Consider the following 72089-nt stretch of genomic DNA (forward strand, 5'->3'; position numbering starts at 1 on the left):
AAACACACTTTTATACACATACACACCAATACATTTTGATTACAAAAAGTATGTTTTCAATTTTTAAAAATCACAGCTTCATCGCGATGTTACGAAACTTGGTGACTTTTATGGCATTATGTATGTGAACACACAAAAAAATTGAGGTCATGATCTGAGCATGCTAAGTGGTCTTAAAAAAATAGTCACACTTGTGGTCTTTGGTCAAAAATGACCCCATAGGAAATGAATGGGAAATTGTAAAAAAATGAAGAAAAAAAAATTGTGAATATATATATATTTTTTTTTGTTGTCATTTTTTAAAAGATTTTTTATAAGAAATAGTTTTTGAGATTGTTTCAACTATATATACAAATCCACCAAAAAAAAAAAAAAAAAAATGTGTTCATAAACAGCTGGGAAATTCACATGCCTCTCCGTAGAGAGCTGTACATGCCATCTAGTGGTTACACCATGATTCTACGCTTTTTCTCTATACTGTAACCACGGTGCTAATTTTCTACAAAAAAATTTTTTTTTTTTCTAAAGGCCTAGACTCTATATTAAACTAAAATACTGCATTAATATTTTTTTGAAAAAAATAATATATATATATAGAAAAATATATATACATTTCCATGGCAAAAATAACCATAATTATTGCATAAATATTAATAAATTCAATTAAATTGTCTCAAAATACTAAATTAAAAAGAATAAATATTATAGAAGAAAAATAAATTGCATTGGTTTTACTGGGATGGAGAAAGTTTAATTTTTAGGTCACTTTTGACCGGGAAGAAAACAAGTGTGACTCCGAAACGAAGAGCACCTGAGGGTTTAATTTGAAAACGGGGTAGTTTTGGGTTTGAGTTCTGCATCATGCGCTGTGTGCAAAAGATGTGGTAAATAAAGGAAGAAAAGGATGTTTCGAAGCGCCACTAAGTTGGTGGTTCACCATTCGAAGGATCCTTGAGTTACCATGCTCAAGCCTGGACGCAGGCCTCATCCATCCTAGGCTATTCGGGTAACTGCAATATCGATGTGGGTTCTCTGGCTATTTATAAAGCATTAAATGCCTGTAATTCTCGACGATGGTAACTGAATTTTTTTTTTTACCATACGTTATATATCATTGTGTATACATGTTAAAATAAACGTTATTATGGATTAATGCTTGATTTATGTTTTTAAAGGTTGTTTTTTGATAGGCCTGTTTCACAAAATGGCGACCGGAAGTAGAGTAGGTCAAGCCGCCGCCCGCTGATTGGATCGCCGCCATTCATTCTCATTCCTTCTCGCAACGTCATCAGCTGACAAACAGTCTCTCGCTTGTTATCACTGCTTACAGGTAAGTTTAGTCAACAAAATCACACAAATAATAGATTCAAACGTTCCCGACACCCTTCTTACGTGTAATTAATACGCTTCTGCTGAATATTTACTTTATAGAAATGGTTTTGTGTCTTCGAAAAAGTCTGTTAGCATCCGTTTTCAGAAGAGGTGAGTTAAGTTAACGTTACACTGGAGCTCTAGTTGTGTATAAGCTTAGGCTTTTAACCACATCTTTGTGTTGATAACAGTTTTTAATAGTTTTGTTTTGCTGGTAATTTGTCAATGGGTGATTGGAAGTAAGCTAATTTATTTAACCTAATGTGGAACCTGATTGTGGAAGTTTTTTTTTTTTTTTTCATTTTTGGAAGTGTGGCACTTTATTTCTGTCATTTCTGTCAGTGTTCTGCGTTATTTCTGATTTTGATGATGAATTTTGTCTATTTTGAGTCCAATGATAAATAAATATTTATTTATAGATATTTAAAAGATATCATAAATCCTCCAAAAACTGCACAAATGTTGAGTAAAAATATTAACAAACAGTAAATTAATATTTGTTAAAAAAAAAAATATATATATATATATATATTGTTCTGTTTACAAAATTAAATGTAATTTTTTGGGGTCCAATGGACCCCGAAGACCACGAGTTTGACTATTTTTGTCACGCCTACATAAAAACAGATAACATTCCATTTTTTATTTATTTTTTTATTTTATTTTTTTTGTAGATCTAGAAAGTGTTGAGAGCCATAGGACGTTTCATACCATTTTGGAAAAAGAGAAAAATTAATTCAAGCAAAAGTCATTTGGGGTCCAGTAGACCCCGAAGACAAGATGTGTGTGTGTGTGTGTGTGTGTATTATTTCTCTTTTCTGCATTTCACCTCTGCTCTAGCTTGCTTCCTTCCTTGTAATAAACCCTATGTTCTATTGCATATCCTTTGTAACATTGTTGGCTCTGTGACACATTGCATGTTATGTTCTAGATTCTAGAATATCATCATGCTTGCTGATGGCCTGCTGCACTCCCTGAACAAGACAATCTCCACGGCTATGAACTCGACTAGTAAGCAAAACCTCAAACATACAGTGCACTACTGTTCAAATGTTGGGGGTCTGGAGGATTTATGCTTTTGAATGAAGTCTCACTCTTTCAATTTTTTTTCAGTGAGACTGTACTTGAGAAGCCTGTAGGCTAAATAATCAGCTAAATAATCGGCGGCAAATGTTATAATGGTCATAGTTATGATAATTAATTGAACTATTATGATAGCAGGATATCACATGGTCATTGGTATATTTTATTTTATTTCTCCAGGTGTGTTTTTAATTATGTTGGCCAATGAGACAGGCACCATACTGTCCAACGCAAAGGTATTTATTTGTTTGATGTGTTTTTTTTACTGATAAATACTGAAATTCTTTAATTCAGGGGATCTTAAAGTTATGGCTATGCTCTTGTTACCAGATAGGATATAGGCATTTGACCCTGTGATTCTTCAGGACAAGATCTTGATGCCATCCATACTCGGTACATGACGAAGGTGAGTTTCGCAATTGCTGCCATTATCACAAATCAAGAGACAGAACACAACAGGCCTTCTTCCATATGAACTCACCCATATGTAGGAATGGGTACCGAAACCCGGTGTTAAACGGGCCCTGGGGTTCTGTTGTCAATCCGCGTTCACGGGTCCGCAGTGACGCCGCTGACGTGTGTCTGGTGTGTCCCGTGTATTCGGGTTCAAATAATTAGAGGAGGACTTGCATTTATCTTGCCCAGCCATGTGTCTAAATCCTTAGACATCCTTAGAACCCAGATTTGTTTTGTTTACAGCGTGCGTCTCCCTCTGACTGTAAACAAAGCTTGGGAGCACCAGACACACGTCAGAACCGGAAGACAATATAATGCTGAATAAAGTCGCAGTTTTTGTTATTTTTGGACCAAAATTTTTATTTTCGATGCATCAAAACATTCTAACTAACCCACGGATGTCACATGGACTACTTTGATGTCTTTATTTCCTTTCTGGACAAGGACAGTATACCGTACATACATTTTTAATGGAGGGACAGAAAGCTCTCGGACTAAATCTAAAATATCTTGAACTGTGTTCTGAGGATTACGAGCCAATGAACCAGTTTTAGTGCTGTTTAGCACCATTTTTTAGTATGTATAAGTAAAGGAGAATACATTCAGCTGATCATATAATGTACATTATTTCTGCTTGGCTTTTGGAGCCCTAATATTGTTATTTATGAAAACACTGGCTGAATTGACATTATTAGATGGCTACTTCATAGTGCAACTGACTAATAGCAGTTGAGTATTCCAGATTGTGTGTTAATGTGGTGTGTATTCTTCTCATTTTAGCTCCCGCGTCCATTTGGGCTGAAGGTCGAGACAGAACCAAACCAAAGCTGGACTGTAACCTACTGGCCACAGGACAGACTTGTTTACATTTTGATGATCTCCTTCTGTCTACATGAAGTTCTATTGCTGAATTCCCTATTATTTGTTGTTGGAAACGATGCAAGTCCCGTTCATTGTTCTCGTAAATGTTAGGATATACATTTATGCCATTTCCTGAGTGTTGAGTTGCGTTGACTTGACTGGAGTGGTTTTAACATGCACTGGATGGAGATCTCTCTCCTCTTTTTAGCACCTTAGTCACTGATTGTGTCCCTCCTAACTTTAAAGCCGTGTTATTCGTTTCTTTTAGTCTCTTCTGCTGTCGTCGTGCTCTTTCTCTTACGTGCATCTCTTAGCTCGGTTAATTTCCTGTGCTCATTTCTTCACTCACTCAAACCCGTTTGCTGCTGATGTTTGGAACTTCACTGCAGTTGTTGCTGAATGAAGGAAAAGATGGATTCTGGTGGAGAGGAGGCATCTGGAGTTTGACCGAATGGGGTGAGCCGAGTGGGCCCCCCCTTCATCTTCGGCTCAATGCCCTCCTGAAGGCACAGTTCCCTGGTATATGAGCAGAACGAACATACTTGAAGAGCTAGAAATGCTCAAAGACTCTCAGTGCTTCTGTACTGTTTCTTATAGTGACGATGAAATAGTCCTTTTTTTTTTTTTCTTTTTTTTTAAATGAAATTAATAAACATGCTGTTTTACAATTGCAATGTGGCGTAATTGAATATTTGTGCTTCTATACAGCTGTAATGCACCCAGAGTACAGAAATGTGCTTTCACTTTTCAGATTTTATCATGCATTTGGTTATGATTTTTTGCATAAGCAAACCATTTCATTTTAGCTAAAATGGCTTGATTATATATGTGCATTTTCTCACTAGGAAAATGCACGTATAGAAAGGTGCAGACAGAAAGGTATAGACGTCCGGTTTCCTTTAAGTATGCGTTTTTTGTTAAAATTATTCATATTAACACTTCTGTTATTGTGCAGTAAGCAGTTTCATCTTTTTTAAACATTTTATCTTGGGGTTTAGACATAATATTTCTTAATGTTATTTTATAATCTGGCTTTAAGTAGCTTATTCTTAAAGGATCACGAACCCCTAAAACCCCATTATTTATATATATATATATATATATATATATGTTTGTATGTATATATATATATATTTATTTTATGTAAACAGTTATATACAGGTTCCACACAGTAATAGCATTCAACAAGTAGAGAAGTGGAAACTTTATTTTCGCGTTTTCTGGAGCCCTTTCTGTCTTCTGGTTTGAAAAAAGCAATGCTGAAGAAATATCAGGAAATGTGAGGTATATGCTTCAGTTCGGAGTGGTTTAGACACATGGCTGCGCAAGATAAATGCAAGTCCTCCTCTAATTATTTGAACCCGAATACACGGACACACCAGACACGCGTCACTGCGGACCCGCAACCGCGGATTGACAACAGAACCCCAGGGCCCGTTTAACGTTTAACCCTCAGGTGCTCTTCGGTCATTTCTGACCGAAACATTTTCTGTTTTGAAATTTTAAAAATCACAGCTTCATCGGAATGTTACGAAACTTGGTGACTTTTATGGCATTGGGTATGTGAACACAAAAAAAAAAAATTTAGGTCATGATCCGAGCAGGCTAAGTGGTCGTAAAAAAAAATAGTCACACTTGTGCTCTTTGGTCAAAAATGACCGACCATAGGAAATAAATGGGAAATTGACAAAAACACAAAAACTTTGAGAATTTTTGTGTGTACAATCTACAAATCGGCCACGATGCAGAAAAAAAGTGCTCAGCATTGAAGGGGTGACACTCTAAAACATCAAGAGTGCAAAACAGACATACCCACCCCTACACACACACACACACACACTTTTATACACAAAAACACCAATAAATTTTGATTAAAGAAATCTGTTTTGAATATTTAAAAATCACAGCTTCTTCAGAAAATTACGAAACTTGGTGACTTTTATGGCATTGGGTATGTGAACACACAAAAAATTGAGGTTATGATTCGAGCAACTTAAGTGGTCGTAAAAAAATTAGTCACACTTTTGCTCTTCTGTCAAAAATGACGACCCATAGGAAATGAATGGGAAATTGACAAAAAAATCTAATTCTCTGAATTTTTGTGTACAATCTACAAATCGGCCACAATTCTAAAAAAAAAAAAAAAAAAAAAAAAGTACACCGCAGGAAAGGGGTGACACTCTACAACATCTAGAGTGCAAAACAGACAAACCCACCAACACACACACATACAAACACACTTTTATACACATACACACCAATAAATTTTGATTACAAAAAGTATGTTTTGAATTTTTAAAAATCACAGCTTCATCGCGATGTTACGAAACTTGGTGACTTTTATGGCATTATGTATATGAACACACAAAAAAATTGAGGTCATGATCTGAGCATGCTAAGTGGTCTTAAAAAAATAGTCACACTTGTGGTCTTTGGTCAAAAATGACCCCATAGGAAATGAATAGGAAATTGTAAAAAAATGAAGAAAAAAAAAATTGTGAATATTTTTTTTTTTGTCATTTTTTAAAAGATTTTTTATAAGAAATAGTTTTTGAGATTGTTTCAACTATATATACAAATCCACCAAAAAAAAAAATGTGTTCATAAACAGCTGGGAAATTCACATGCCTCTCCGTAGAGAGCTGTACATGCCATCTAGTGGTTACACCATGATTCTACGCTTTTGCTCTATACTGTAACCACGGTGCTAATTTTCTTCAAAAAATATATTTTTTTTTTCTAAAGGCCTAGACTCTATATTAAACTAAAATACTGCATTAATATTTTTTTGAAAAAAATAATATATATATATATATATATATATATATATATACATTTCCATGGCAAAATAAACCATAAATATTGCATAAATATTAATAAATTCAATTAAATTGTCTCAAAATACTTAATTAAAAAGAATAAATATTACAAAAGAAAAATAAATTGCTATTTATACAGCAGTAAATGCCTGTTATTCACGACGATGGTAACTGAATTTTTTTTTTTACCATACGTTATATATCATTGTGTATACATGTTAAAATAAACGTTATAGACGTATTAGTTGGATTAATGCTTGATTTATGTTTTTAAAGGTTGTTTTTTGATAGGCCTGTTTCACAAAATGGCGACCGGAAGTAGAGTAGGTCAAGCCGCCGCCCGCTGATTGGATCGCCGCCATTCATTCTCATTCCTTCTCGCAACGTCATCAGCTGACAAACAGTCTCTCGCTTGTTATCACTGCTTACAGGTAAGTTTAGTCAACAAAATCACACAAATAATAGATTCAAACGTTCCCGACACCCTTCTTACGTGTAATTAATACGCTTCTGCTGAATATTTACTTTATAGAAATGGTTTTGTGTCTTCGAAAAAGTCTGTTAGCATCCGTTTTCAGAAGAGGTGAGTTAAGTTAACGTTACACTGGAGCTGTAGTTGTATATAAGCTTAGGCTTTTAACCACATCTTTGTGTTGATAACAGTTTTTAATAGTTTTGTTTTGCTGGTAATTTGTCAATGGGTGATTGGAAGTAAGCTAATTTATTTAACCTAATGTGGAACCTGATTGTGGAAGTTTTTTTTTTTTTTCATTTTTGGAAGTGTGGCACTTTATTTCTGTCATTTCTGTCAGTGTTCTGCGTTATTTCTGATTTTGATGATGAATTTTGTCTATTTTGAGTCCAATGATAAATAAATATTTATTTATAGATATTTAAAAGATATCATAAATCCTCCAAAAACTGCACAAATGTTGAGTAAAAATATTAACAAACAGTAAATTAATATTTGTTAAAAAAAATATATATATATATATATATTGTTCTGTTTACAAAATTAAATGTAATTTTTTGGGGTCCAATGGACCCCGAAGACCACGAGTTTGACTATTTTTGTCACGCCTACATAAAAACAGATAACATTCCATTTTTTATTTATTTTTTTATTTTATTTTTTTTGTAGATCTAGAAAGTGTTGAGAGCCGTAGGACGTTTCATACCATTTTGGAAAAAGAGAAAAATTAATTCAAGCAAAAGTCATTTGGGGTCCAGTAGACCCCGAAGACAAGATGTGTGTGTGTGTGTGTGTGTGTGTGTGTGTGTGTGTGTGTGTGTGTGTGTGTGTGTGTGTATTATTTCTCTTTTCTGCATTTCACCTCTGCTCTAGCTTGCTTCCTTCCTTGTAATAAACCCTATGTTCTATTGCATATCCTTTGTAACATTGTTGGCTCTGTGACACATTGCATGTTATGTTCTAGATTCTAGAAGATCATCATGCTTGCTGATGGCCTGCTGCACTCCCTGAACAAGACAATCTCCACGGCTATGAACTCGACTAGTAAGCAAAACCTCAAACATACAGTGCACTACTGTTCAAATGTTGGGGGTCTGGAGGATTTATGCTTTTGAATGAAGTCTCACTCTTTCAATTTTTTTTCAGTGAGACTGTACTTGAGAAGCCTGTAGGCTAAATAATCAGCTAAATAATCGGCGGCAAATGTTATAATGGTCATAGTTATGATAATTAATTGAACTATTATGATAACAGGATATCACATGGTCATTGGTATATTTTATTTTATTTCTCCAGGTGTGTTTTTAATTATGTTGGCCAATGAGACAGGCACCATACTGTCCAACGCAAAGGTATTTATTTGTTTGATGTGTTTTTTTACTGATAAATACTGAAATTCTTTAATTCAGGGGATCTTAAAGTTATGGCTATGCTCTTGTTACCAGATAGGATATAGGCATTTGACCCTGTGATTCTTCAGGACAAGATCTTGATGCCATCCATACTCGGTACATGACGAAGGTGAGTTTCGCAATTGCTGCCATTATCACAAATCAAGAGACAGAACACAACAGGCCTTCTTCCATATGAACTCACCCATATGTAGGAATGGGTACCGAAACCCGGTGTTAAACGGGCCCTGGGGTTCTGTTGTCAATCCGCGTTCACGGGTCCGCAGTGACGCCGCTGACGTGTGTCTGGTGTGTCCCGTGTATTCGGGTTCAAATAATTAGAGGAGGAATTGCATTTATCTTGCCCAGCCATGTGTCTAAATCCTTAGACATCCTTAGAACCCAGATTTGTTTTGTTTACAGCGTGCGTCTCCCTCTGACTGTAAACGAAGCTTGGGAGCACCAGACACACGTCAGAACCGGAAGACAATATAATGCTGAATAAAGTCGCAGTTTTTGTTATTTTTGGACCAAAATGTATTTTCGATGCATCAAAACATTCTAACTAACCCACGGATGTCACATGGACTACTTTGATGTCTTTATTTCCTTTCTGGACAAGGACAGTATACCGTACATACATTTTTAATGGAGGGACAGAAAGCTCTCGGACTAAATCTAAAATATCTTGAACTGTGTTCTGAGGATTACGAGCCAATGAACCAGTTTTAGTGCTGTTTAGCACCATTTTTTAGTATGTATAAGTAAAGGAGAATACATTCAGCTGATCATATAATGTACATTATTTCTGCTTGGCTTTTGGAGCCCTAATATTGTTATTTATGAAAACACTGGCTGAATTGACATTATTAGATGGCTACTTCATAGTGCAACTGACTAATAGCAGTTGAGTATTCCAGATTGTGTGTTAATGTGGTGTGTATTCTTCTCATTTTAGCTCCCGCGTCCATTTGGGCTGAAGGTCGAGACAGAACCAAACCAAAGCTGGACTGTAACCTACTGGCCACAGGACAGACTTGTTTACATTTTGATGATCTCCTTCTGTCTACATGAAGTTCTATTGCTGAATTCCCTATTATTTGTTGTTGGAAACGATGCAAGTCCCGTTCATTGTTCTCGTAAATGTTAGGATATACATTTATGCCATTTCCTGAGTGTTGAGTTGCGTTGACTTGACTGGAGTGGTTTTAACATGCACTGGATGGAGATCTCTCTCCTCTTTTTAGCACCTTAGTCACTGATTGTGTCCCTCCTAACTGTAAAGCCGTGTTATTCGTTTCTTTTAGTCTCTTCTGCTGTCGTCGTGCTCTTTCTCTTACGTGCATCTCTTAGCTCGGTTAATTTCCTGTGCTCATTTCTTCACTCACTCAAACCCGTTTGCTGCTGATGTTTGGAACTTCACTGCAGTTGTTGCTGAATGAAGGAAAAGATGGATTCTGGTGGAGAGGAGGCATCTGGAGTTTGACCGAATGGGGTGAGCCGAGTGGGCCCCCCCTTCATCTTCGGCTCAATGCCCTCCTGAAGGCACAGTTCCCTGGTATATGAGCAGAACGAACATACTTGAAGAGCTAGAAATGCTCAAAGACTCTCAGTGCTTCTGTACTGTTTCTTATAGTGACGATGAAATAGTCCTTTTTTTTTTCTTTTCTTTTTTTTTAAATGAAATTAATAAACATGCTGTTTTACAATTGCAATGTGGCGTAATTGAATATTTGTGCTTCTATACAGCTGTAATGCACCCAGAGTACAGAAATGTGCTTTCACTTTTCAGATTTTATCATGCATTTGGTTATGATTTTTGCATAAGCAAACCATTTCATTTTAGCTAAAATGTCTTGATTATATATGTGCATTTTCTCACTAGGAAAATGCACATATAGAAAGGTGCAGACAGAAAGGTATAGACGTCCGGTTTCCTGTAAGTATGCGTTTTTTGTTAAAATTATTCATATTAACACTTCTGTTATTGTGCAGTAAGCAGTGTCATCTTTTTTAAACATTTTATCTTGGGGTTTAGACATAATATTTCTTAATGTTATTTTATAATCTGGCTTTAAGTAGCTTATTCTTAAAGGATCATGAACCCCTAAAACCCCATTATTTATATATATATGTTTGTATGTATATATATATATATATATATATATATATATATACGTATATATTTTATGTAAACAGTTATATGCAGGTTCCACACAGTAATAGCATTCAACAAGTAGAGAAGTGGAAACTTTATTTTCGCGTTTTCTGGAGCCCTTTCTGTCTTCTGGTTTGAAAAAAGCAATGCTGAAGAAATATCAGGAAATGTGAGGTATATGCTTCAGTTCGGAGTGGTTTAGACACATGGCTGCGCAAGATAAATGCAAGTCCTCCTCTAATTATTTGAACCCGAATACACGGACACACCAGACACGCGTCACTGCGGACCCGCAACCGCGGATTGACAACAGAACCCCAGGGCCCGTTTAACGTTTAACCCTCAGGTGCTCTTCGGTCATTTCTGACCGAAACATTTTCTGTTTTGAAATTTTAAAAATCACAGCTTCATCGGAATGTTACGAAACTTGGTGACTTTTATGGCATTGGGTATGTGAACACACACAAAAAAAAAAAATTTAGGTCATGATCCGAGCAGGCTAAGTGGTCGTAAAAATAAATAGTCACACTTGTGCTCTTTGGTCAAAAATGACCGACCATAGGAAATAAATGGGAAATTGACAAAAACACAAAAACTTTGAGAATTTTTGTGTGTACAATCTACAAATCGGCCACGATGCAGAAAAAAAAGTGCTCAGCATTGAAGGGGTGACACTCTAAAACATCAAGAGTGCAAAACAGACATACCCACCCCTACACACACACACACACACACACTTTTATACACAAAAACACCAATAAATTTTGATTAAAGAAATCTGTTTTGAATATTTAAAAATCACAGCTTCTTCAGAAAATTACGAAACTTGGTGACTTTTATGGCATTGGGTATGTGAACACACAAAAAAATTGAGGTTATGATTCGAGCAACTTAAGTGGTCGTAAAAAAATTAGTCACACTTTTGCTCTTCTGTCAAAAATGACGACCCATAGGAAATGAATGGGAAATTGACAAAAAAATCAAATTCTCTGAATTTTTGTGTACAATCTACAAATCGGCCACAATTCTAAAAAAAAAAAAAAAAAAAAAAAAAGTACACCGCAGGAAAGGGGTGACACTCTACAACATCTAGAGTGCAAAACAGACACACCCACCAACACACACACATACAAACACACTTTTATACACATACACACCAATAAATTTTGATTACAAAAAGTATGTTTTGAAATTTTAAAAATCACAGCTTCATCGGAATGTTACGAAACTTGGTGACTTTTATGGCATTGGGTATGTGAACACACACAAAAAAAAAAAATTTAGGTCATGATCCGAGCAGGCTAAGTGGTCGTAAAAATAAATAGTCACACTTGTGCTCTTTGGTCAAAAATGACCGACCATAGGAAATAAATGGGAAATTGACAAAAACACAAAAACTTTGAGAATTTTTGTGTGTACAATCTACAAATCGGCCACGATGCAGAAAAAAAAGTGCTCAGCATTGAAGGGGTGACACTCTAAAACATCAAGAGTGCAAAACAGACATACCCACCCCTACACACACACACACACACACTTTTATACACAAAAACACCAATAAATTTTGATTAAAGAAATCTGTTTTGAATATTTAAAAATCACAGCTTCTTCAGAAAATTACGAAACTTGGTGACTTTTATGGCATTGGGTATGTGAACACACAAAAAAATTGAGGTTATGATTCGAGCAACTTAAGTGGTCGTAAAAAAATTAGTCACACTTTTGCTCTTCTGTCAAAAATGACGACCCATAGGAAATGAATGGGAAATTGACAAAAAAATCAAATTCTCTGAATTTTTGTGTACAATCTACAAATCGGCCACAATTCTAAAAAAAAAAAAAAAAAAAAAAAAGTACACCGCAGGAAAGGGGTGACACTCTACAACATCTAGAGTGCAAAACAGACACACCCACCAACACACACACATACAAACACACTTTTATACACATACACACCAATAAATTTTGATTACAAAAAGTATGTTTTGAATTTTTAAAAATCACAGCTTCATCGCGATGTTACGAAACTTGGTGACTTTTATGGCATTATGTATATGAACACACAAAAAAATTGAGGTCATGATCTGAGCATGCTAAGTGGTCTTAAAAAAATAGTCACACTTGTGGTCTTTGGTCAAAAATGACCCCATAGGAAATGAATAGGAAATTGTAAAAAAATGAAGAAAAAAAAAATTGTGAATATTTTTTTTTTTGTCATTTTTTAAAAGATTTTTTATAAGAAATAGTTTTTGAGATTGTTTCAACTATATATACAAATCCACCAAAAAAAAAAATGTGTTCATAAACAGCTGGGAAATTCACATGCCTCTCCGTAGAGAGCTGTACATGCCATCTAGTGGTTACACCATGATTCTACGCTTTTGCTCTATACTGTAACCACGGTGCTAATTTTCTTCAAAAAATATATTTTTTTTTTCTAAAGGCCTAGACTCTATATTAAACTAAAATACTGCATTAATATTTTTTTGAAAAAAATAATATATATATATATATATATATATATACATTTCCATGGCAAAATAAACCATAAATATTGCATAAATATTAATAAATTCAATTAAATTGTCTCAAAATACTTAATTAAAAAGAATAAATATTACAAAAGAAAAATAAATTGCTATTTATACAGCAGTAAATGCCTGTTATTCACGACGATGGTAACTGAATTTTTTTTTTTACCATACGTTATATATCATTGTGTATACATGTTAAAATAAACGTTATAGACGTATTAGTTGGATTAATGCTTGATTTATGTTTTTAAAGGTTGTTTTTTGATAGGCCTGTTTCACAAAATGGCGACCGGAAGTAGAGTAGGTCAAGCCGCCGCCCGCTGATTGGATCGCCGCCATTCATTCTCATTCCTTCTCGCAACGTCATCAGCTGACAAACAGTCTCTCGCTTGTTATCACTGCTTACAGGTAAGTTTAGTCAACAAAATCACACAAATAATAGATTCAAACGTTCCCGACACCCTTCTTACGTGTAATTAATACGCTTCTGCTGAATATTTACTTTATAGAAATGGTTTTGTGTCTTCGAAAAAGTCTGTTAGCATCCGTTTTCAGAAGAGGTGAGTTAAGTTAACGTTACACTGGAGCTTTAGTTGTATATAAGCTTAGGCTTTTAACCACATCTTTGTGTTGATAACAGTTTTTAATAGTTTTGTTTTGCTGGTAATTTGTCAATGGGTGATTGGAAGTAAGCTAATTTATTTAACCTAATGTGGAACCTGATTGTGGAAGTTTTTTTTTTTTTTTTTCATTTTTGGAAGTGTGGCACTTTATTTCTGTCATTTCTGTCAGTGTTCTGCGTTATTTCTGATTTTGATGATGAATTTTGTCTATTTTGAGTCCAATGATAAATAAATATTTATTTATAGATATTTAAAAGATATCATAAATCCTCCAAAAACTGCACAAATGTTGAGTAAAAATATTAACAAACAGTAAATTAATATTTGTTAAAAAAAAAAAAATATATATATTGTTCTGTTTACAAAATTAAATGTAATTTTTTGGGGTCCAATGGACCCCGAAGACCACGAGTTTGACTATTTTTGTCACGCCTACATAAAAACAGATAACATTCCATTTTTTATTTATTTTTTTATTTTATTTTTTTTGTAGATCTAGAAAGTGTTGAGAGCCGTAGGACGTTTCATACCATTTTGGAAAAAGAGAAAAATTACTTCAAGCAAAAGTCATTTGGGGTCCAGTAGACCCCGAAGACAAGATGTGTGTGTGTGTGTGTGTGTGTGTATTATTTCTCTTTTCTGCATTTCACCTCTGCTCTAGCTTGCTTCCTTCCTTGTAATAAACCCTATGTTCTATTGCATATCCTTTGTAACATTGTTGGCTCTGTGACACATTGCATGTTATGTTCTAGATTCTAGAAGATCATCATGCTTGCTGATGGCCTGCTGCACTCCCTGAACAAGACAATCTCCACGGCTATGAACTCGACTAGTAAGCAAAACCTCAAACATACAGTGCACTACTGTTCAAATGTTGGGGGTCTGGAGGATTTATGCTTTTGAATGAAGTCTCACTCTTTCAATTTTTTTTCAGTGAGACTGTACTTGAGAAGCCTGTAGGCTAAATAATCAGCTAAATAATAGGCGGCAAATGTTATAATGGTCATAGTTATGATAATTAATTGAACTATTATGATAGCAGGATATCACATGGTCATTGGTATATTTTATTTTATTTCTCCAGGTGTGTTTTTAATTATGTTGGCCAATGAGACAGGCACCATACTGTCCAACGCAAAGGTATTTATTTGTTTGATGTGTTTTTTTACTGATAAATACTGAAATTCTTTAATTCAGGGGATCTTAAAGTTATGGCTATGCTCTTGTTACCAGATAGGATATAGGCATTTGACCCTGTGATTCTTCAGGACAAGATCTTGATGCCATCCATACTCGGTACATGACGAAGGTGAGTTTCGCAATTGCTGCCATTATCACAAATCAAGAGACAGAACACAACAGGCCTTCTTCCATATGAACTCACCCATATGTAGGAATGGGTACCGAAACCCGGTGTTAAACGGGCCCTGGGGTTCTGTTGTCAATCCGCGTTCACGGGTCCGCAGTGACGCCGCTGACGTGTGTCTGGTGTGTCCCGTGTATTCGGGTTCAAATAATTAGAGGAGGACTTGCATTTATCTTGCCCAGCCATGTGTCTAAATCCTTAGACATCCTTAGAACCCAGATTTGTTTTGTTTACAGCGTGCGTCTCCCTCTGACTGTAAACGAAGCTTGGGAGCACCAGACACACGTCAGAACCGGAAGACAATATAATGCTGAATAAAGTCGCAGTTTTTGTTATTTTTGGACCAAAATTTTTATTTTCGATGCATCAAAACATTCTAACTAACCCACGGATGTCACATGGACTACTTTGATGTCTTTATTTCCTTTCTGGACAAGGACAGTATACCGTACATACATTTTTAATGGAGGGACAGAAAGCTCTCGGACTAAATCTAAAATATCTTGAACTGTGTTCTGAGGATTACGAGCCAATGAACCAGTTTTAGTGCTGTTTAGCACCATTTTTTAGTATGTATAAGTAAAGGAGAATACATTCAGCTGATCATATAATGTACATTATTTCTGCTTGGCTTTTGGAGCCCTAATATTGTTATTTATGAAAACACTGGCTGAATTGACATTATTAGATGGCTACTTCATAGTGCAACTGACTAATAGCAGTTGAGTATTCCAGATTGTGTGTTAATGTGGTGTGTATTCTTCTCATTTTAGCTCCCGCGTCCATTTGGGCTGAAGGTCGAGACAGAACCAAACCAAAGCTGGACTGTAACCTACTGGCCACAGGACAGACTTGTTTACATTTTGATGATCTCCTTCTGTCTACATGAAGTTCTATTGCTGAATTCCCTATTATTTGTTGTTGGAAACGATGCAAGTCCCGTTCATTGTTCTCGTAAATGTTAGGATATACATTTATGCCATTTCCTGAGTGTTGAGTTGCGTTGACTTGACTGGAGTGGTTTTAACATGCACTGGATGGAGATCTCTCTCCTCTTTTTAGCACCTTAGTCACTGATTGTGTCCCTCCTAACTTTAAAGCCGTGTTATTCGTTTCTTTTAGTCTCTTCTGCTGTCGTCGTGCTCTTTCTCTTACGTGCATCTCTTAGCTCGGTTAATTTCCTGTGCTCATTTCTTCACTCACTCAAACCCGTTTGCTGCTGATGTTTGGAACTTCACTGCAGTTGTTGCTGAATGAAGGAAAAGATGGATTCTGGTGGAGAGGAGGCATCTGGAGTTTGACCGAATGGGGTGAGCCGAGTGGGCCCCCCCTTCATCTTCGGCTCAATGCCCTCCTGAAGGCACAGTTCCCTGGTATATGAGCAGAACGAACATACTTGAAGAGCTAGAAATGCTCAAAGACTCTCAGTGCTTCTGTACTGTTTCTTATAGTGACGATGAAATAGTCCTTTTTTTTTCTTTTCTTTTTTTTTAAATGAAATTAATAAACATGCTGTTTTACAATTGCAATGTGGCGTAATTGAATATTTGTGCTTCTATACAGCTGTAATGCACCCAGAGTACAGAAATGTGCTTTCACTTTTCAGATTTTATCATGCATTTGGTTATGATTTTTTGCATAAGCAAACCATTTCATTTTAGCTAAAATGGCTTGATTATATATGTGCATTTTCTCACTAGGAAAATGCACGTATAGAAAGGTGCAGACAGAAAGGTATAGACGTCCGGTTTCCTGTAAGTATGCGTTTTTTGTTAAAATTATTCATATTAACACTTCTGTTATTGTGCAGTAAGCAGTGTCATCTTTTTTAAACATTTTATCTTGGGGTTTAGACATAATATTTCTTAATGTTATTTTATAATCTGGCTTTAAGTAGCTTATTCTTAAAGGATCACGAACCCCTAAAACCCCATTATTTATATATATATATATATATATATATATATATATATATATATGTTTGTATGTATATATATATATATATATTTATTTTATGTAAACAGTTATATACAGGTTCCACACAGTAATAGCATTTAACAAGTAGAGAAGTGGAAACTTTATTTTCGCGTTTTCTGGAGCCCTTTCTGTCTTCTGGTTTGAAAAAAGCAATGCTGAAGAAATATCAGGAAATGTGAGGTATATGCTTCAGTTCGGAGTGGTTTAGACACATGGCTGGGCAAGATAAATGCAAGTCCTCTAATTATTTGAACCCGAATACACGGACACACCAGACACGCGTCACTGCGGACCCGCAACCGCGGTTTGACAACAGAACCCCAGGGCCCGTTTAACGTTTAACCCTCAGGTGCTCTTCGGTCATTTCTGACCGAAACATTTTCTGTTTTGAAATTTTAAAAATCACAGCTTCATCGGAATGTTACGAAACTTGGTGACTTTTATGGCATTGGGTATGTGAACACACAAAAAAATTGAGGTTATGATTCGAGCAACTTAAGTGGTCGTAAAAAAATTAGTCACACTTTTGCTCTTCTGTCAAAAATGATGACCCATAGGAAATGAATGGGAAATTGACAAAAAAATCAAATTCTCTGAATTTTTGTGTACAATCTACAAATCGGCCACAATTCTAAAAAAAAAAAAAAAAAAAAAAAGTACGCCGCAGGAAAGGGGTGACACTCTACAACATCTAGAGTGCAAAACAGACACACCCACCAACACACACACATACAAACACACTTTTATACACATACACACCAATACATTTTGATTACAAAAAGTATGTTTTCAATTTTTAAAAATCACAGCTTCATCGCGATGTTACGAAACTTGGTGACTTTTATGGCATTATGTATGTGAACACACAAAAAAATTGAGGTCATGATCTGAGCATGCTAAGTGGTCTTAAAAAAATAGTCACACTTGTGGTCTTTGGTCAAAAATGACCCCATAGGAAATGAATGGGAAATTGTAAAAAAATGAAGAAAAAAAAATTGTGAATATATATATATTTTTTTTTGTTGTCATTTTTTAAAAGATTTTTTATAAGAAATAGTTTTTGAGATTGTTTCAACTATATATACAAATCCACCAAAAAAAAAAAAAAAAATGTGTTCATAAACAGCTGGGAAATTCACATGCCTCTCCGTAGAGAGCTGTACATGCCATCTAGTGGTTACACCATGATTCTACGCTTTTTCTCTATACTGTAACCACGGTGCTAATTTTCTACAAAAAAAATTTTTTTTTTTCTAAAGGCCTAGACTCTATATTAAACTAAAATACTGCATTAATATTTTTTTGAAAAAAATAATATATATATATAGAAAAATATATATACATTTCCATGGCAAAAATAACCATAATTATTGCATAAATATTAATAAATTCAATTAAATTGTCTCAAAATACTAAATTAAAAAGAATAAATATTATAGAAGAAAAATAAATTGCATTGGTTTTACTGGGATGGAGAAAGTTTAATTTTTAGGTCACTTTTGACCGGGAAGAAAACAAGTGTGACTCCGAAACGAAGAGCACCTGAGGGTTTAATTTGAAAACGGGGTAGTTTTGGGTTTGAGTTCTGCATCATGCGCTGTGTGCAAAAGATGTGGTAAATAAAGGAAGAAAAGGATGTTTCGAAGCGCCACTAAGTTGATGGTTCACCATTCGAAGGATCCTCGAGTTACCATGCTCAAGCCTGGACGCAGGCCTCATCCATCCTAGGCTATTCGGGTAACTGCAATAGCGATGTGGGTTCTCTGGCTATTTATAGAGCATTAAATGCCTGTAATTCTCGACGATGGTAACTGAATTTTTTTTTTTACCATACGTTATATATCATTGTGTATACATGTTAAAATAAACGTTATTATGGATTAATGCTTGATTTATGTTTTTAAAGGTTGTTTTTTGATAGGCCTGTTTCACAAAATGGCGACCGGAAGTAGAGTAGGTCAAGCCGCCGCCCGCTGATTGGATCGCCGCCATTCATTCTCATTCCTTCTCGCAACGTCATCAGCTGACAAACAGTCTCTCGCTTGTTATCACTGCTTACAGGTAAGTTTAGTCAACAAAATCACACAAATAATAGATTCAAACGTTCCCGACACCCTTCTTACGTGTAATTAATACGCTTCTGCTGAATATTTACTTTATAGAAATGGTTTTGTGTCTTCGAAAAAGTCTGTTAGCATCCGTTTTCAGAAGAGGTGAGTTAAGTTAACGTTACACTGGAGCTCTAGTTGTGTATAAGCTTAGGCTTTTAACCACATCTTTGTGTTGATAACAGTTTTTAATAGTTTTGTTTTGCTGGTAATTTGTCAATGGGTGATTGGAAGTAAGCTAATTTATTTAACCTAATGTGGAACCTGATTGTGGAAGTTTTTTTTTTTTTTTTTCATTTTTGGAAGTGTGGCACTTTATTTCTGTCATTTCTGTCAGTGTTCTGCGTTATTTCTGATTTTGATGATGAATTTTGTCTATTTTGAGTCCAATGATAAATAAATATTTATTTATAGATATTTAAAAGATATCATAAATCCTCCAAAAACTGCACAAATGTTGAGTAAAAATATTAACAAACAGTAAATTAATATTTGTTAAAAAAAAAAAAAATATATATATATATATTGTTCTGTTTACAAAATTAAATGTAATTTTTTGGGGTCCAATGGACCCCGAAGACCACGAGTTTGACTATTTTTGTCACGCCTACATAAAAACAGATAACATTCCATTTTTTATTTATTTTTTTATTTTATTTTTTTTGTAGATCTAGAAAGTGTTGAGAGCCGTAGGACGTTTCATACCATTTTGGAAAAAGAGAAAAATTAATTCAAGCAAAAGTCATTTGGGGTCCAGTAGACCCCGAAGACAAGATGTGTGTGTGTGTGTGTGTGTGTATTATTTCTCTTTTCTGCATTTCACCTCTGCTCTAGCTTGCTTCCTTCCTTGTAATAAACCCTATGTTCTATTGCATATCCTTTGTAACATTGTTGGCTCTGTGACACATTGCATGTTATGTTCTAGATTCTAGAATATCATCATGCTTGCTGATGGCCTGCTGCACTCCCTGAACAAGACAATCTCCACGGCTATGAACTCGACTAGTAAGCAAAACCTCAAACATACAGTGCACTACTGTTCAAATGTTGGGGGTCTGGAGGATTTATGCTTTTGAATGAAGTCTCACTCTTTCAATTTTTTTTCAGTGAGACTGTACTTGAGAAGCCTGTAGGCTAAATAATCAGCTAAATAATCGGCGGCAAATGTTATAATGGTCATAGTTATGATAATTAATTGAACTATTATGATAGCAGGATATCACATGGTCATTGGTATATTTTATTTTATTTCTCCAGGTGTGTTTTTAATTATGTTGGCCAATGAGACAGGCACCATACTGTCCAACGCAAAGGTATTTATTTGTTTGATGTGTTTTTTTTACTGATAAATACTGAAATTCTTTAATTCAGGGGATCTTAAAGTTATGGCTATGCTCTTGTTACCAGATAGGATATAGGCATTTGACCCTGTGATTCTTCAGGACAAGATCTTGATGCCATCCATACTCGGTACATGACGAAGGTGAGTTTCGCAATTGCTGCCATTATCACAAATCAAGAGACAGAACACAACAGGCCTTCTTCCATATGAACTCACCCATATGTAGGAATGGGTACCGAAACCCGGTGTTAAACGGGCCCTGGGGTTCTGTTGTCAATCCGCGTTCACGGGTCCGCAGTGACGCCGCTGACGTGTGTCTGGTGTGTCCCGTGTATTCGGGTTCAAATAATTAGAGGAGGACTTGCATTTATCTTGCCCAGCCATGTGTCTAAATCCTTAGACATCCTTAGAACCCAGATTTGTTTTGTTTACAGCGTGCGTCTCCCTCTGACTGTAAACGAAGCTTGGGAGCACCAGACACACGTCAGAACCGGAAGACAATATAATGCTGAATAAAGTCGCAGTTTTTGTTATTTTTGGACCAAAATTTTTATTTTCGATGCATCAAAACATTCTAACTAACCCACGGATGTCACATGGACTACTTTGATGTCTTTATTTCCTTTCTGGACAAGGACAGTATACCGTACATACATTTTTAATGGAGGGACAGAAAGCTCTCGGACTAAATCTAAAATATCTTGAACTGTGTTCTGAGGATTACGAGCCAATGAACCAGTTTTAGTGCTGTTTAGCACCATTTTTTAGTATGTATAAGTAAAGGAGAATACATTCAGCTGATCATATAATGTACATTATTTCTGCTTGGCTTTTGGAGCCCTAATATTGTTATTTATGAAAACACTGGCTGAATTGACATTATTAGATGGCTACTTCATAGTGCAACTGACTAATAGCAGTTGAGTATTCCAGATTGTGTGTTAATGTGGTGTGTATTCTTCTCATTTTAGCTCCCGCGTCCATTTGGGCTGAAGGTCGAGACAGAACCAAACCAAAGCTGGACTGTAACCTACTGGCCACAGGACAGACTTGTTTACATTTTGATGATCTCCTTCTGTCTACATGAAGTTCTATTGCTGAATTCCCTATTATTTGTTGTTGGAAACGATGCAAGTCCCGTTCATTGTTCTCGTAAATGTTAGGATATACATTTATGCCATTTCCTGAGTGTTGAGTTGCGTTGACTTGACTGGAGTGGTTTTAACATGCACTGGATGGAGATCTCTCTCCTCTTTTTAGCACCTTAGTCACTGATTGTGTCCCTCCTAACTTTAAAGCCGTGTTATTCGTTTCTTTTAGTCTCTTCTGCTGTCGTCGTGCTCTTTCTCTTACGTGCATCTCTTAGCTCGGTTAATTTCCTGTGCTCATTTCTTCACTCACTCAAACCCGTTTGCTGCTGATGTTTGGAACTTCACTGCAGTTGTTGCTGAATGAAGGAAAAGATGGATTCTGGTGGAGAGGAGGCATCTGGAGTTTGACCGAATGGGGTGAGCCGAGTGGGCCCCCCCTTCATCTTCGGCTCAATGCCCTCCTGAAGGCACAGTTCCCTGGTATATGAGCAGAACGAACATACTTGAAGAGCTAGAAATGCTCAAAGACTCTCAGTGCTTCTGTACTGTTTCTTATAGTGACGATGAAATAGTCCTTTTTTTTTTTTTCTTTTTTTTTAAATGAAATTAATAAACATGCTGTTTTACAATTGCAATGTGGCGTAATTGAATATTTGTGCTTCTATACAGCTGTAATGCACCCAGAGTACAGAAATGTGCTTTCACTTTTCAGATTTTATCATGCATTTGGTTATGATTTTTTGCATAAGCAAACCATTTCATTTTAGCTAAAATGGCTTGATTATATATGTGCATTTTCTCACTAGGAAAATGCACGTATAGAAAGGTGCAGACAGAAAGGTATAGACGTCCGGTTTCCTTTAAGTATGCGTTTTTTGTTAAAATTATTCATATTAACACTTCTGTTATTGTGCAGTAAGCAGTTTCATCTTTTTTAAACATTTTATCTTGGGGTTTAGACATAATATTTCTTAATGTTATTTTATAATCTGGCTTTAAGTAGCTTATTCTTAAAGGATCACGAACCCCTAAAACCCCATTATTTATATATATATATATATATATATATATATATGTTTGTATGTATATATATATATATTTATTTTATGTAAACAGTTATATACAGGTTCCACACAGTAATAGCATTCAACAAGTAGAGAAGTGGAAACTTTATTTTCGCGTTTTCTGGAGCCCTTTCTGTCTTCTGGTTTGAAAAAAGCAATGCTGAAGAAATATCAGGAAATGTGAGGTATATGCTTCAGTTCGGAGTGGTTTAGACACATGGCTGCGCAAGATAAATGCAAGTCCTCCTCTAATTATTTGAACCCGAATACACGGACACACCAGACACGCGTCACTGCGGACCCGCAACCGCGGATTGACAACAGAACCCCAGGGCCCGTTTAACGTTTAACCCTCAGGTGCTCTTCGGTCATTTCTGACCGAAACATTTTCTGTTTTGAAATTTTAAAAATCACAGCTTCATCGGAATGTTACGAAACTTGGTGACTTTTATGGCATTGGGTATGTGAACACAAAAAAAAAAAATTTAGGTCATGATCCGAGCAGGCTAAGTGGTCGTAAAAAAAAATAGTCACACTTGTGCTCTTTGGTCAAAAATGACCGACCATAGGAAATAAATGGGAAATTGACAAAAACACAAAAACTTTGAGAATTTTTGTGTGTACAATCTACAAATCGGCCACGATGCAGAAAAAAAAGTGCTCAGCATTGAAGGGGTGACACTCTAAAACATCAAGAGTGCAAAACAGACATACCCACCCCTACACACACACACACACACTTTTATACACAAAAACACCAATAAATTTTGATTAAAGAAATCTGTTTTGAATATTTAAAAATCACAGCTTCTTCAGAAAATTACGAAACTTGGTGACTTTTATGGCATTGGGTATGTGAACACACAAAAAAATTGAGGTTATGATTCGAGCAACTTAAGTGGTCGTAAAAAAATTAGTCACACTTTTGCTCTTCTGTCAAAAATGACGACCCATAGGAAATGAATGGGAAATTGACAAAAAAATCAAATTCTCTGAATTTTTGTGTACAATCTACAAATCGGCCACAATTCTAAAAAAAAAAAAAAAAAAAAAAAAAGTACACCGCAGGAAAGGGGTGACACTCTACAACATCTAGAGTGCAAAACAGACACACCCACCAACACACACACATACAAACACACTTTTATACACATACACACCAATAAATTTTGATTACAAAAAGTATGTTTTGAATTTTTAAAAATCACAGCTTCATCGCGATGTTACGAAACTTGGTGACTTTTATGGCATTATGTATATGAACACACAAAAAAATTGAGGTCATGATCTGAGCATGCTAAGTGGTCTTAAAAAAATAGTCACACTTGTGGTCTTTGGTCAAAAATGACCCCATAGGAAATGAATAGGAAATTGTAAAAAAATGAAGAAAAAAAAATTGTGAATATTTTTTTTTTGTCATTTTTTAAAAGATTTTTTATAAGAAATAGTTTTTGAGATTGTTTCAACTATATATACAAATCCACCAAAAAAAAAAATGTGTTCATAAACAGCTGGGAAATTCACATGCCTCTCCGTAGAGAGCTGTACATGCCATCTAGTGGTTACACCATGATTCTACGCTTTTGCTCTATACTGTAACCACGGTGCTAATTTTCTTCAAAAAATATATTTTTTTTTTCTAAAGGCCTAGACTCTATATTAAACTAAAATACTGCATTAATATTTTTTTGAAAAAAATAATATATATATATATATATATATATATATACATTTCCATGGCAAAATAAACCATAAATATTGCATAAATATTAATAAATTCAATTAAATTGTCTCAAAATACTTAATTAAAAAGAATAAATATTACAAAAGAAAAATAAATTGCTATTTATACAGCAGTAAATGCCTGTTATTCACGACGATGGTAACTGAATTTTTTTTTTTACCATACGTTATATATCATTGTGTATACATGTTAAAATAAACGTTATAGACGTATTAGTTGGATTAATGCTTGATTTATGTTTTTAAAGGTTGTTTTTTGATAGGCCTGTTTCACAAAATGGCGACCGGAAGTAGAGTAGGTCAAGCCGCCGCCCGCTGATTGGATCGCCGCCATTCATTCTCATTCCTTCTCGCAACGTCATCAGCTGACAAACAGTCTCTCGCTTGTTATCACTGCTTACAGGTAAGTTTAGTCAACAAAATCACACAAATAATAGATTCAAACGTTCCCGACACCCTTCTTACGTGTAATTAATACGCTTCTGCTGAATATTTACTTTATAGAAATGGTTTTGTGTCTTCGAAAAAGTCTGTTAGCATCCGTTTTCAGAAGAGGTGAGTTAAGTTAACGTTACACTGGAGCTGTAGTTGTATATAAGCTTAGGCTTTTAACCACATCTTTGTGTTGATAACAGTTTTTAATAGTTTTGTTTTGCTGGTAATTTGTCAATGGGTGATTGGAAGTAAGCTAATTTATTTAACCTAATGTGGAACCTGATTGTGGAAGTTTTTTTTTTTTTTTCATTTTTGGAAGTGTGGCACTTTATTTCTGTCATTTCTGTCAGTGTTCTGCGTTATTTCTGATTTTGATGATGAATTTTGTCTATTTTGAGTCCAATGATAAATAAATATTTATTTATAGATATTTAAAAGATATCATAAATCCTCCAAAAACTGCACAAATGTTGAGTAAAAATATTAACAAACAGTAAATTAATATTTGTTAAAAAAAATATATATATATATATATATTGTTCTGTTTACAAAATTAAATGTAATTTTTTGGGGTCCAATGGACCCCGAAGACCACGAGTTTGACTATTTTTGTCACGCCTACATAAAAACAGATAACATTCCATTTTTTATTTATTTTTTTATTTTATTTTTTTTGTAGATCTAGAAAGTGTTGAGAGCCGTAGGACGTTTCATACCATTTTGGAAAAAGAGAAAAATTAATTCAAGCAAAAGTCATTTGGGGTCCAGTAGACCCCGAAGACAAGATGTGTGTGTGTGTGTGTGTGTGTGTGTGTGTGTATTATTTCTCTTTTCTGCATTTCACCTCTGCTCTAGCTTGCTTCCTTCCTTGTAATAAACCCTATGTTCTATTGCATATCCTTTGTAACATTGTTGGCTCTGTGACACATTGCATGTTATGTTCTAGATTCTAGAAGATCATCATGCTTGCTGATGGCCTGCTGCACTCCCTGAACAAGACAATCTCCACGGCTATGAACTCGACTAGTAAGCAAAACCTCAAACATACAGTGCACTACTGTTCAAATGTTGGGGGTCTGGAGGATTTATGCTTTTGAATGAAGTCTCACTCTTTCAATTTTTTTTCAGTGAGACTGTACTTGAGAAGCCTGTAGGCTAAATAATCAGCTAAATAATCGGCGGCAAATGTTATAATGGTCATAGTTATGATAATTAATTGAACTATTATGATAACAGGATATCACATGGTCATTGGTATATTTTATTTTATTTCTCCAGGTGTGTTTTTAATTATGTTGGCCAATGAGACAGGCACCATACTGTCCAACGCAAAGGTATTTATTTGTTTGATGTGTTTTTTTACTGATAAATACTGAAATTCTTTAATTCAGGGGATCTTAAAGTTATGGCTATGCTCTTGTTACCAGATAGGATATAGGCATTTGACCCTGTGATTCTTCAGGACAAGATCTTGATGCCATCCATACTCGGTACATGACGAAGGTGAGTTTCGCAATTGCTGCCATTATCACAAATCAAGAGACAGAACACAACAGGCCTTCTTCCATATGAACTCACCCATATGTAGGAATGGGTACCGAAACCCGGTGTTAAACGGGCCCTGGGGTTCTGTTGTCAATCCGCGTTCACGGGTCCGCAGTGACGCCGCTGACGTGTGTCTGGTGTGTCCCGTGTATTCGGGTTCAAATAATTAGAGGAGGAATTGCATTTATCTTGCCCAGCCATGTGTCTAAATCCTTAGACATCCTTAGAACCCAGATTTGTTTTGTTTACAGCGTGCGTCTCCCTCTGACTGTAAACGAAGCTTGGGAGCACCAGACACACGTCAGAACCGGAAGACAATATAATGCTGAATAAAGTCGCAGTTTTTGTTATTTTTGGACCAAAATGTATTTTCGATGCATCAAAACATTCTAACTAACCCACGGATGTCACATGGACTACTTTGATGTCTTTATTTCCTTTCTGGACAAGGACAGTATACCGTACATACATTTTTAATGGAGGGACAGAAAGCTCTCGGACTAAATCTAAAATATCTTGAACTGTGTTCTGAGGATTACGAGCCAATGAACCAGTTTTAGTGCTGTTTAGCACCATTTTTTAGTATGTATAAGTAAAGGAGAATACATTCAGCTGATCATATAATGTACATTATTTCTGCTTGGCTTTTGGAGCCCTAATATTGTTATTTATGAAAACACTGGCTGAATTGACATTATTAGATGGCTACTTCATAGTGCAACTGACTAATAGCAGTTGAGTATTCCAGATTGTGTGTTAATGTGGTGTGTATTCTTCTCATTTTAGCTCCCGCGTCCATTTGGGCTGAAGGTCGAGGCAGAACCAAACCAAAGCTGGACTGTAACCTACTGGCCACAGGACAGACTTGTTTACATTTTGATGATCTCCTTCTGTCTACATGAAGTTCTATTGCTGAATTCCCTATTATTTGTTGTTGGAAACGATGCAAGTCCCGTTCATTGTTCTCGTAAATGTTAGGATATACATTTATGCCATTTCCTGAGTGTTGAGTTGCGTTGACTTGACTGGAGTGGTTTTAACATGCACTGGATGGAGATCTCTCTCCTCTTTTTAGCACCTTAGTCACTGATTGTGTCCCTCCTAACTGTAAAGCCGTGTTATTCGTTTCTTTTAGTCTCTTCTGCTGTCGTCGTGCTCTTTCTCTTACGTGCATCTCTTAGCTCGGTTAATTTCCTGTGCTCATTTCTTCACTCACTCAAACCCGTTTGCTGCTGATGTTTGGAACTTCACTGCAGTTGTTGCTGAATGAAGGAAAAGATGGATTCTGGTGGAGAGGAGGCATCTGGAGTTTGACCGAATGGGGTGAGCCGAGTGGGCCCCCCCTTCATCTTCGGCTCAATGCCCTCCTGAAGGCACAGTTCCCTGGTATATGAGCAGAACGAACATACTTGAAGAGCTAGAAATGCTCAAAGACTCTCAGTGCTTCTGTACTGTTTCTTATAGTGACGATGAAATAGTCCTTTTTTTTTTCTTTTCTTTTTTTTTAAATGAAATTAATAAACATGCTGTTTTACAATTGCAATGTGGCGTAATTGAATATTTGTGCTTCTATACAGCTGTAATGCACCCAGAGTACAGAAATGTGCTTTCACTTTTCAGATTTTATCATGCATTTGGTTATGATTTTTGCATAAGCAAACCATTTCATTTTAGCTAAAATGTCTTGATTATATATGTGCATTTTCTCACTAGGAAAATGCACATATAGAAAGGTGCAGACAGAAAGGTATAGACGTCCGGTTTCCTGTAAGTATGCGTTTTTTGTTAAAATTATTCATATTAACACTTCTGTTATTGTGCAGTAAGCAGTGTCATCTTTTTTAAACATTTTATCTTGGGGTTTAGACATAATATTTCTTAATGTTATTTTATAATCTGGCTTTAAGTAGCTTATTCTTAAAGGATCATGAACCCCTAAAACCCCATTATTTATATATATATGTTTGTATGTATATATATATATATATATATATATACGTATATATTTTATGTAAACAGTTATATGCAGGTTCCACACAGTAATAGCATTCAACAAGTAGAGAAGTGGAAACTTTATTTTCGCGTTTTCTGGAGCCCTTTCTGTCTTCTGGTTTGAAAAAAGCAATGCTGAAGAAATATCAGGAAATGTGAGGTATATGCTTCAGTTCGGAGTGGTTTAGACACATGGCTGCGCAAGATAAATGCAAGTCCTCCTCTAATTATTTGAACCCGAATACACGGACACACCAGACACGCGTCACTGCGGACCCGCAACCGCGGATTGACAACAGAACCCCAGGGCCCGTTTAACGTTTAACCCTCAGGTGCTCTTCGGTCATTTCTGACCGAAACATTTTCTGTTTTGAAATTTTAAAAATCACAGCTTCATCGGAATGTTACGAAACTTGGTGACTTTTATGGCATTGGGTATGTGAACACACACAAAAAAAAAAAAATTTAGGTCATGATCCGAGCAGGCTAAGTGGTCGTAAAAATAAATAGTCACACTTGTGCTCTTTGGTCAAAAATGACCGACCATAGGAAATAAATGGGAAATTGACAAAAACACAAAAACTTTGAGAATTTTTGTGTGTACAATCTACAAATCGGCCACGATGCAGAAAAAAAAGTGCTCAGCATTGAAGGGGTGACACTCTAAAACATCAAGAGTGCAAAACAGACATACCCACCCCTACACACACACACACACACACTTTTATACACAAAAACACCAATAAATTTTGATTAAAGAAATCTGTTTTGAATATTTAAAAATCACAGCTTCTTCAGAAAATTACGAAACTTGGTGACTTTTATGGCATTGGGTATGTGAACACACAAAAAAAATGAGGTTATGATTCGAGCAACTTAAGTGGTCGTAAAAAAATTAGTCACACTTTTGCTCTTCTGTCAAAAATGACGACCCATAGGAAATGAATGGGAAATTGACAAAAAAATCAAATTCTCTGAATTTTTGTGTACAATCTACAAATCGGCCACAATTCTAAAAAAAAAAAAAAAAAAAAAAAAAGTACACCGCAGGAAAGGGGTGACACTCTACAACATCTAGAGTGCAAAACAGACACACCCACCAACACACACACATACAAACACACTTTTATACACATACACACCAATAAATTTTGATTACAAAAAGTATGTTTTGAATTTTTAAAAATCACAGCTTCATCGCGATGTTACGAAACTTGGTGACTTTTATGGCATTATGTATATGAACACACAAAAAAATTGAGGTCATGATCTGAGCATGCTAAGTGGTCTTAAAAAAATAGTCACACTTGTGGTCTTTGGTCAAAAATGACCCCATAGGAAATGAATAGGAAATTGTAAAAAAATGAAGAAAAAAAAAATTGTGAATATTTTTTTTTTTGTCATTTTTTAAAAGATTTTTTATAAGAAATAGTTTTTGAGATTGTTTCAACTATATATACAAATCCACCAAAAAAAAAAGGTGTTCATAAACAGCTGGGAAATTCACATGCCTCTCCGTAGAGAGCTGTACATGCCATCTAGTGGTTACACCATGATTCTACGCTTTTGCTCTATACTGTAACCACGGTGCTAATTTTCTTCAAAAAATATATTTTTTTTTTCTAAAGGCCTAGACTCTATATTAAACTAAAATACTGCATTAATATTTTTTTGAAAAAAATAATATATATATATATATATATATATATATACATTTCCATGGCAAAATAAACCATAAATATTGCATAAATATTAATAAATTCAATTAAATTGTCTCAAAATACTTAATTAAAAAGAATAAATATTACAAAAGAAAAATAAATTGCTATTTATACAGCAGTAAATGCCTGTTATTCACGACGATGGTAACTGAATTTTTTTTTTTACCATACGTTATATATCATTGTGTATACATGTTAAAATAAACGTTATAGACGTATTAGTTGGATTAATGCTTGATTTATGTTTTTAAAGGTTGTTTTTTGATAGGCCTGTTTCACAAAATGGCGACCGGAAGTAGAGTAGGTCAAGCCGCCGCCCGCTGATTGGATCGCCGCCATTCATTCTCATTCCTTCTCGCAACGTCATCAGCTGACAAACAGTCTCTCGCTTGTTATCACTGCTTACAGGTAAGTTTAGTCAACAAAATCACACAAATAATAGATTCAAACGTTCCCGACACCCTTCTTACGTGTAATTAATACGCTTCTGCTGAATATTTACTTTATAGAAATGGTTTTGTGTCTTCGAAAAAGTCTGTTAGCATCCGTTTTCAGAAGAGGTGAGTTAAGTTAACGTTACACTGGAGCTGTAGCTAGTTGTATATAAGCTTAGGCTTTTAACCACATCTTTGTGTTGATAACAGTTTTTAATAGTTTTGTTTTGCTGGTAATTTGTCAATGGGTGATTGGAAGTAAGCTAATTTATTTAACCTAATGTGGAACCTGATTGTGGAAGTTTTTTTTTTTTTTTCATTTTTGGAAGTGTGGCACTTTATTTCTGTCATTTCTGTCAGTGTTCTGCGTTATTTCTGATTTTGATGATGAATTTTGTCTATTTTGAGTCCAATGATAAATAAATATTTATTTATAGATATTTAAAAGATATCATAAATCCTCCAAAAACTGCACAAATGTTGAGTAAAAATATTAACAAACAGTAAATTAATATTTGTTAAAAAAAATATATATATATATATATATTGTTCTGTTTACAAAATTAAATGTAATTTTTTGGGGTCCAATGGACCCCGAAGACCACGAGTTTGACTATTTTTGTCACGCCTACATAAAAACAGATAACATTCCATTTTTTATTTATTTTTTTATTTTATTTTTTTTGTAGATCTAGAAAGTGTTGAGAGCCGTAGGACGTTTCATACCATTTTGGAAAAAGAGAAAAATTAATTCAAGCAAAAGTCATTTGGGGTCCAGTAGACCCCGAAGACAAGATGTGTGTGTGTGTGTGTGTGTGTGTGTGTGTATTATTTCTCTTTTCTGCATTTCACCTCTGCTCTAGCTTGCTTCCTTCCTTGTAATAAACCCTATGTTCTATTGCATATCCTTTGTAACATTGTTGGCTCTGTGACACATTGCATGTTATGTTCTAGATTCTAGAAGATCATCATGCTTGCTGATGGCCTGCTGCACTCCCTGAACAAGACAATCTCCACGGCTATGAACTCGACTAGTAAGCAAAACCTCAAACATACAGTGCACTACTGTTCAAATGTTGGGGGTCTGGAGGATTTATGCTTTTGAATGAAGTCTCACTCTTTCAATTTTTTTTCAGTGAGACTGTACTTGAGAAGCCTGTAGGCTAAATAATCAGCTAAATAATCGGCGGCAAATGTTATAATGGTCATAGTTATGATAATTAATTGAACTATTATGATAACAGGATATCACATGGTCATTGGTATATTTTATTTTATTTCTCCAGGTGTGTTTTTAATTATGTTGGCCAATGAGACAGGCACCATACTGTCCAACGCAAAGGTATTTATTTGTTTGATGTGTTTTTTTACTGATAAATACTGAAATTCTTTAATTCAGGGGATCTTAAAGTTATGGCTATGCTCTTGTTACCAGATAGGATATAGGCATTTGACCCTGTGATTCTTCAGGACAAGATCTTGATGCCATCCATACTCGGTACATGACGAAGGTGAGTTTCGCAATTGCTGCCATTATCACAAATCAAGAGACAGAACACAACAGGCCTTCTTCCATATGAACTCACCCATATGTAGGAATGGGTACCGAAACCCGGTGTTAAACGGGCCCTGGGGTTCTGTTGTCAATCCGCGTTCACGGGTCCGCAGTGACGCCGCTGACGTGTGTCTGGTGTGTCCCGTGTATTCGGGTTCAAATAATTAGAGGAGGAATTGCATTTATCTTGCCCAGCCATGTGTCTAAATCCTTAGACATCCTTAGAACCCAGATTTGTTTTGTTTACAGCGTGCGTCTCCCTCTGACTGTAAACGAAGCTTGGGAGCACCAGACACACGTCAGAACCGGAAGACAATATAATGCTGAATAAAGTCGCAGTTTTTGTTATTTTTGGACCAAAATGTATTTTCGATGCATCAAAACATTCTAACTAACCCACGGATGTCACATGGACTACTTTGATGTCTTTATTTCCTTTCTGGACAAGGACAGTATACCGTACATACATTTTTAATGGAGGGACAGAAAGCTCTCGGACTAAATCTAAAATATCTTGAACTGTGTTCTGAGGATTACGAGCCAATGAACCAGTTTTAGTGCTGTTTAGCACCATTTTTTAGTATGTATAAGTAAAGGAGAATACATTCAGCTGATCATATAATGTACATTATTTCTGCTTGGCTTTTGGAGCCCTAATATTGTTATTTATGAAAACACTGGCTGAATTGACATTATTAGATGGCTACTTCATAGTGCAACTGACTAATAGCAGTTGAGTATTCCAGATTGTGTGTTAATGTGGTGTGTATTCTTCTCATTTTAGCTCCCGCGTCCATTTGGGCTGAAGGTCGAGACAGAACCAAACCAAAGCTGGACTGTAACCTACTGGCCACAGGACAGACTTGTTTACATTTTGATGATCTCCTTCTGTCTACATGAAGTTCTATTGCTGAATTCCCTATTATTTGTTGTTGGAAACGATGCAAGTCCCGTTCATTGTTCTCGTAAATGTTAGGATATACATTTATGCCATTTCCTGAGTGTTGAGTTGCGTTGACTTGACTGGAGTGGTTTTAACATGCACTGGATGGAGATCTCTCTCCTCTTTTTAGCACCTTAGTCACTGATTGTGTCCCTCCTAACTGTAAAGCCGTGTTATTCGTTTCTTTTAGTCTCTTCTGCTGTCGTCGTGCTCTTTCTCTTACGTGCATCTCTTAGCTCGGTTAATTTCCTGTGCTCATTTCTTCACTCACTCAAACCCGTTTGCTGCTGATGTTTGGAACTTCACTGCAGTTGTTGCTGAATGAAGGAAAAGATGGATTCTGGTGGAGAGGAGGCATCTGGAGTTTGACCGAATGGGGTGAGCCGAGTGGGCCCCCCCTTCATCTTCGGCTCAATGCCCTCCTGAAGGCACAGTTCCCTGGTATATGAGCAGAACGAACATACTTGAAGAGCTAGAAATGCTCAAAGACTCTCAGTGCTTCTGTACTGTTTCTTATAGTGACGATGAAATAGTCCTTTTTTTTTTCTTTTCTTTTTTTTTAAATGAAATTAATAAACATGCTGTTTTACAATTGCAATGTGGCGTAATTGAATATTTGTGCTTCTATACAGCTGTAATGCACCCAGAGTACAGAAATGTGCTTTCACTTTTCAGATTTTATCATGCATTTGGTTATGATTTTTGCATAAGCAAACCATTTCATTTTAGCTAAAATGTCTTGATTATATATGTGCATTTTCTCACTAGGAAAATGCACATATAGAAAGGTGCAGACAGAAAGGTATAGACGTCCGGTTTCCTGTAAGTATGCGTTTTTTGTTAAAATTATTCATATTAACACTTCTGTTATTGTGCAGTAAGCAGTGTCATCTTTTTTAAACATTTTATCTTGGGGTTTAGACATAATATTTCTTAATGTTATTTTATAATCTGGCTTTAAGTAGCTTATTCTTAAAGGATCATGAACCCCTAAAACCCCATTATTTATATATATATGTTTGTATGTATATATATATATATATATATATATACGTATATATTTTATGTAAACAGTTATATGCAGGTTCCACACAGTAATAGCATTCAACAAGTAGAGAAGTGGAAACTTTATTTTCGCGTTTTCTGGAGCCCTTTCTGTCTTCTGGTTTGAAAAAAGCAATGCTGAAGAAATATCAGGAAATGTGAGGTATATGCTTCAGTTCGGAGTGGTTTAGACACATGGCTGCGCAAGATAAATGCAAGTCCTCCTCTAATTATTTGAACCCGAATACACGGACACACCAGACACGCGTCACTGCGGACCCGCAACCGCGGATTGACAACAGAACCCCAGGGCCCGTTTAACGTTTAACCCTCAGGTGCTCTTCGGTCATTTCTGACCGAAACATTTTCTGTTTTGAAATTTTAAAAATCACAGCTTCATCGGAATGTTACGAAACTTGGTGACTTTTATGGCATTGGGTATGTGAACACACACAAAAAAAAAAAATTTAGGTCATGATCCGAGCAGGCTAAGTGGTCGTAAAAATAAATAGTCACACTTGTGCTCTTTGGTCAAAAATGACCGACCATAGGAAATAAATGGGAAATTGACAAAAACACAAAAACTTTGAGAATTTTTGTGTGTACAATCTACAAATCGGCCACGATGCAGAAAAAAAAGTGCTCAGCATTGAAGGGGTGACACTCTAAAACATCAAGAGTGCAAAACAGACATACCCACCCCTACACACACACACACACACACTTTTATACACAAAAACACCAATAAATTTTGATTAAAGAAATCTGTTTTGAATATTTAAAAATCACAGCTTCTTCAGAAAATTACGAAACTTGGTGACTTTTATGGCATTGGGTATGTGAACACACAAAAAAAATGAGGTTATGATTCGAGCAACTTAAGTGGTCGTAAAAAAATTAGTCACACTTTTGCTCTTCTGTCAAAAATGACGACCCATAGGAAATGAATGGGAAATTGACAAAAAAATCAAATTCTCTGAATTTTTGTGTACAATCTACAAATCGGCCACAATTCTAAAAAAAAAAAAAAAAAAAAAAAAAGTACACCGCAGGAAAGGGGTGACACTCTACAACATCTAGAGTGCAAAACAGACACACCCACCAACACACACACATACAAACACACTTTTATACACATACACACCAATAAATTTTGATTACAAAAAGTATGTTTTGAATTTTTAAAAATCACAGCTTCATCGCGATGTTACGAAACTTGGTGACTTTTATGGCATTATGTATATGAACACACAAAAAAATTGAGGTCATGATCTGAGCATGCTAAGTGGTCTTAAAAAAATAGTCACACTTGTGGTCTTTGGTCAAAAATGACCCCATAGGAAATGAATAGGAAATTGTAAAAAAATGAAGAAAAAAAAAATTGTGAATATTTTTTTTTTTGTCATTTTTTAAAAGATTTTTTATAAGAAATAGTTTTTGAGATTGTTTCAACTATATATACAAATCCACCAAAAAAAAAAAGGTGTTCATAAACAGCTGGGAAATTCACATGCCTCTCCGTAGAGAGCTGTACATGCCATCTAGTGGTTACACCATGATTCTACGCTTTTGCTCTATACTGTAACCACGGTGCTAATTTTCTTCAAAAAATATATTTTTTTTTTCTAAAGGCCTAGACTCTATATTAAACTAAAATACTGCATTAATATTTTTTTGAAAAAAATAATATATATATATATATATATATATACATTTCCATGGCAAAATAAACCATAAATATTGCATAAATATTAATAAATTCAATTAAATTGTCTCAAAATACTTAATTAAAAAGAATAAATATTACAAAAGAAAAATAAATTGCTATTTATACAGCAGTAAATGCCTGTTATTCACGACGATGGTAACTGAATTTTTTTTTTTACCATACGTTATATATCATTGTGTATACATGTTAAAATAAACGTTATAGACGTATTAGTTGGATTAATGCTTGATTTATGTTTTTAAAGGTTGTTTTTTGATAGGCCTGTTTCACAAAATGGCGACCGGAAGTAGAGTAGGTCAAGCCGCCGCCCGCTGATTGGATCGCCGCCATTCATTCTCATTCCTTCTCGCAACGTCATCAGCTGACAAACAGTCTCTCGCTTGTTATCACTGCTTACAGGTAAGTTTAGTCAACAAAATCACACAAATAATAGATTCAAACGTTCCCGACACCCTTCTTACGTGTAATTAATACGCTTCTGCTGAATATTTACTTTATAGAAATGGTTTTGTGTCTTCGAAAAAGTCTGTTAGCATCCGTTTTCAGAAGAGGTGAGTTAAGTTAACGTTACACTGGAGCTGTAGTTGTATATAAGCTTAGGCTTTTAACCACATCTTTGTGTTGATAACAGTTTTTAATAGTTTTGTTTTGCTGGTAATTTGTCAATGGGTGATTGGAAGTAAGCTAATTTATTTAACCTAATGTGGAACCTGATTGTGGAAGTTTTTTTTTTTTTTTCATTTTTGGAAGTGTGGCACTTTATTTCTGTCATTTCTGTCAGTGTTCTGCGTTATTTCTGATTTTGATGATGAATTTTGTCTATTTTGAGTCCAATGATAAATAAATATTTATTTATAGATATTTAAAAGATATCATAAATCCTCCAAAAACTGCACAAATGTTGAGTAAAAATATTAACAAACAGTAAATTAATATTTGTTAAAAAATATATATATATATATATATATTGTTCTGTTTACAAAATTAAATGTAATTTTTTGGGGTCCAATGGACCCCGAAGACCACGAGTTTGACTATTTTTGTCACGCCTACATAAAAACAGATAACATTCCATTTTTTATTTATTTTTTCATTTTATTTTTTTTGTAGATCTAGAAAGTGTTGAGAGCCGTAGGACGTTTCATACCATTTTGGAAAAAGAGAAAAATTAATTCAAGCAAAAGTCATTTGGGGTCCAGTAGACCCCGAAGACAAGATGTGTGTGTGTGTGTGTGTGTGTATTATTTCTCTTTTCTGCATTTCACCTCTGCTCTAGCTTGCTTCCTTCCTTGTAATAAACCCTATGTTCTATTGCATATCCTTTGTAACATTGTTGGCTCTGTGACACATTGCATGTTATGTTCTAGATTCTAGAAGATCATCATGCTTGCTGATGGCCTGCTGCACTCCCTGAACAAGACAATCTCCACGGCTATGAACTCGACTAGTAAGCAAAACCTCAAACATACAGTGCACTACTGTTCAAATGTTGGGGGTCTGGAGGATTTATGCTTTTGAATGAAGTCTCACTCTTTCAATTTTTTTTCAGTGAGACTGTACTTGAGAAGCCTGTAGGCTAAATAATCAGCTAAATAATCGGCGGCAAATGTTATAATGGTCATAGTTATGATAATTAATTGAACTATTATGATAACAGGATATCACATGGTCATTGGTATATTTTATTTTATTTCTCCAGGTGTGTTTTTAATTATGTTGGCCAATGAGACAGGCACCATACTGTCCAACGCAAAGGTATTTATTTGTTTGATGTGTTTTTTTACTGATAAATACTGAAATTCTTTAATTCAGGGGATCTTAAAGTTATGGCTATGCTCTTGTTACCAGATAGGATATAGGCATTTGACCCTGTGATTCTTCAGGACAAGATCTTGATGCCATCCATACTCGGTACATGACGAAGGTGAGTTTCGCAATTGCTGCCATTATCACAAATCAAGAGACAGAACACAACAGGCCTTCTTCCATATGAACTCACCCATATGTAGGAATGGGTACCGAAACCCGGTGTTAAACGGGCCCTGGGGTTCTGTTGTCAATCCGCGTTCACGGGTCCGCAGTGACGCCGCTGACGTGTGTCCCGTGTATTCGGGTTCAAATAATTAGAGGAGGACTTGCATTTATCTTGCCCAGCCATGTGTCTAAATCCTTAGACATCCTTAGAACCCAGATTTGTTTTGCTTACAGCGTGCGTCTCCCTCTGACTGTAAACGAAGCTTGGGAGCACCAGACACACGTCAGAACCGGAAGACAATATAATGCTGAATAAAGTCGCAGTTTTTGTTATTTTTGGACCAAAATGTATTTTCGATGCATCAAAACATTCTAACTAACCCACGGATGTCACATGGACTACTTTGATGTCTTTATTTCCTTTCTGGACAAGGACAGTATACCGTACATACATTTTTAATGGAGGGACAGAAAGCTCTCGGACTAAATCTAAAATATCTTGAACTGTGTTCTGAGGATTACGAGCCAATGAACCAGTTTTAGTGCTGTTTAGCACCATTTTTTAGTATGTATAAGTAAAGGAGAATACATTCAGCTGATCATATAATGTACATTATTTCTGCTTGGCTTTTGGAGCCCTAATATTGTTATTTATGAAAACACTGGCTGAATTGACATTATTAGATGGCTACTTCATAGTGCAACTGACTAATAGCAGTTGAGTATTCCAGATTGTGTGTTAATGTGGTGTGTATTCTTCTCATTTTAGCTCCCGCGTCCATTTGGGCTGAAGGTCGAGACAGAACCAAACCAAAGCTGGACTGTAACCTACTGGCCACAGGACAGACTTGTTTACATTTTGATGATCTCCTTCTGTCTACATGAAGTTCTATTGCTGAATTCCCTATTATTTGTTGTTGGAAACGATGCAAGTCCCGTTCATTGTTCTCGTAAATGTTAGGATATACATTTATGCCATTTCCTGAGTGTTGAGTTGCGTTGACTTGACTGGAGTGGTTTTAACATGCACTGGATGGAGATCTCTCTCCTCTTTTTAGCACCTTAGTCACTGATTGTGTCCCTCCTAACTGTAAAGCCGTGTTATTCGTTTCTTTTAGTCTCTTCTGCTGTCGTCGTGCTCTTTCTCTTACGTGCATCTCTTAGCTCGGTTAATTTCCTGTGCTCATTTCTTCACTCACTCAAACCCGTTTGCTGCTGATGTTTGGAACTTCACTGCAGTTGTTGCTGAATGAAGGAAAAGATGGATTCTGGTGGAGAGGAGGCATCTGGAGTTTGACCGAATGGGGTGAGCCGAGTGGGCCCCCCCTTCATCTTCGGCTCAATGCCCTCCTGAAGGCACAGTTCCCTGGTATATGAGCAGAACGAACATACTTGAAGAGCTAGAAATGCTCAAAGACTCTCAGTGCTTCTGTACTGTTTCTTATAGTGACGATGAAATAGTCCTTTTTTTTTCTTTTCTTTTTTTTTAAATGAAATTAATAAACATGCTGTTTTACAATTGCAATGTGGCGTAATTGAATATTTGTGCTTCTATACAGCTGTAATGCACCCAGAGTACAGAAATGTGCTTTCACTTTTCAGATTTTATCATGCATTTGGTTATGATTTTTGCATAAGCAAACCATTTCATTTTAGCTAAAATGTCTTGATTATATATGTGCATTTTCTCACTAGGAAAATGCACATATAGAAAGGTGCAGACAGAAAGGTATAGACGTCCGGTTTCCTGTAAGTATGCGTTTTTTGTTAAAATTATTCATATTAACACTTCTGTTATTGTGCAGTAAGCAGTGTCATCTTTTTTAAACATTTTATCTTGGGGTTTAGACATAATATTTCTTAATGTTATTTTATAATCTGGCTTTAAGTAGCTTATTCTTAAAGGATCATGAACCCCTAAAACCCCATTATTTATATATATATGTTTGTATGTATATATATATATATATATATATATATATATATATATATATACGTATATATTTTATGTAAACAGTTATATGCAGGTTCCACACAGTAATAGCATTCAACAAGTAGAGAAGTGGAAACTTTATTTTCGCGTTTTCTGGAGCCCTTTCTGTCTTCTGGTTTGAAAAAAGCAATGCTGAAGAAATATCAGGAAATGTGAGGTATATGCTTCAGTTCGGAGTGGTTTAGACACATGGCTGCGCAAGATAAATGCAAGTCCTCCTCTAATTATTTGAACCCGAATACACGGACACACCAGACACGCGTCACTGCGGACCCGCAACCGCGGATTGACAACAGAACCCCAGGGCCCGTTTAACGTTTAACCCTCAGGTGCTCTTCGGTCATTTCTGACCGAAACATTTTCTGTTTTGAAATTTTAAAAATCACAGCTTCATCGGAATGTTACGAAACTTGGTGACTTTTATGGCATTGGGTATGTGAACACAAAAAAAAAAAATTTAGGTCATGATCCGAGCAGGCTAAGTGGTCGTAAAAAAAAATAGTCACACTTGTGCTCTTTGGTCAAAAATGACCGACCATAGGAAATAAATGGGAAATTGACAAAAACACAAAAACTTTGAGAATTTTTGTGTGTACAATCTACAAATCGGCCACGATGCAGAAAAAAAGTGCTCAGCATTGAAGGGGTGACACTCTAAAACATCAAGAGTGCAAAACAGACATACCCACCCCTACACACACACACACACACACTTTTATACACAAAAACACCAATAAATTTTGATTAAAGAAATCTGTTTTGAATATTTAAAAATCACAGCTTCTTCAGAAAATTACGAAACTTGGTGACTTTTATGGCATTGGGTATGTGAACACACAAAAAAATTGAGGTTATGATTCGAGCAACTTAAGTGGTCGTAAAAAAATTAGTCACACTTTTGCTCTTCTGTCAAAAATGACGACCCATAGGAAATGAATGGGAAATTGACAAAAAAATCAAATTCTCTGAATTTTTGTGTACAATCTACAAATCGGCCACAATTCTAAAAAAAAAAAAAAAAAAAAAAAAAAGTACACCGCAGGAAAGGGGTGACACTCTACAACATCTAGAGTGCAAAACAGACACACCCACCAACACACACACATACAAACACACTTTTATACACATACACACCAATAAATTTTGATTACAAAAAGTATGTTTTGAATTTTTAAAAATCACAGCTTCATCGCGATGTTACGAAACTTGGTGACTTTTATGGCATTATGTATATGAACACACAAAAAAATTGAGGTCATGATCTGAGCATGCTAAGTGGTCTTAAAAAAATAGTCACACTTGTGGTCTTTGGTCAAAAATAACCCCATAGGAAATGAATAGGAAATTGTAAAAAAAATGAATAAAAAAAAAATTGTGAATATTTTTTTTTGTCATTTTTTAAAAGATTTTTTATAAGAAATAGTTTTTGAGATTGTTTCAACTATATATACAAATCCACCAAAAAAAAAAAAAAAAAAATGTGTTCATAAACAGCTGGGAAATTCACATGCCTCTCCGTAGAGAGCTGTACATGCCATCTAGTGGTTACACCATGATTCTACGCTTTTTCTCTATACTGTAACCACGGTGCTAATTTTCTTCAAAAAATATATTTTTTTTTCTAAAGGCCTAGACTCTATATTAAACTAAAATACTGCATTAATATTTTTTTGAAAAAAATAATATATATATATATATATACATTTCCATGGCAAAATAAACCATAAATATTGCATAAATATTAATAAATTCAATTAAATTGTCTCAAAATACTTAATTAAAAAGAATAAATATTACAAAAGAAAAATAAATTGCTATTTATACAGCAGTAAATGCCTGTAATTCTCGACGATGGTAACTGAATTTTTTTTTTTACCATACGTTATATATCATTGTGTATACATGTTAAAATAAATGTTATAGACGTATTAGTTGGATTAATGCTTGATTTATGTTTTTAAAGGTTGTTTTTTGATAGGCCTGTTTCACAAAATGGCGACCGGAAGTAGAGTAGGTCAAGCCGCCGCCCGCTGATTGGATCGCCGCCATTCATTCTCATTCCTTCTCGCAACGTCATCAGCTGACAAACAGTCTCTCGCTTGTTATCACTGCTTACAGGTAAGTTTAGTCAACAAAATCACACAAATAATAGATTCAAACGTTCCCGACACCCTTCTTACGTGTAATTAATACGCTTCTGCTGAATATTTACTTTATAGAAATGGTTTTGTGTCTTCGAAAAAGTCTGTTAGCATGATCCGTTTTCAGAAGAGGTGAGTTAAGTTAACGTTACACTGGAGCTCTTGTTGTATATAAGCTTAGGCTTTTAACCACATCTTTGTGTTGATAACAGTTTTTAATAGTTTTGTTTTGCTGGTAATTTGTCAATGGGTGATTGGAAGTAAGCTAATTTATTTAACCTAATGTGGAACCTGATTGTGGAAGTTTTGTTTTTTTTTCATTTTTGGAAGTGTGGCACTTTATTTCTGTCATTTCTGTCAGTGTTCTGCGTTATTTCTGATTTTGATGATGAATTTTGTCTATTTTGAGTCCAATGATAAATAAATATTTATTTATAGATATTTAAAAGATATCATAAATCCTCCAAAAACTGCAACTACAGCTCGCTAAAAACTGCACAAATGTTGAGTAAAAATATTAACAAACAGTAAATTAATATTTGTTAAAAAAAAAAAAAAAACTATTGTTCTGTTTACAAAATTAAATGTAATTTTTTGGGGTCCAATGGACCCCGAAGACCACGAGTTTGACTATTTTTGTCACGCCTACATAAAAACAGATAACATTCCATTATTTATTTATTTTTTTATTTTATTTTTTTTGTAGATCTAGAAAGTGTTGAGAGCCGTAGGACGTTTCATACCATTTTGGAAAAAGAGAAAAATTAATTCAAGCAAAAGTCATTTGGGGTCCAGTAGACCCCGAAGACAAGATGTGTGTGTGTGTGTGTGTGTGTGTATTATTTCTCTTTTCTGCATTTCACCTCTGCTCTAGCTTGCTTCCTTCCTTGTAATAAACCCTATGTTCTATTGCATATCCTTTGTAACATTGTTGGCTCTGTGACACATTGCATGTTATGTTCTAGATTCTAGAAGATCATCATGCTTGCTGATGGCCTGCTGCACTCCCTGAACAAGACAATCTCCACGGCCATGAACTCGACTAGTAAGCAAAACCTCAAACATACAGTGCACTACTGTTCAAATGTTGGGGGTCTGGAGGATTTATGCTTTTGAATGAAGTCTCACTCTTTCAATTTTTTTTCAGTGAGACTGTACTTGAGAAGCCTGTAGGCTAAATAATCAGCTAAATAATCGGCGGCAAATGTTATAATGGTCATAGTTATGATAATTAATTGAACTATTATGATAGCAGGATATCACATGGTCATTGGTATATTTTATTTTATTTCTCCAGGTGTGTTTTTAATTATGTTGGCCAATGAGACAGGCACCATACTGTCCAACGCAAAGGTATTTATTTGTTTGATGTGTTTTTTTACTGATAAATACTGAAATTCTTTAATTCAGGGGATCTTAAAGTTATGGCTATGCTCTTGTTACCAGATAGGATATAGGCATTTGACCCTGTGATTCTTCAGGACAAGATCTTGATGCCATCCATACTCGGTACATGACGAAGGTGAGTTTCGCAATTGCTGCCATTATCACAAATCAAGAGACAGAACACAACAGGCCTTCTTCCATATGAACTCACCCATATGTAGGAATGGGTACCGAAACCCGGTGTTAAACGGGCCCTGGGGTTCTGTTGTCAATCCGCGTTCACGGGTCCGCAGTGACGCCGCTGACGTGTGTCCCGTGTATTCGGGTTCAAATAATTAGAGGAGGACTTGCATTTATCTTGCCCAGCCATGTGTCTAAATCCTTAGACATCCTTAGAACCCAGATTTGTTTTGCTTACAGCGTGCGTCTCCCTCTGACTGTAAACGAAGCTTGGGAGCACCAGACACACGTCAGAACCGGAAGACAATATAATGCTGAATAAAGTCGCAGTTTTTGTTATTTTTGGACCAAAATGTATTTTCGATGCATCAAAACATTCTAACTAACCCACGGATGTCACATGGACTACTTTGATGTCTTTATTTCCTTTCTGGACAAGGACAGTATACCGTACATACATTTTTAATGGAGGGACAGAAAGCTCTCGGACTAAATCTAAAATATCTTGAACTGTGTTCTGAGGATTACGAGCCAATGAACCAGTTTTAGTGCTGTTTAGCACCATTTTTTAGTATGTATAAGTAAAGGAGAATACATTCAGCTGATCATATAATGTACATTATTTCTGCTTGGCTTTTGGAGCCCTAATATTGTTATTTATGAAAACACTGGCTGAATTGACATTATTAGATGGCTACTTCATAGTGCAACTGACTAATAGCAGTTGAGTATTCCAGATTGTGTGTTAATGTGGTGTGTATTCTTCTCATTTTAGCTCCCGCGTCCATTTGGGCTGAAGGTCGAGACAGAACCAAACCAAAGCTGGACTGTAACCTACTGGCCACAGGACAGACTTGTTTACATTTTGATGATCTCCTTCTGTCTACATGAAGTTCTATTGCTGAATTCCCTATTATTTGTTGTTGGAAACGATGCAAGTCCCGTTCATTGTTAGGATATACATTTATGCCATTTCCTGAGTGTTGAGTTGCGTTGACTTGACTGGAGTGGTTTTAACATGCACTGGATGGAGATCTCTCTCCTCTTTTTAGCACCTTAGTCACTGATTGTGTCCCTCCTAACTTTAAAGCCGTGTTATTCGTTTCTTTTAGTCTCTTCTGCTGTCGTCGTGCTCTTTCTCTTACGTGCATCTCTTAGCTCGGTTAATTTCCTGTGCTCATTTCTTCACTCACTCAAACCCGTTTGCTGCTGATGTTTGGAACTTCACTGCAGTTGTTGCTGAATGAAGGAAAAGATGGATTCTGGTGGAGAGGAGGCATCTGGAGTTTGACCGAATGGGGTGAGCCGAGTGGGCCCCCCCTTCATCTTCGGCTCAATGCCCTCCTGAAGGCACAGTTCCCTGGTATATGAGCAGAACGAACATACTTGAAGAGCTAGAAATGCTCAAAGACTCTCAGTGCTTCTGTACTGTTTCTTATAGTGACGATGAAATAGTCCTTTTTTTTTTCTTTTCTTTTTTTTTAAATGAAATTAATAAACATGCTGTTTTACAATTGCAATGTGGCGTAATTGAATATTTGTGCTTCTATACAGCTGTAATGCACCCAGAGTACAGAAATGTGCTTTCACTTTTCAGATTTTATCATGCATTTGGTTATGATTTTTTGCATAAGCAAACCATTTCATTTTAGCTAAAATGTCTTGATTATATATGTGCATTTTCTCACTAGGAAAATGCACGTATAGAAAGGTGCAGACAGAAAGGTATAGACGTCCGGTTTCCTGTAAGTATGCGTTTTTTGTTAAAATTATTCATATTAACACTTCTGTTATTGTGCAGTAAGCAGTGTCATCTTTTTTAAACATTTTATCTTGGGGTTTAGACATAATATTTCTTAATGTTATTTTATAATCTGGCTTTAAGTAGCTTATTCTTAAAGGATCATGAACCCCTAAAACCCCATTATTTATATATATATGTTTGTATGTATATATATATATATATATATATATATATACGTATATATTTTATGTAAACAGTTATATGCAGGTTCCACACAGTAATAGCATTCAACAAGTAGAGAAGTGGAAACTTTATTTTCGCGTTTTCTGGAGCCCTTTCTGTCTTCTGGTTTGAAAAAAGCAATGCTGAAGAAATATCAGGAAATGTGAGGTATATGCTTCAGTTCGGAGTGGTTTAGACACATGGCTGCGCAAGATAAATGCAAGTCCTCCTCTAATTATTTGAACCCGAATACACGGACACACCAGACACGCGTCACTGCGGACCCGCAACCGCGGATTGACAACAGAACCCCAGGGCCCGTTTAACGTTTAACCCTCAGGTGCTCTTCGGTCATTTCTGACCGAAACATTTTCTGTTTTGAAATTTTAAAAATCACAGCTTCATCGGAATGTTACGAAACTTGGTGACTTTTATGGCATTGGGTATGTGAACACAAAAAAAAAATTTAGGTCATGATCCGAGCAGGCTAAGTGGTCGTAAAAAAAAATAGTCACACTTGTGCTCTTTGGTCAAAAATGACCGACCATAGGAAATAAATGGGAAATTGACAAAAACACAAAAACTTTGAGAATTTTTGTGTGTACAATCTACAAATCGGCCACGATGCAGAAAAAAAGTGCTCAGCATTGAAGGGGTGACACTCTAAAACATCAAGAGTGCAAAACAGACATACCCACCCCTACACACACACACACACACTTTTATACACAAAAACACCAATAAATTTTGATTAAAGAAATCTGTTTTGAATATTTAAAAATCACAGCTTCTTCAGAAAATTACGAAACTTGGTGACTTTTATGGCATTGGGTATGTGAACACACAAAAAAATTGAGGTTATGATTCGAGCAACTTAAGTGGTCGTAAAAAAATTAGTCACACTTTTGCTCTTCTGTCAAAAATGACGACCCATAGGAAATGAATGGGAAATTGACAAAAAAATCAAATTCTCTGAATTTTTGTGTACAATCTACAAATCGGCCACAATTCTAAAAAAAAAAAAAAAAAAAAAAAAAAGTACACCGCAGGAAAGGGGTGACACTCTACAACATCTAGAGTGCAAAACAGACACACCCACCAACACACACACTTACAAACACACTTTTATACACATACACACCAATAAATTTTGATTACAAAAAGTATGTTTTGAATTTTTAAAAATCACAGCTTCATCGCGATGTTACGAAACTTGGTGACTTTTATGGCATTATGTATATGAACATACAAAAAAATTGAGGTCATGATCTGAGCATGCTAAGTGGTCTTAAAAAAATAGTCACACTTGTGGTCTTTGGTCAAAAATAACCCCATAGGAAATGAATAGGAAATTGTAAAAAAATGAATAAAAAAAAAATTGTGAATATTTTTTTTTGTCATTTTTTAAAAGATTTTTTATAAGAAATAGTTTTTGAGATTGTTTCAACTATATATACAAATCCACCAAAAAAAAAAAAAAAAAATGTGTTCATAAACAGCTGGGAAATTCACATGCCTCTCCGTAGAGAGCTGTACATGCCATCTAGTGGTTACACCATGATTCTACGCTTTTTCTCTATACTGTAACCACGGTGCTAATTTTCTTCAAAAAATATATTTTTTTTTCTAAAGGCCTAGACTCTATATTAAACTAAAATACTGCATTAATATTTTTTTGAAAAAAATAATATATATATATATATATACATTTCCATGGCAAAATAAACCATAAATATTGCATAAATTTTAATAAATTCAATTAAATTGTCTCAAAATACTTAATTAAAAAGAATAAATATTACAGAAGAAAAATAAATTGCTATTTATACAGCAGTAAATGCCTGTAATTCTCGACGATGGTAACTGAATTTTTTTTTTACCATACGTTATATATCATTGTGTATACATGTTAAAATAAACGTTATAGACGTATTAGTTGGATTAATGCTTGATTTATGTTTTTAAAGGTTGTTTTTTGATAGGCCTGTTTCACAAAATGGCGACCGGAAGTAGAGTAGGTCAAGCCGCCGCCCGCTGATTGGATCGCCGCCATTCATTCTCATTCCTTCTCGCAACGTCATCAGCTGACAAACAGTCTCTCGCTTGTTATCACTGCTTACAGGTAAGTTTAGTCAACAAAATCACACAAATAATAGATTCAAACGTTCCCGACACCCTTCTTGCGTGTAATTAATACGCTTCTGCTGAATATTTACTTTATAGAAATGGTTTTGTGTCTTCGAAAAAGTCTGTTAGCATGATCCGTTTTCAGAAGAGGTGAGTTAAGTTAACGTTACACTGGAGCTCTTGTTGTATATAAGCTTAGGCTTTTAACCACATCTTTGTGTTGATAACAGTTTTTAATAGTTTTGTTTTGCTGGTAATTTGTCAATGGGTGATTGGAAGTAAGCTAATTTATTTAACCTAATGTGGAACCTGATTGTGGAAGTTTTTTTTTTTTTTCATTTTTGGAAGTGTGGCACTTTATTTCTGTCATTTCTGTCAGTGTTCTGCGTTATTTCTGATTTTGATGATGAATTTTGTCTATTTTGAGTCCAATGATAAATAAATATTTATTTATAGATATTTAAAAGATATCATAAATCCTCCAAAAACTGCAACTACAGCTCGCTAAAAACTGCACAAATGTTGAGTAAAAATATTAACAAACAGTAAATTAATATTTGTTAAAAAAAAAAAAAAACTATTGTTCTGTTTACAAAATTAAATGTAATTTTTTGGGGTCCAATGGACCCCGAAGACCACGAGTTTGACTATTTTTGTCACGCCTACATAAAAACAGATAACATTCCATTTTTATTATTTATTTTTTTATTTTATTTTTTTTGTAGATCTAGAAAGTGTTGAGAGCCGTAGGACGTTTCATACCATTTTGGAAAAAGAGAAAAATTAATTCAAGCAAAAGTCATTTGGGGTCCAGTAGACCCCGAAGACAAGATGTGTGTGTGTGTGTGTATTATTTCTCTTTTCTGCATTTCACCTCTGCTCTAGCTTGCTTCCTTCCTTGTAATAAACCCTATGTTCTATTGCATATCCTTTGTAACATTGTTGGCTCTGTGACACATTGCATGTTATGTTCTAGATTCTAGAATATCATCATGCTTGCTGATGGCCTGCTGCACTCCCTGAACAAGACAATCTCCACGGCTATGAACTCGACTAGTAAGCAAAACCTCAAACATACAGTGCACTACTGTTCAAATGTTGGGGGTCTGGAGGATTTATGCTTTTGAATGAAGTCTCACTCTTTCAATTTTTTTTCAGTGAGACTGTACTTGAGAAGCCTGTAGGCTAAATAATCAGCTAAATAATCGGCGGCAAATGTTATAATGGTCATAGTTATGATAATTAATTGAACTATTATGATAACAGGATATCACATGGTCATTGGTATATTTTATTTTATTTCTCCAGGTGTGTTTTTAATTATGTTGGCCAATGAGACAGGCACCATACTGTCCAACGCAAAGGTATTTATTTGTTTGATGTGTTTTTTTACTGATAAATACTGAAATTCTTTAATTCAGGGGATCTTAAAGTTATGGCTATGCTCTTGTTACCAGATAGGATATAGGCATTTGACCCTGTGATTCTTCAGGACAAGATCTTGATGCCATCCATACTCGGTACATGACGAAGGTGAGTTTCGCAATTGCTGCCATTATCACAAATCAAGAGACAGAACACAACAGGCCTTCTTCCATATGAACTCACCCATATGTAGGAATGGGTACCGAAACCCGGTGTTAAACGGGCCCTGGGGTACTGTTGTCAATCCGCGTTCACGGGTCCGCAGTGACGCCGCTGACGTGTGTCTGGTGTGTCCCGTGTATTCGGGTTCAAATAATTAGAGGAGGACTTGCATTTATCTTGCCCAGCCATGTGTCTAAATCCTTAGACATCCTTAGAACCCAGATTTGTTTTGCTTACAGCGTGCGTCTCCCTCTGACTGTAAACGAAGCTTGGGAGCACCAGACACACGTCAGAACCGGAAGACAATATAATGCTGAATAAAGTCGCAGTTTTTGTTATTTTTGGACCAAAATGTATTTTCGATGCATCAAAACATTCTAACTAACCCACGGATGTCACATGGACTACTTTGATGTCTTTATTTCCTTTCTGGACAAGGACAGTATACCGTACATACATTTTTAATGGAGGGACAGAAAGCTCTCGGACTAAATCTAAAATATCTTGAACCGTGTTCTGAGGATTACGAGCCAATGAACCAGTTTTAGTGCTGTTTAGCACCATTTTTTAGTATGTATAAGTAAAGGAGAATACATTCAGCTGATCATATAATGTACATTATTTCTGCTTGGCTTTTGGAGCCCTAATATTGTTATTTATGAAAACACTGGCTGAATTGACATTATTAGATGGCTACTTCATAGTGCAACTGACTAATAGCAGTTGAGTATTCCAGATTGTGTGTTAATGTGGTGTGTATTCTTCTCATTTTAGCTCCCGCGTCCATTTGGGCTGAAGGTCGAGACAGAACCAAACCAAAGCTGGACTGTAACCTACTGGCCACAGGACAGACTTGTTTACATTTTGATGATCTCCTTCTGTCTACATGAAGTTCTATTGCTGAATTCCCTATTATTTGTTGTTGGAAACGATGCAAGTCCCGTTCATTGTTAGGATATACATTTATGCCATTTCCTGAGTGTTGAGTTGCGTTGACTTGACTGGAGTGGTTTTAACATGCACTGGATGGAGATCTCTCTCCTCTTTTTAGCACCTTAGTCACTGATTGTGTCCCTCCTAACTGTAAAGCCGTGTTATTCGTTTCTTTTAGTCTCTTCTGCTGTCGTCGTGCTCTTTCTCTTACGTGCATCTCTTAGCTCGGTTAATTTCCTGTGCTCATTTCTTCACTCACTCAAACCCGTTTGCTGCTGATGTTTGGAACTTCACTGCAGTTGTTGCTGAATGAAGGAAAAGATGGATTCTGGTGGAGAGGAGGCATCTGGAGTTTGACCGAATGGGGTGAGCCGAGTGGGCCCCCCCTTCATCTTCGGCTCAATGCCCTCCTGAAGGCACAGTTCCCTGGTATATGAGCAGAACGAACATACTTGAAGAGCTAGAAATGCTCAAAGACTCTCAGTGCTTCTGTACTGTTTCTTATAGTGACGATGAAATAGTCCTTTTTTTTTCTTTTCTTTTTTTTTAAATGAAATTAATAAACATGCTGTTTTACAATTGCAATGTGGCGTAATTGAATATTTGTGCTTCTATACAGCTGTAATGCACCCAGAGTACAGAAATGTGCTTTCACTTTTCAGATTTTATCATGCATTTGGTTATGATTTTTGCATAAGCAAACCATTTCATTTTAGCTAAAATGTCTTGATTATATATGTGCATTTTCTCACTAGGAAAATGCACGTATAGAAAGGTGCAGACAGAAAGGTATAGACGTCCGGTTTCCTGTAAGTATGCGTTTTTTGTTAAAATTATTCATATTAACACTTCTGTTATTGTGCAGTAAGCAGTGTCATCTTTTTTAAACATTTTATCTTGGGGTTTAGACATAATATTTCTTAATGTTATTTTATAATCTGGCTTTAAGTAGCTTATTCTTAAAGGATCATGAACCCCTAAAACCCCATTATTTATATATATATATGTTTGTATGTATATATATATACGTATATATTTTATGTAAACAGTTATATGCAGGTTCCACACAGTAATAGCATTCAACAAGTAGAGAAGTGGAAACTTTATTTTCGCCTTTTCTGGAGCCCTTTCTGTCTTCTGGTTTGAAAAAAGCAATGCTGAAGAAATATCAGGAAATGTGAGGTATATGCTTCAGTTCGGAGTGGTTTAGACACATGGCTGCGCAAGATAAATGCAAGTCCTCCTCTAATTATTTGAACCCGAATACACGGACACACCAGACACGCGTCACTGCGGACCCGCAACCGCGGATTGACAACAGAACCCCAGGGCCCGTTTAACGTTTAACCCTCAGGTGCTCTTCGGTCATTTCTGACCGAAACATTTTCTGTTTTGAAATTTTAAAAATCACAGCTTCATCGGAATGTTACGAAACTTGGTGACTTTTATGGCATTGGGTATGTGAACACAAAAAAAAAAAAATTTAGGTCATGATCCGAGCAGGCTAAGTGGTCGTAAAAAAAAATAGTCACACTTGTGCTCTTTGGTCAAAAATGACCGACCATAGGAAATAAATGGGAAATTGACAAAAACACAAAAACTTTGAGAATTTTTGTGTGTACAATCTACAAATCGGCCACGATGCAGAAAAAAAGTGCTCAGCATTGAAGGGGTGACACTCTAAAACATCAAGAGTGCAAAACAGACATACCCACCCCTACACACACACACACACACACACTTTTATACACAAAAACACCAATAAATTTTGATTAAAGAAATCTGTTTTGAATATTTAAAAATCACAGCTTCTTCAGAAAATTACGAAACTTGGTGACTTTTATGGCATTGGGTATGTGAACACACAAAAAAATTGAGGTTATGATTCGAGCAACTTAAGTGGTCGTAAAAAAATTAGTCACACTTTTGCTCTTCTGTCAAAAATGACGACCCATAGGAAATGAATGGGAAATTGACAAAAAAATCAAATTCTCTGAATTTTTGTGTACAATCTACAAATCGGCCACAATTCTAAAAAAAAAAAAAAAAAAAAAAGTACACCGCAGGAAAGGGGTGACACTCTACAACATCTAGAGTGCAAAACAGACACACCCACCAACACACACACATACAAACCAATAAATTTTGATTACAAAAGGTATGTTTTGAATTTTTAAAAATCACAGCTTCATCGCGATGTTACGAAACTTGGTGACTTTTATGGCATTATGTATATGAACACACAAAAAAATTGAGGTCATGATCTGAGCATGCTAAGTGGTCTTAAAAAAATAGTCACACTTGTGGTCTTTGGTCAAAAATGACCCCATAGGAAATGAATAGGAAATTGTAAAAAAATGAAGAAAAAAAAAATTGTGAATATTTTTTTTTTGTCATTTTTTAAAAGATTTTTTATAAGAAATAGTTTTTGAGATTGTTTCAACTATATATACAAATCCACCAAAAAAAAAAAAAAAAAAAATGTGTTCATAAACAGCTGGGAAATTCACATGCCTCTCCGTAGAGAGCTGTACATGCCATCTAGTGGTTACACCATGATTCTACGCTTTTTCTCTATACTGTAACCACGGTGCTAATTTTCTTCAAAAAATATATTTTTTTTTCTAAAGGCCTAGACTCTATATTAAACTAAAATACTGCATTAATATTTTTTTGAAAAAAATAATATATATATATATATATATATATATATACATTTCCATGGCAAAATAAACCATAAATATTGCATAAATATTAATAAATTCAATTAAATTGTCTCAAAATACTTAATTAAAAAGAATAAATATTACAGAAGAAAAATAAATTGTTATTTATACAGCAGTAAATGCCTGTAATTCTCGACGATGGTAACTGAATTTTTTTTTTTACCATACGTTATATATCATTGTGTATACATGTTAAAATAAACGTTATAGACGTATTAGTTGGATTAATGCTTGATTTATGTTTTTAAAGGTTGTTTTTTGATAGGCCTGTTTCACAAAATGGCGACCGGAAGTAGAGTAGGTCAAGCCGCCGCCCGCTGATTGGATCGCCGCCATTCATTCTCATTTCTTCTCGCAACGTCATCAGCTGACAAACAGTCTCTCGCTTGTTATCACTGCTTACAGGTAAGTTTAGTCAACAAAATCACACAAATAATAGATTCAAACGTTCCCGACACCCTTCTTACGTGTAATTAATACGCTTCTGCTGAATATTTACTTTATAGAAATGGTTTTGTGTCTTCGAAAAAGTCTGTTAGCATCCGTTTTCAGAAGAGGTGAGTTAAGTTAACGTTACACTGGAGCTGTAGTTGTATATAAGCTTAGGCTTTTAACCACATCTTTGTGTTGATAACAGTTTTTAATAGTTTTGTTTTGCTGGTAATTTGTCAATGGGTGATTGGAAGTAAGCTAATTTATTTAACCTAATGTGGAACCTGATTGTGGAAGTTTTTTTTTTTTTTTCATTTTTGGAAGTGTGGCACTTTATTTCTGTCATTTCTGTCAGTGTTCTGCGTTATTTCTGATTTTGATGATGAATTTTGTCTATTTTGAGTCCAATGATAAATAAATATTTATTTATAGATATTTAAAAGATATCATAAATCCTCCAAAAACTGCACAAATGTTGAGTAAAAATATTAACAAACAGTAAATTAATATTTGTTAAAAAAAAAATATATATATATATATAGTTCTGTTTACAAAATTAAATGTAATTTTTTGGGGTCCAATGGACCCCGAAGACCACGAGTTTGACTACTTTTGTCACGCCTACATAAAAACAGATAACATTCCATTTTTTATTTATTTTTTTATTTTATTTTTTTTGTAGATCTAGAAAGTGTTGAGAGCCGTAGGACGTTTCATACCATTTTGGAAAAAGAGAAAAATTAATTCAAGCAAAAGTCATTTGGGGTCCAGTAGACCCCGAAGACAAGATGTGTGTGTGTGTGTGTGTGTGTGTATTATTTCTCTTTTCTGCATTTCACCTCTGCTCTAGCTTGCTTCCTTCCTTGTAATAAACCCTATGTTCTATTGCATATCCTTTGTAACATTGTTGGCTCTGTGACACATTGCATGTTATGTTCTAGATTCTAGAAGATCATCATGCTTGCTGATGGCCTGCTGCACTCCCTGAACAAGACAATCTCCACGGCTATGAACTCGACTAGTAAGCAAAACCTCAAACATACAGTGCACTACTGTTCAAATGTTGGGGGTCTGGAGGATTTATGCTTTTGAATGAAGTCTCACTCTTTCAATTTTTTTTCAGTGAGACTGTACTTGAGAAGCCTGTAGGCTAAATAATCAGCTAAATAATCGGCGGCAAATGTTATAATGGTCATAGTTATGATAATTAATTGAACTATTATGATAACAGGATATCACATGGTCATTGGTATATTTTATTTTATTTCTCCAGGTGTGTTTTTAATTATGTTGGCCAATGAGACAGGCACCATACTGTCCAACGCAAAGGTATTTATTTGTTTGATGTGTTTTTTTACTGATAAATACTGAAATTCTTTAATTCAGGGGATCTTAAAGTTATGGCTATGCTCTTGTTACCAGATAGGATATAGGCATTTGACCCTGTGATTCTTCAGGACAAGATCTTGATGCCATCCATACTCGGTACATGACGAAGGTGAGTTTCGCAATTGCTGCCATTATCACAAATCAAGAGACAGAACACAACAGGCCTTCTTCCATATGAACTCACCCATATGTAGGAATGGGTACCGAAACCCGGTGTTAAACGGGCCCTGGGGTTCTGTTGTCAATCCGCGTTCACGGGTCCGCAGTGACGCCGCTGACGTGTGTCCCGTGTATTCGGGTTCAAATAATTAGAGGAGGACTTGCATTTATCTTGCCCAGCCATGTGTCTAAATCCTTAGACATCCTTAGAACCCAGATTTGTTTTGCTTACAGCGTGCGTCTCCCTCTGACTGTAAACGAAGCTTGGGAGCACCAGACACACGTCAGAACCGGAAGACAATATAATGCTGAATAAAGTCGCAGTTTTTGTTATTTTTGGACCAAAATGTATTTTCGATGCATCAAAACATTCTAACTAACCCACGGATGTCACATGGACTACTTTGATGTCTTTATTTCCTTTCTGGACAAGGACAGTATACCGTACATACATTTTTAATGGAGGGACAGAAAGCTCTCGGACTAAATCTAAAATATCTTGAACTGTGTTCTGAGGATTACGAGCCAATGAACCAGTTTTAGTGCTGTTTAGCACCATTTTTTAGTATGTATAAGTAAAGGAGAATACATTCAGCTGATCATATAATGTACATTATTTCTGCTTGGCTTTTGGAGCCCTAATATTGTTATTTATGAAAACACTGGCTGAATTGACATTATTAGATGGCTACTTCATAGTGCAACTGACTAATAGCAGTTGAGTATTCCAGATTGTGTGTTAATGTGGTGTGTATTCTTCTCATTTTAGCTCCCGCGTCCATTTGGGCTGAAGGTCGAGACAGAACCAAACCAAAGCTGGACTGTAACCTACTGGCCACAGGACAGACTTTACATTTTGATGATCTCCTTCTGTCTACATGAAGTTCTATTGCTGAATTCCCTATTATTTGTTGTTGGAAACGATGCAAGTCCCGTTCATTGTTCTCGTAAATGTTAGGATATACATTTATGCCATTTCCTGAGTGTTGAGTTGCGTTGACTTGACTGGAGTGGTTTTAACATGCACTGGATGGAGATCTCTCTCCTCTTTTTAGCACCTTAGTCACTGATTGTGTCCCTCCTAACTGTAAAGCCGTGTTATTCGTTTCTTTTAGTCTCTTCTGCTGTCGTCGTGCTCTTTCTCTTACGTGCATCTCTTAGCTCGGTTAATTTCCTGTGCTCATTTCTTCACTCACTCAAACCCGTTTGCTGCTGATGTTTGGAACTTCACTGCAGTTGTTGCTGAATGAAGGAAAAGATGGATTCTGGTGGAGAGGAGGCATCTGGAGTTTGACCGAATGGGGTGAGCCGAGTGGGCCCCCCCTTCATCTTCGGCTCAATGCCCTCCTGAAGGCACAGTTCCCTGGTATATGAGCAGAACGAACATACTTGAAGAGCTAGAAATGCTCAAAGACTCTCAGTGCTTCTGTACTGTTTCTTATAGTGACGATGAAATAGTCCTTTTTTTTTTCTTTTCTTTTTTTTTAAATGAAATTAATAAACATGCTGTTTTACAATTGCAATGTGGCGTAATTGAATATTTGTGCTTCTATACAGCTGTAATGCACCCAGAGTACAGAAATGTGCTTTCACTTTTCAGATTTTATCATGCATTTGGTTATGATTTTTGCATAAGCAAACCATTTCATTTTAGCTAAAATGTCTTGATTATATATGTGCATTTTCTCACTAGGAAAATGCACATATAGAAAGGTGCAGACAGAAAGGTATAGACGTCCGGTTTCCTGTAAGTATGCGTTTTTTGTTAAAATTATTCATATTAACACTTCTGTTATTGTGCAGTAAGCAGTGTCATCTTTTTTAAACATTTTATCTTGGGGTTTAGACATAATATTTCTTAATGTTATTTTTAATCTGGCTTTAAGTAGCTTATTCTTAAAGGATCATGAACCCCTAAAACCCCATTATTTATATATATATGTTTGTATGTATATATATATATATTATATATATATATATATATATATATATATATATATATATATACGTATATATTTTATGTAAACAGTTATATGCAGGTTCCACACAGTAATAGCATTCAACAAGTAGAGAAGTGGAAACTTTATTTTCGCGTTTTCTGGAGCCCTTTCTGTCTTCTGGTTTGAAAAAAGCAATGCTGAAGAAATATCAGGAAATGTGAGGTATATGCTTCAGTTCGGAGTGGTTTAGACACATGGCTGCGCAAGATAAATGCAAGTCCTCCTCTAATTATTTGAACCCGAATACACGGACACACCAGACACGCGTCACTGCGGACCCGCAACCGCGGATTGACAACAGAACCCCAGGGCCCGTTTAACGTTTAACCCTCAGGTGCTCTTCGGTCATTTCTGACCGAAACATTTTCTGTTTTGAAATTTTAAAAATCACAGCTTCATCGGAATGTTACGAAACTTGGTGACTTTTATGGCATTGGGTATGTGAACACACAAAAAAAAAAAAATTTAGGTCATGATCCGAGCAGGCTAAGTGGTCGTAAAAAAAAATAGTCACACTTGTGCTCTTTGGTCAAAAATGACCGACCATAGGAAATAAATGGGAAATTGACAAAAACACAAAAACTTTGAGAATTTTTGTGTGTACAATCTACAAATCGGCCACGATGCAGAAAAAAAAGTGCTCAGCATTGAAGGGGTGACACTCTAAAACATCAAGAGTGCAAAACAGACATACCCACCCCTACACACACACACACACACACACTTTTATACACAAAAACACCAATAAATTTTGATTAAAGAAATCTGTTTTGAATATTTAAAAATCACAGCTTCTTCAGAAAATTACGAAACTTGGTGACTTTTATGGCATTGGGTATGTGAACACACAAAAAAATTGAGGTTATGATTCGAGCAACTTAAGTGGTCGTAAAAAAATTAGTCACACTTTTGCTCTTCTGTCAAAAATGACGACCCATAGGAAATGAATGGGAAATTGACAAAAAAATCAAATTCTCTGAATTTTTGTGTACAATCTACAAATCGGCCACAATTCTAAAAAAAAAAAAAAAAAGTACACTGCAGGAAAGGGGTGACACTCTACAACATCTAGAGTGCAAAACAGACACACCCACCAACACACACACATACAAACACACTTTTATACACATACACACCAATAAATTTTGATTACAAAAAGTATGTTTTGAATTTTTAAAAATCACAGCTTCATCGCGATGTTACGAAACTTGGTGACTTTTATGGCATTATGTATATGAACACACAAAAAAATTGAGGTCATGATCTGAGCATGCTAAGTGGTCTTAAAAAAATAGTCACACTTGTGGTCTTTGGTCAAAAATGACCCCATAGGAAATGAATAGGAAATTGTAAAAAAATGAAGAAAAAAAAAATTGTGAATATTTTTTTTTTTGTCATTTTTTAAAAGATTTTTTATAAGAAATAGTTTTTGAGATTGTTTCAACTATATATACAAATCCACCAAAAAAAAAAAAAAAAAAAAAATGTGTTCATAAACAGCTGGGAAATTCACATGCCTCTCCGTAGAGAGCTGTACATGCCATCTAGTGGTTACACCATGATTCTACGCTTTTTCTCTATACTGTAACCACGGTGCTAATTTTCTTCAAAAAATATATTTTTTTTTCTAAAGGCCTAGACTCTATATTAAACTAAAATACTGCATTAATATTTTTTTGAAAAAAATAATATATATATATATATATATATATATATATATATATATATACATTTCCATGGCAAAATAAACCATAAATATTGCATAAATATTAATAAATTCAATTAAATTGTCTCAAAATACTTAATTAAAAAGAATAAATATTACAGAAGAAAAATAAATTGCTATTTATACAGCAGTAAATGCCTGTAATTCTCGACGATGGTAACTGAATTTTTTTTTTTACCATACGTTATATATCATTGTGTATACATGTTAAAATAAACGTTATAGACGTATTAGTTGGATTAATGCTTGATTTATGTTTTTAAAGGTTGTTTTTTGATAGGCCTGTTTCACAAAATGGCGACCGGAAGTAGAGTAGGTCAAGCCGCCGCCCGCTGATTGGATCGCCGCCATTCATTCTCATTCCTTCTCGCAACGTCATCAGCTGACAAACAGTCTCTCGCTTGTTATCACTGCTTACAGGTAAGTTTAGTCAACAAAATCACACAAATAATAGATTCAAACGTTCCCGACACCCTTCTTACGTGTAATTAATACGCTTCTGCTGAATATTTACTTTATAGAAATGGTTTTGTGTCTTCGAAAAAGTCTGTTAGCATGATCCGTTTTCAGAAGAGGTGAGTTAAGTTAACGTTACACTGGAGCTGTAGTTGTATATAAGCTTAGGCTTTTAACCACATCTTTGTGTTGATAACAGTTTTTAATAGTTTTGTTTTGCTGGTAATTTGTCAATGGGTGATTGGAAGTAAGCTAATTTATTTAACCTAATGTGGAACCTGATTGTGGAAGTTTTTTTTTTTTTTTCATTTTTGGAAGTGTGGCACTTTATTTCTGTCATTTCTGTCAGTGTTCTGCGTTATTTCTGATTTTGATGATGAATTTTGTCTATTTTGAGTCCAATGATAAATAAATATTTATTTATAGATATTTAAAAGATATCATAAATCCTCCAAAAACTGCACAAATGTTGAGTAAAAATATTAACAAACAGTAAATTAATATTTGTTAAAAAAAAAATATATATATATATATAGTTCTGTTTACAAAATTAAATGTAATTTTTTGGGGTCCAATGGACCCCGAAGACCACGAGTTTGACTATTTTTGTCACGCCTACATAAAAACAGATAACATTCCATTTTTTATTTATTTTTTTATTTTATTTTTTTTGTAGATCTAGAAAGTGTTGAGAGCCGTAGGACGTTTCATACCATTTTGGAAAAAGAGAAAAATTAATTCAAGCAAAAGTCATTTGGGGTCCAGTAGACCCCGAAGACAAGATGTGTGTGTGTGTGTGTGTGTGTGTATTATTTCTCTTTTCTGCATTTCACCTCTGCTCTAGCTTGCTTCCTTCCTTGTAATAAACCCTATGTTCTATTGCATATCCTTTGTAACATTGTTGGCTCTGTGACACATTGCATGTTATGTTCTAGATTCTAGAAGATCATCATGCTTGCTGATGGCCTGCTGCACTCCCTGAACAAGACAATCTCCACGGCTATGAACTCGACTAGTAAGCAAAACCTCAAACATACAGTGCACTACTGTTCAAATGTTGGGGGTCTGGAGGATTTATGCTTTTGAATGAAGTCTCACTCTTTCAATTTTTTTTCAGTGAGACTGTACTTGAGAAGCCTGTAGGCTAAATAATCAGCTAAATAATCGGCGGCAAATGTTATAATGGTCATAGTTATGATAATTAATTGAACTATTATGATAACAGGATATCACATGGTCATTGGTATATTTTATTTTATTTCTCCAGGTGTGTTTTTAATTATGTTGGCCAATGAGACAGGCACCATACTGTCCAACGCAAAGGTATTTATTTGTTTGATGTGTTTTTTTACTGATAAATACTGAAATTCTTTAATTCAGGGGATCTTAAAGTTATGGCTATGCTCTTGTTACCAGATAGGATATAGGCATTTGACCCTGTGATTCTTCAGGACAAGATCTTGATGCCATCCATACTCGGTACATGACGAAGGTGAGTTTCGCAATTGCTGCCATTATCACAAATCAAGAGACAGAACACAACAGGCCTTCTTCCATATGAACTCACCCATATGTAGGAATGGGTACCGAAACCCGGTGTTAAACGGGCCCTGGGGTTCTGTTGTCAATCCGCGTTCACGGGTCCGCAGTGACGCCGCTGACGTGTGTCCCGTGTATTCGGGTTCAAATAATTAGAGGAGGACTTGCATTTATCTTGCCCAGCCATGTGTCTAAATCCTTAGACATCCTTAGAACCCAGATTTGTTTTGCTTACAGCGTGCGTCTCCCTCTGACTGTAAACGAAGCTTGGGAGCACCAGACACACGTCAGAACCGGAAGACAATATAATGCTGAATAAAGTCGCAGTTTTTGTTATTTTTGGACCAAAATGTATTTTCGATGCATCAAAACATTCTAACTAACCCACGGATGTCACATGGACTACTTTGATGTCTTTATTTCCTTTCTGGACAAGGACAGTATACCGTACATACATTTTTAATGGAGGGACAGAAAGCTCTCGGACTAAATCTAAAATATCTTGAACTGTGTTCTGAGGATTACGAGCCAATGAACCAGTTTTAGTGCTGTTTAGCACCATTTTTTAGTATGTATAAGTAAAGGAGAATACATTCAGCTGATCATATAATGTACATTATTTCTGCTTGGCTTTTGGAGCCCTAATATTGTTATTTATGAAAACACTGGCTGAATTGACATTATTAGATGGCTACTTCATAGTGCAACTGACTAATAGCAGTTGAGTATTCCAGATTGTGTGTTAATGTGGTGTGTATTCTTCTCATTTTAGCTCCCGCGTCCATTTGGGCTGAAGGTCGAGACAGAACCAAACCAAAGCTGGACTGTAACCTACTGGCCACAGGACAGACTTTACATTTTGATGATCTCCTTCTGTCTACATGAAGTTCTATTGCTGAATTCCCTATTATTTGTTGTTGGAAACGATGCAAGTCCCGTTCATTGTTCTCGTAAATGTTAGGATATACATTTATGCCATTTCCTGAGTGTTGAGTTGCGTTGACTTGACTGGAGTGGTTTTAACATGCACTGGATGGAGATCTCTCTCCTCTTTTTAGCACCTTAGTCACTGATTGTGTCCCTCCTAACTGTAAAGCCGTGTTATTCGTTTCTTTTAGTCTCTTCTGCTGTCGTCGTGCTCTTTCTCTTACGTGCATCTCTTAGCTCGGTTAATTTCCTGTGCTCATTTCTTCACTCACTCAAACCCGTTTGCTGCTGATGTTTGGAACTTCACTGCAGTTGTTGCTGAATGAAGGAAAAGATGGATTCTGGTGGAGAGGAGGCATCTGGAGTTTGACCGAATGGGGTGAGCCGAGTGGGCCCCCCCTTCATCTTCGGCTCAATGCCCTCCTGAAGGCACAGTTCCCTGGTATATGAGCAGAACGAACATACTTGAAGAGCTAGAAATGCTCAAAGACTCTCAGTGCTTCTGTACTGTTTCTTATAGTGACGATGAAATAGTCCTTTTTTTTTTCTTTTCTTTTTTTTTAAATGAAATTAATAAACATGCTGTTTTACAATTGCAATGTGGCGTAATTGAATATTTGTGCTTCTATACAGCTGTAATGCACCCAGAGTACAGAAATGTGCTTTCACTTTTCAGATTTTATCATGCATTTGGTTATGATTTTTGCATAAGCAAACCATTTCATTTTAGCTAAAATGTCTTGATTATATATGTGCATTTTCTCACTAGGAAAATGCACATATAGAAAGGTGCAGACAGAAAGGTATAGACGTCCGGTTTCCTGTAAGTATGCGTTTTTTGTTAAAATTATTCATATTAACACTTCTGTTATTGTGCAGTAAGCAGTGTCATCTTTTTTAAACATTTTATCTTGGGGTTTAGACATAATATTTCTTAATGTTATTTTATAATCTGGCTTTAAGTAGCTTATTCTTAAAGGATCATGAACCCCTAAAACCCCATTATTTATATATATATGTTTGTATGTATATATATATATATATATATATACGTATATATTTTATGTAAACAGTTATATGCAGGTTCCACACAGTAATAGCATTCAACAAGTAGAGAAGTGGAAACTTTATTTTCGCGTTTTCTGGAGCCCTTTCTGTCTTCTGGTTTGAAAAAAGCAATGCTGAAGAAATATCAGGAAATGTGAGGTATATGCTTCAGTTCGGAGTGGTTTAGACACATGGCTGCGCAAGATAAATGCAAGTCCTCCTCTAATTATTTGAACCCGAATACACGGACACACCAGACACGCGTCACTGCGGACCCGCAACCGCGGATTGACAACAGAACCCCAGGGCCCGTTTAACGTTTAACCCTCAGGTGCTCTTCGGTCATTTCTGACCGAAACATTTTCTGTTTTGAAATTTTAAAAATCACAGCTTCATCGGAATGTTACGAAACTTGGTGACTTTTATGGCATTGGGTATGTGAACACACACAAAAAAAAAAAATTTAGGTCATGATCCGAGCAGGCTAAGTGGTCGTAAAAAAAAATAGTCACACTTGTGCTCTTTGGTCAAAAATGACCGACCATAGGAAATAAATGGGAAATTGACAAAAACACAAAAACTTTGAGAATTTTTGTGTGTACAATCTACAAATCGGCCACGATGCAGAAAAAAAAGTGCTCAGCATTGAAGGGGTGACACTCTAAAACATCAAGAGTGCAAAACAGACATACCCACCCCTACACACACACACACACACACTTTTATACACAAAAACACCAATAAATTTTGATTAAAGAAATCTGTTTTGAATATTTAAAAATCACAGCTTCTTCAGAAAATTACGAAACTTGGTGACTTTTATGGCATTGGGTATGTGAACACACAAAAAAATTGAGGTTATGATTCGAGCAACTTAAGTGGTCGTAAAAAAATTAGTCACACTTTTGCTCTTCTGTCAAAAATGATGACCCATAGGAAATGAATGGGAAATTGACAAAAAAATCAAATTCTCTGAATTTTTGTGTACAATCTACAAATCGGCCACAATTCTAAAAAAAAAAAAAAAAGTACACTGCAGGAAAGGGGTGACACTCTACAACATCTAGAGTGCAAAACAGACACACCCACCAACACACACACATACAAACACACTTTTATACACATACACACCAATAAATTTTGATTACAAAAAGTATGTTTTGAATTTTTAAAAATCACAGCTTCATCGCGATGTTACGAAACTTGGTGACTTTTATGGCATTATGTATATGAACACACAAAAAAATTGAGGTCATGATCTGAGCATGCTAAGTGGTCTTAAAAAAATAGTCACACTTGTGGTCTTTGGTCAAAAATGACCCCATAGGAAATGAATAGGAAATTGTAAAAAAATGAAGAAAAAAAAAATTGTGAATATTTTTTTTTTTGTCATTTTTTAAAAGATTTTTTATAAGAAATAGTTTTTGAGATTGTTTCAACTATATATACAAATCCACCAAAAAAAAAAAAAAAAAAAAAATGTGTTCATAAACAGCTGGGAAATTCACATGCCTCTCCGTAGAGAGCTGTACATGCCATCTAGTGGTTACACCATGATTCTACGCTTTTTCTCTATACTGTAACCACGGTGCTAATTTTCTTCAAAAAATATATTTTTTTTTCTAAAGGCCTAGACTCTATATTAAACTAAAATACTGCATTAATATTTTTTTGAAAAAAATAATATATATATATATATATACATTTCCATGGCAAAATAAACCATAAATATTGCATAAATATTAATAAATTCAATTAAATTGTCTCAAAATACTTAATTAAAAAGAATAAATATTACAGAAAAAAAAAAAATTGCTATTTATACAGCAGTAAATGCCTGTAATTCTCGACGATGGTAACTGAATTTTTTTTTTTACCATACGTTATATATCATTGTGTATACATGTTAAAATAAACGTTATAGACGTATTAGTTGGATTAATGCTTGATTTATGTTTTTAAAGGTTGTTTTTTGATAGGCCTGTTTCACAAAATGGCGACCGGAAGTAGAGTAGGTCAAGCCGCCGCCCGCTGATTGGATCGCCGCCATTCATTCTCATTCCTTCTCGCAACGTCATCAGCTGACAAACAGTCTCTCGCTTGTTATCACTGCTTACAGGTAAGTTTAGTCAACAAAATCACACAAATAATAGATTCAAACGTTCCCGACACCCTTCTTACGTGTAATTAATACGCTTCTGCTGAATATTTACTTTATAGAAATGGTTTTGTGTCTTCGAAAAAGTCTGTTAGCATGATCCGTTTTCAGAAGAGGTGAGTTAAGTTAACGTTACACTGGAGCTGTAGTTGTATATAAGCTTAGGCTTTTAACCACATCTTTGTGTTGATAACAGTTTTTAATAGTTTTGTTTTGCTGGTAATTTGTCAATGGGTGATTGGAAGTAAGCTAATTTATTTAACCTAATGTGGAACCTGATTGTGGAAGTTTTTTTTTTTTTTTCATTTTTGGAAGTGTGGCACTTTATTTCTGTCATTTCTGTCAGTGTTCTGCGTTATTTCTGATTTTGATGATGAATTTTGTCTATTTTGAGTCCAATGATAAATAAATATTTATTTATAGATATTTAAAAGATATCATAAATCCTCCAAAAACTGCACAAATGTTGAGTAAAAATATTAACAAACAGTAAATTAATATTTGTTAAAAAAAAAATATATATATATATATAGTTCTGTTTACAAAATTAAATGTAATTTTTTGGGGTCCAATGGACCCCGAAGACCACGAGTTTGACTATTTTTGTCACGCCTACATAAAAACAGATAACATTCCATTTTTTATTTATTTTTTTATTTTATTTTTTTTGTAGATCTAGAAAGTGTTGAGAGCCGTAGGACGTTTCATACCATTTTGGAAAAAGAGAAAAATTAATTCAAGCAAAAGTCATTTGGGGTCCAGTAGACCCCGAAGACAAGATGTGTGTGTGTGTGTGTGTGTGTGTATTATTTCTCTTTTCTGCATTTCACCTCTGCTCTAGCTTGCTTCCTTCCTTGTAATAAACCCTATGTTCTATTGCATATCCTTTGTAACATTGTTGGCTCTGTGACACATTGCATGTTATGTTCTAGATTCTAGAAGATCATCATGCTTGCTGATGGCCTGCTGCACTCCCTGAACAAGACAATCTCCACGGCTATGAACTCGACTAGTAAGCAAAACCTCAAACATACAGTGCACTACTGTTCAAATGTTGGGGGTCTGGAGGATTTATGCTTTTGAATGAAGTCTCACTCTTTCAATTTTTTTTCAGTGAGACTGTACTTGAGAAGCCTGTAGGCTAAATAATCAGCTAAATAATCGGCGGCAAATGTTATAATGGTCATAGTTATGATAATTAATTGAACTATTATGATAACAGGATATCACATGGTCATTGGTATATTTTATTTTATTTCTCCAGGTGTGTTTTTAATTATGTTGGCCAATGAGACAGGCACCATACTGTCCAACGCAAAGGTATTTATTTGTTTGATGTGTTTTTTTACTGATAAATACTGAAATTCTTTAATTCAGGGGATCTTAAAGTTATGGCTATGCTCTTGTTACCAGATAGGATATAGGCATTTGACCCTGTGATTCTTCAGGACAAGATCTTGATGCCATCCATACTCGGTACATGACGAAGGTGAGTTTCGCAATTGCTGCCATTATCACAAATCAAGAGACAGAACACAACAGGCCTTCTTCCATATGAACTCACCCATATGTAGGAATGGGTACCGAAACCCGGTGTTAAACGGGCCCTGGGGTTCTGTTGTCAATCCGCGTTCACGGGTCCGCAGTGACGCCGCTGACGTGTGTCCCGTGTATTCGGGTTCAAATAATTAGAGGAGGACTTGCATTTATCTTGCCCAGCCATGTGTCTAAATCCTTAGACATCCTTAGAACCCAGATTTGTTTTGCTTACAGCGTGCGTCTCCCTCTGACTGTAAACGAAGCTTGGGAGCACCAGACACACGTCAGAACCGGAAGACAATATAATGCTGAATAAAGTCGCAGTTTTTGTTATTTTTGGACCAAAATGTATTTTCGATGCATCAAAACATTCTAACTAACCCACGGATGTCACATGGACTACTTTGATGTCTTTATTTCCTTTCTGGACAAGGACAGTATACCGTACATACATTTTTAATGGAGGGACAGAAAGCTCTCGGACTAAATCTAAAATATCTTGAACTGTGTTCTGAGGATTACGAGCCAATGAACCAGTTTTAGTGCTGTTTAGCACCATTTTTTAGTATGTATAAGTAAAGGAGAATACATTCAGCTGATCATATAATGTACATTATTTCTGCTTGGCTTTTGGAGCCCTAATATTGTTATTTATGAAAACACTGGCTGAATTGACATTATTAGATGGCTACTTCATAGTGCAACTGACTAATAGCAGTTGAGTATTCCAGATTGTGTGTTAATGTGGTGTGTATTCTTCTCATTTTAGCTCCCGCGTCCATTTGGGCTGAAGGTCGAGACAGAACCAAACCAAAGCTGGACTGTAACCTACTGGCCACAGGACAGACTTTACATTTTGATGATCTCCTTCTGTCTACATGAAGTTCTATTGCTGAATTCCCTATTATTTGTTGTTGGAAACGATGCAAGTCCCGTTCATTGTTCTCGTAAATGTTAGGATATACATTTATGCCATTTCCTGAGTGTTGAGTTGCGTTGACTTGACTGGAGTGGTTTTAACATGCACTGGATGGAGATCTCTCTCCTCTTTTTAGCACCTTAGTCACTGATTGTGTCCCTCCTAACTGTAAAGCCGTGTTATTCGTTTCTTTTAGTCTCTTCTGCTGTCGTCGTGCTCTTTCTCTTACGTGCATCTCTTAGCTCGGTTAATTTCCTGTGCTCATTTCTTCACTCACTCAAACCCGTTTGCTGCTGATGTTTGGAACTTCACTGCAGTTGTTGCTGAATGAAGGAAAAGATGGATTCTGGTGGAGAGGAGGCATCTGGAGTTTGACCGAATGGGGTGAGCCGAGTGGGCCCCCCCTTCATCTTCGGCTCAATGCCCTCCTGAAGGCACAGTTCCCTGGTATATGAGCAGAACGAACATACTTGAAGAGCTAGAAATGCTCAAAGACTCTCAGTGCTTCTGTACTGTTTCTTATAGTGACGATGAAATAGTCCTTTTTTTTTTCTTTTCTTTTTTTTTAAATGAAATTAATAAACATGCTGTTTTACAATTGCAATGTGGCGTAATTGAATATTTGTGCTTCTATACAGCTGTAATGCACCCAGAGTACAGAAATGTGCTTTCACTTTTCAGATTTTATCATGCATTTGGTTATGATTTTTGCATAAGCAAACCATTTCATTTTAGCTAAAATGTCTTGATTATATATGTGCATTTTCTCACTAGGAAAATGCACATATAGAAAGGTGCAGACAGAAAGGTATAGACGTCCGGTTTCCTGTAAGTATGCGTTTTTTGTTAAAATTATTCATATTAACACTTCTGTTATTGTGCAGTAAGCAGTGTCATCTTTTTTAAACATTTTATCTTGGGGTTTAGACATAATATTTCTTAATGTTATTTTATAATCTGGCTTTAAGTAGCTTATTCTTAAAGGATCATGAACCCCTAAAACCCCATTATTTATATATATATGTTTGTATGTATATATATATATATTATATATATATATATATATATATATATATATATATATACGTATATATTTTATGTAAACAGTTATATGCAGGTTCCACACAGTAATAGCATTCAACAAGTAGAGAAGTGGAAACTTTATTTTCGCGTTTTCTGGAGCCCTTTCTGTCTTCTGGTTTGAAAAAAGCAATGCTGAAGAAATATCAGGAAATGTGAGGTATATGCTTCAGTTCGGAGTGGTTTAGACACATGGCTGCGCAAGATAAATGCAAGTCCTCCTCTAATTATTTGAACCCGAATACACGGACACACCAGACACGCGTCACTGCGGACCCGCAACCGCGGATTGACAACAGAACCCCAGGGCCCGTTTAACGTTTAACCCTCAGGTGCTCTTCGGTCATTTCTGACCGAAACATTTTCTGTTTTGAAATTTTAAAAATCACAGCTTCATCGGAATGTTACGAAACTTGGTGACTTTTATGGCATTGGGTATGTGAACACACAAAAAAAAAAAAATTTAGGTCATGATCCGAGCAGGCTAAGTGGTCGTAAAAAAAAATAGTCACACTTGTGCTCTTTGGTCAAAAATGACCGACCATAGGAAATAAATGGGAAATTGACAAAAACACAAAAACTTTGAGAATTTTTGTGTGTACAATCTACAAATCGGCCACGATGCAGAAAAAAAAGTGCTCAGCATTGAAGGGGTGACACTCTAAAACATCAAGAGTGCAAAACAGACATACCCACCCCTACACACACACACACACACACACTTTTATACACAAAAACACCAATAAATTTTGATTAAAGAAATCTGTTTTGAATATTTAAAAATCACAGCTTCTTCAGAAAATTACGAAACTTGGTGACTTTTATGGCATTGGGTATGTGAACACACAAAAAAATTGAGGTTATGATTCGAGCAACTTAAGTGGTCGTAAAAAAATTAGTCACACTTTTGCTCTTCTGTCAAAAATGACGACCCATAGGAAATGAATGGGAAATTGACAAAAAAATCAAATTCTCTGAATTTTTGTGTACAATCTACAAATCGGCCACAATTCTAAAAAAAAAAAAAAAAAGTACACTGCAGGAAAGGGGTGACACTCTACAACATCTAGAGTGCAAAACAGACACACCCACCAACACACACACATACAAACACACTTTTATACACATACACACCAATAAATTTTGATTACAAAAAGTATGTTTTGAATTTTTAAAAATCACAGCTTCATCGCGATGTTACGAAACTTGGTGACTTTTATGGCATTATGTATATGAACACACAAAAAAATTGAGGTCATGATCTGAGCATGCTAAGTGGTCTTAAAAAAATAGTCACACTTGTGGTCTTTGGTCAAAAATGACCCCATAGGAAATGAATAGGAAATTGTAAAAAAATGAAGAAAAAAAAAATTGTGAATATTTTTTTTTTTGTCATTTTTTAAAAGATTTTTTATAAGAAATAGTTTTTGAGATTGTTTCAACTATATATACAAATCCACCAAAAAAAAAAAAAAAAAAAAAATGTGTTCATAAACAGCTGGGAAATTCACATGCCTCTCCGTAGAGAGCTGTACATGCCATCTAGTGGTTACACCATGATTCTACGCTTTTTCTCTATACTGTAACCACGGTGCTAATTTTCTTCAAAAAATATATTTTTTTTTCTAAAGGCCTAGACTCTATATTAAACTAAAATACTGCATTAATATTTTTTTGAAAAAAATAATATATATATATATATATATATATATATATATATATATACATTTCCATGGCAAAATAAACCATAAATATTGCATAAATATTAATAAATTCAATTAAATTGTCTCAAAATACTTAATTAAAAAGAATAAATATTACAGAAGAAAAATAAATTGCTATTTATACAGCAGTAAATGCCTGTAATTCTCGACGATGGTAACTGAATTTTTTTTTTTACCATACGTTATATATCATTGTGTATACATGTTAAAATAAACGTTATAGACGTATTAGTTGGATTAATGCTTGATTTATGTTTTTAAAGGTTGTTTTTTGATAGGCCTGTTTCACAAAATGGCGACCGGAAGTAGAGTAGGTCAAGCCGCCGCCCGCTGATTGGATCGCCGCCATTCATTCTCATTCCTTCTCGCAACGTCATCAGCTGACAAACAGTCTCTCGCTTGTTATCACTGCTTACAGGTAAGTTTAGTCAACAAAATCACACAAATAATAGATTCAAACGTTCCCGACACCCTTCTTACGTGTAATTAATACGCTTCTGCTGAATATTTACTTTATAGAAATGGTTTTGTGTCTTCGAAAAAGTCTGTTAGCATGATCCGTTTTCAGAAGAGGTGAGTTAAGTTAACGTTACACTGGAGCTGTAGTTGTATATAAGCTTAGGCTTTTAACCACATCTTTGTGTTGATAACAGTTTTTAATAGTTTTGTTTTGCTGGTAATTTGTCAATGGGTGATTGGAAGTAAGCTAATTTATTTAACCTAATGTGGAACCTGATTGTGGAAGTTTTTTTTTTTTTTCATTTTTGGAAGTGTGGCACTTTATTTCTGTCATTTCTGTCAGTGTTCTGCGTTATTTCTGATTTTGATGATGAATTTTGTCTATTTTGAGTCCAATGATAAATAAATATTTATTTATAGATATTTAAAAGATATCATAAATCCTCCAAAAACTGCACAAATGTTGAGTAAAAATATTAACAAACAGTAAATTAATATTTGTTAAAAAAAAAATATATATATATATATAGTTCTGTTTACAAAATTAAATGTAATTTTTTGGGGTCCAATGGACCCCGAAGACCACGAGTTTGACTATTTTTGTCACGCCTACATAAAAACAGATAACATTCCATTTTTTATTTATTTTTTTATTTTATTTTTTTTGTAGATCTAGAAAGTGTTGAGAGCCGTAGGACGTTTCATACCATTTTGGAAAAAGAGAAAAATTAATTCAAGCAAAAGTCATTTGGGGTCCAGTAGACCCCGAAGACAAGATGTGTGTGTGTGTGTGTGTGTGTGTATTATTTCTCTTTTCTGCATTTCACCTCTGCTCTAGCTTGCTTCCTTCCTTGTAATAAACCCTATGTTCTATTGCATATCCTTTGTAACATTGTTGGCTCTGTGACACATTGCATGTTATGTTCTAGATTCTAGAAGATCATCATGCTTGCTGATGGCCTGCTGCACTCCCTGAACAAGACAATCTCCACGGCTATGAACTCGACTAGTAAGCAAAACCTCAAACATACAGTGCACTACTGTTCAAATGTTGGGGGTCTGGAGGATTTATGCTTTTGAATGAAGTCTCACTCTTTCAATTTTTTTTCAGTGAGACTGTACTTGAGAAGCCTGTAGGCTAAATAATCAGCTAAATAATCGGCGGCAAATGTTATAATGGTCATAGTTATGATAATTAATTGAACTATTATGATAACAGGATATCACATGGTCATTGGTATATTTTATTTTATTTCTCCAGGTGTGTTTTTAATTATGTTGGCCAATGAGACAGGCACCATACTGTCCAACGCAAAGGTATTTATTTGTTTGATGTGTTTTTTTACTGATAAATACTGAAATTCTTTAATTCAGGGGATCTTAAAGTTATGGCTATGCTCTTGTTACCAGATAGGATATAGGCATTTGACCCTGTGATTCTTCAGGACAAGATCTTGATGCCATCCATACTCGGTACATGACGAAGGTGAGTTTCGCAATTGCTGCCATTATCACAAATCAAGAGACAGAACACAACAGGCCTTCTTCCATATGAACTCACCCATATGTAGGAATGGGTACCGAAACCCGGTGTTAAACGGGCCCTGGGGTTCTGTTGTCAATCCGCGTTCACGGGTCCGCAGTGACGCCGCTGACGTGTGTCCC

Source organism: Pimephales promelas, chromosome 14 (assembly GCF_988280905.1).
Source record: "Pimephales promelas chromosome 14, fPimPro1.hap1.1, whole genome shotgun sequence".
NCBI lineage: Eukaryota > Metazoa > Chordata > Actinopteri > Cypriniformes > Leuciscidae > Pimephales > Pimephales promelas.